Consider the following 72089-nt stretch of genomic DNA (forward strand, 5'->3'; position numbering starts at 1 on the left):
AGCTGCTTTTTGTTCTCACTTTTGTTGCCGAAAGAAAAAATCTTCCTGGACATGACTGTTGCTGAGCTGAATCAGGGAGAAGTGTTTAGAGGGCAGGTGGCGGGTAGGAGTGGGGAGAACACAGACTAGTTGAAAATACCTGAAAAGTTACATCTGTCTTCAAAAGTAAATTTTTATTAAAGAAGAAGAAAGTTTATAAAAACTTAAGTCAATAGTTTAAAAAATATAGAAATTTTAAAATATATTTTTGGGATTATTTTGTAATATATGGAAATATCAAATCACTGTGTTGAGCACCAGGAACTAACAGTGTTGTAGGTCAATTATACTTCAAAAAGCAAACAAACAAGCACACTCATAGAAAGAGAGATCAGATTTGTGGTTATCAGAGGTGGAGGAAGAATAGGATGGAGGTAGCCAACAGGTACAAACTTCCAGTTGTAAGGTAAGTAAGTACGAGGAATGTAATGTACAACACAATTAATATAATTAACACTGTTGTATGTTATATAGGAAAGTTAAGAGAGTAAATCCTAAGAGTTGTCATCACAAGCAAAAACTATTTTTTTTTCTTTTTCTTTCCTTTCATTATATATGAGATGAGGGATATTTACTAAATTTATTGTGACAATCATTTCATGATGTAAGTATTTCAGATCATTGTGCTGTACCCCTTAAACTTATATAATGCTGTATGTCAATTATATATCAATAAAACTGAAAGAAAAAATATAGAAACATTTAAATAAAACTTTTCAGTCTCCATGAACAAAATGTTAAATATTGAAGAATAAGAACTATGTCTTTACAATGGAAAATTTAAAACTTTGGCAAATGTGTGTGCAAGTAGAACACAAATCTGGTGGAGAAAATAGGATTAAAGAGTCACTATGAGTGGACTATACCAAACTCCTCATGATTATTTTTCTGTTAAAAATAAATTACTTTCATACCACTCTGCAAACCAAAATAGAGGTGGTAGCTTATGTTTCACAATTTGTGTTTCTGATTTTAATTTCTCTCACAGCTTTGTCCTACAGAGATTTCCATGCCCTCTACAAATTGAGGCTGGCATGTGTCCCACTTTTGCTTCCAGTGTTTCTTTACTATCACAGATACCATCAGTGACATTAAACTAGACCTTGCTATTCTACTCCAACATTACTTTGCTGAGTTATAAAAGAATGTTCTTCACATACTAAATTAAAAAAATATATTTGAGTCATGAGTATAAATTGACCATAGATCTCTACAAGTATGCCCTACTCCTTGTGCAAATTTGTAACAAATGATCTGTAGAATGCATCTATAAGGAGAATTGTGCATCACTACTCAAAACAAGGAATGAACAAACGTTTGCTGGATACAGACTTAAGTAAACTACAGAGGACTTAGAGTTTCCACTCCTCATTTCTCTCCTCCCACCTAATAGAAAGAAACAGTATGCAGAATTAAGTAACTGGCAGACATCCCATAGAGAGGAGAGGTAAGAAAATGAATAATTTTTGGCAATATCATTAGAGATGAAAGAACACCTAGGCATATACCCTATAGCTAGAGAGGTAAAAACATGGTAAAGGGCTTTAAAAATTCTTCTGGTTTTGGTTAACTGTCTTGGAAACAGTTATTAACAAGGAGAGTCATGATTTACCTCTGAATTAATGATACCTTTGCCATGAGAAGCAAGCAAGCATTTTCTTACATACTGTGGATAAAGCAGATAAAGCATTGATTATGTGAATCCAGGCAAATCTGGGATCAACTGGAAGATATGTTCTAGCTCTGTGACACTGCTCAAGTCATCTGCCTCAGTTTCTTAATATACTCTCATAAATGTAGAAAACAATATGGGAAACAAAAGCAAAAATAAACAAATGTGACTATGTCAAACTAGAAAGATTTGCATAGTGAAGGAAACTATAAAAAAAATGAAAAAGCAACCTACAGAATGGGAGAAGATATTTACAAATCATACAACCATTAATGTGTTAATATCCGAAATATACAGAGAACTTACACAACTCAACATCAAAAAATAAATCCTGATTAAAAGATGGTCAGAGAGTCCCATACAGGATAAATCCAAGGAGAAATACGCCAAGACACATATTAATCAAACTATCAAAAATTAAATATAAAGAAAACATATTAAAAGCAGCAAGGGAAAAACAACAAATAACACACAAGGGAATCCCCATAAGGTTAACATCTGATCTTTCAGCAGAAACTCTGCAAGCCAGAAGGGAGTGGCAGGATATACTTAAAGTGATGAAGGAGAAAAACCTACAACCAAGATTACTCTACCCAGCAAGGATCTCATTCAGATTTGATGGAGAAATTAAAACCTTTACAGACAAGCAAAAGCTGAGAGAGTTCAGCACCACCAAACCAGCTTTACAACAAATGCTAAAGGAACTTCTCTAGTCAAGAAACACAGAGAAGGAAAACACCTACAATAACAAACCCAAAACATGTAAGACAATGGGAATAGGAACATACATATCGATAATTACCTTAAATGTAAATGAATTAAATGCTCCAACCAAAAGACACAGACTGGCTGAATGGATACAAAAACAAGACCCATATATATGCTGTCTACAAGAGACCCACTTCAGACCTAGAGACACATACAGACTGAAAGTGAGGGGATGGAAAAAGATATTCCATGCAAATGGAAATCAAAAGAAAGCTGGAGTAGCAATTCTCATATCAGACAAAATAGACTTTAAAATAAAGACTATTACAAGAGACAAAGAAGGACACTATATAATGATCAAGGGATCGATCCAAGAAGAAGGTGTAACAATTGTAAATATTTATGCACCCAACATAGGAGCACCTCAATACATAAGGCAAATACTAACAGCCATAAAAGGGGAAATCGACAGTAACACAATCATAGTAGGGAACTTTAACACCCCACTTTCACCAATGGACAGATCATCCAAAATGAAAATAAATAAGGAAACACAAGCTTTAAATGATACATTAAACAAGATGGACTTAATTGATACTTATAGGACATTCCACCCAAAAACAACAGAATACACATTTTTCTCAAGTGCTGATGGAACATTCTCCAGGATAGAGCATATCTTGGGTCAAAAATCAAGCCTTGGTAAATTTAAGAAAATTGAAATCATATCAAGTATCTTTTCTGACCACAACGCTATTAGACTAGATATCAATTACAGGAAAAGATCTGTAAAAAATACAAACACATGGAGGCTACACAATACACTACTTAATAACGAGGTGATCACTGAAGAAATCAAAGGGGAAATCAAAAAATACCTAGAAACAAATGACAATGGAGACACGATCCAAAACCTATGGGATGCAGCAAAAGCAGTTCTAAGAGGGAAGTTTATAGCAATAGAAGCCTACATCAAGAAACAGGAAACATCTCAAATAAAGAACCTAACCTTGCACCTAAAGCAATTAGAGAAAGAAGAACAAAAAAACCCCAAAGGTAGCAGAAGGAAAGTAATCATAAAGATCAGATCAGAAATAAATGAAAAAGAAATGAAGGAGACAATAGCAAAGATCAATAACACTAAAAGCTGGTTCTTTGAGAAGATAAACAAAATTGATAAACCATTAGCCAGACTCATCAAGAGAAAAAGGGAGAAGACTCAAATTAATAGAATTAGAAATGAAAAAGGAGAAGTAACCACTGACACTGCAGAAATACAAAGGATCATGAGAGATTACTACAAGCAACTCTATGCCAATAAAAAGGACAACCTGGAAGAAATGGACTGATTCTTAGAAATGCACAACCTGCCGAGACTGAACCAGGAAGAAATAGAAAATATAAACAGACCAATCACAAGCACTGAAATTGAAACTGTGATTAAAAATCTTCCAACAAACAAAAGCCCAGGACCAGATGGCTTCAGAGGCGAATTCTGTCAAACATTGAGAGAAGAGCTAACACCTATCCTTCTCAAACTCTTCCAAAATATTGCAGAGGGAGGAACACTCCCCAATTCATTCTATGAGGCCACCATCACCCTGATACCAAAACCAGACAAAGATGTCACAAAGAAAGAAAACTACAGGCCAATATCACTGATGAACATAGATGCAAAAATCCTCAACAAAATACTAGCAAACAGAATCCAACAGCACATTAAAATGACCATACACCATGATCAAGTGGGGTTTATTCCAGGAATGCAAGGATTCTTCAATATACGCAAATCAATCAATGAGATAAACCGTATTAACAAATTGAGGAGAAAAACCATATGATCATCTCAATAGATGCAGAAAAAGCTTTTGATAAAATTCAACAACCACTTATGATAAAAACCATTGAGAAAACAGGCATAGAGGGAACTGGCCTCAACATAATAAAGGCCATATGTAACAAACCCACAGCCAACATTGTTCTTAATGGTGAAAAACTGAAACCATTTCCACTAAGATCAGGAACAAGACAAGGTTGCCCACTCTCACCACTATTATTCAACATAGTCTTGGAATTGTTAGCCACAGCAATCAGAGAAGAAAAAGAAATAAAAGGAATCCAAATTGGAAAAGAAGAAGTAAAGCTGTCACTGTTTGCAGAGGACATGATACTATACATAGAGAATCCTAAAGATACTACCAGAAAACTACTAGAGCTAATCAATGAATTTGGTAAAGTAGTAGGATACAAAATTAATGCACAGAAATCTCTTGCAGTCCTATACACTAATGATGAAAAATCTGAAAGTGAAATTAAGAAAACACTCCCGTTTACCATTGCAACAAAAAGAATAAAATATCTAGGAATAAACCTACCTAAGGAGACAAAAGACCTGTATGCAGAAAATTATAAGACACTAATGAAAGAAATTAAAGATGATACAAATAGATGGAGAGATATACCATGTTCTTGGATTGGAAGAATCAACATTGTGAAAATGACTCTACTACCCAAAGCAATCTACAGATTCAATGCAATCCCTATCAAACTACCACTGGCATTTTTCACAGAACTAGAACAAAAGATTTCACAATTTGTATGGAAACACAAAAGACCCCGAATAGCCAAAGCAATCTTGAGAACGAAAAATGGAGCTGGAGGAATCAGGCTCCCTGACTTCAGACTATATTACAAAGCTACAGTAATCAAGACAGTTTGGTACTGGCACAAAAACAGAAACATAGATCAATGGAACAGGATAGAAAGCCCAGAGATAAACCCACGCACATATGGTCACCTTGTCTTTGATAAAGGAGACAAGCATATACAGTGGAGAAAAGACAGCCTCTTCAATAAGTGGTGCTGGGAAAACTGGACAGATACATGTAAAAGTATGAAATTAGAACACTCCCTAACACCATACACAAAAATAAACTCAAAATGGATTAAAGACCTAAATGTAAGGCCAGACACTTTCAAACTCTTAGAGGAAAACATAGGCAGAACACTCTATGACATACATCACAGCAAGATCCTTTTTGACCCAACTCCTAGAGAAATGGAAATAAAAACAAAAATAAACCAATGGGACCTAATGAAACTTAAAAGCTTTGCACAGCAAAGGAAACCATAAACAAGACCAAAAGACAACCCTCAGAATGGGAGAAAATATTTTCAAATGAAGCAACTGACAAAAGATTAATCTCCAAGATTTACAAGCAGCTCATGCAGCTCAATAACAAAAAAACAAACAACCCAATCCAAAAATGGGCAGAAGACCTAAATAGACATTTCTCCAAAGAAGATATACAGATTGCCAACAAACACATGAAAGAATGCTCAACATCATTAATCATTAGAGAAATGCAAATCAAAACTACAATGAGATATCATCTCGCACCAGTCAGAATGGCCATCATCAAAAAGGCTAGAAACAATAAATGCTGGAGAGGGTGTGGATAAAAGGGAACACTCTTGCACTGTTGGTGGGAATGTAAATTGATACAGCCACTATGGAGAACAGTATGGAGGTTCCTTTAAAAACTAAAAATAGAACTACCGTACGCCCCAGCAATCCCACTACTGGGCATATACCCTGAGAAAACCACAATTTAAAAAGAGTCATGTACCAAAATGTTCATTGCAGCTCTATTTACAATAGCCAGGACGTGGAAGCAACCTAAGTGTCCATCATCGGATGAATGGATAAAGAAGATGTGGCACATATATACAATGGAATATTACTCAGCCATAAAAAGAAACGAAATGGAGGTATTTGTAGTGAGGTGGATGGAGTTAGAGTTTGTCATACAGAGTGAAGCAAGTCAGAAAGAGAAAAACAAATACAGTATGCTAACACATATATGGAATCTAAGGGGAAAAAAAAGGTCATGAAGAACCTAGTGGCAAGACGGGAATAAAGACACAGACCTACTAGAGAATGGACTTGAGGATATGGGGAGGGGGAGGGGTAAGATGTGACAGGGTGAGAGAGTGGCATGGACATATATACACTACTAAATGTAAAATAGATAGCTAGTGGGAAGCAGCCGCATAGCACAGGGAGATCAGCTCGGTGCTTTGTGACCACTTAGAGGGGTGGGATAGGGAGGGTGTGAGGGAGGGAGACGCAAGAAGGAAGAGATATGGGAACATTTGTATATGTATAACAGATTCACTTTGTTATAAAGCAGGAACTAACACACCATTGTAAAGCAATTATACTCCAATAAAGATGTTAAAAAAAAAAAGATGGTCAGAGTATCTGAACAGACATTTTTCCAAAGAAGATATGCAGATGGTCAACAGACAACTGAAAAGATGCTCAACATCACTAATCATCAGAGAAATGCAAATCAAAACCACAATGAGATACCACCTCACACCTGTAAGAAGGGCTATCATCAAAAAGACAACAAATAACAAGTGTTGTCAAGGATGTGGAGAAAAGGGAACCCTCATGAACTAATGTGTGGAATTGTAAATTGGTACAGCCTCTATGGAAAGCATTATGGATGTTCCTCCAAAAATGCAAAGTAGAACTCCCATACAATCCAGCAATTTCACTTGTGGGTATTTACCTGAAGAAAACAAAAACACTAATTTGAAAAGATAAATTGTTTATTGATAAATGAATGGATAAAGAAGATGTGGTGTATATATATATATATATATATATATATATATATTTATATATTTATATATTTATATATTTTCTATTTATGTATATATATTCCATTGTGTGTGTGTGAATATCTATACATACACGCCCACTGGAATATTAGTCAGCCATGAAAAATGAAATCGTGCTATTTGTGACAACATGGATGTATCTAGGGGGTATTATGCTAAGTGAAATAAGTCAGACAAAGAAAGACAAATACTTTTTGATCTCATAATGTGGGGTCTAAATAAAGAAAACAAACAACAAAATAAAATGAAAACAGATACATAGTTACAGAGAATGAAGAAACCAGAGAATGAAGAAACCAGTGGTTGCCAGAGGGGAGGGGTGTTAGAGGGGTGAGGTAGGTGTAAGGGATTAAGAAGTAAAAACTTCCAGTTATAAAATAAATAAGCCATTGGGATGTAATATACAGTGTAAGGAATATGGTCAATAATATTGTTATTCCCATAACTTTGTATGGGAACAGAGGATTTTCAGGCTTGCCATGGTGATCATTCCATAATGTATTCAAATGTCAAATCACTATGTAGTATACTTGTATCTTACATAATACTGTATTTCAATTATATTTCAACAAAAAAGCAATATGACTTTAATTTAAAAGTATATATGTTAAAATAATTAGATTAATTTTGTGTATCCTTAGATCACTGTTTCTCAGCCTTGGAACAATTGACAGTTTGGGTCAAATAACTCTTTGTTGTGGGCTACACTGTTTATTGTAGGATGTTTAGCAGCATCCATGGCCTCTACCCACTAGATGCAGTAGCACCCATCCTCCCCAGTTGTGACAACCAAAAATACCTCTAGACATTGCCAAATGTCCCTTGAGCAGCAAAATTGCCCCCCATTAAAAGTCATTGTTTTAAAGACCTGAGATCAATGTTTGAGAAATGCAAAAGACAAATATTAAGTGAAAGGATTAGAGATTTCTTTTTTCAGAAACTGACATGCATGGCGTTTAAACTGACAAGATTACAGTTGAAAGTTACTATGAGTTTATTCAGTACAACTTCTAATTTGATAATGGAATCACCTGTACCTATTGCCTACAGATATTATATCCCAACGTCTTCTTGACAAATGTGGCAGCTAGGCTAGTTTTTGTTCCTCCTTTTCTTGCAAATCTAGAAGTTAAGAAATAGCCAACCATTGGAACAACTCAACAATGGAAGTATTTGATTAATGTAGGCTTGTATTGGAAATACGCAAAGAATCTGAGTGGACATCTCAATAGAAGGTTGGATGGAAGGCATTCCCACATTAGATAAAATGACAAAAATACTCCAACAACTATAATTTTGTGCATATAATAATAGTGATTTTATTGCTTACATATGCAATTATGAAATAGCCACGTTGTTGCCTACCAGTCACATATATAAAGATGTTGAGTCCCTTAGCTTACTTCAGCCAGGCTGGATGGCACCTTTCACTTGACAGGCAGCTTGCCATGACTCACTCAGCACTTCCATAAGTTCAGTAAATACAACCAAGTGAAAATTGGTAAGAAAGAAAGTGTGCGTATGGTCTCCAGATGCAATTTTGCTACTATAGAACCACTAATATAATCCAGGCTCAGTCAGTTTAACCTGGAAGACACCCAGACAATATGGAAACATTGACTCTGTTAACAGGTAGCATCAGGTTAGAGTCTCTGAAACCATACCACACACAGAAGGTTTCTACTTAACAGAAATCATTGATTTTACTACTTTACTATTATGTTCTTAGGGATTCTAAGATCACATGAGCACTAGTTTTCTTGCCAGTATTATTTTCAGCAAGTTCCATGATCCATCACAGTTAGACAATGGGAAACTTATCAAGTAGTTGCCATAAACCTGTCAAAATCTAATTCATCAATAGTCTCAAATGTCACTCATTCAGTCAAGTATGCACTTACTAGCCACAGGATTTTACCCTCCTCTTTCATGTATAAATTCTCCTGTAGATAATTTTCACTATCATATTAGATGTAAATACAGATGCAAATATGTAGATACATAAACACACATATGTATATAGATATCTATCTTAAGATAGATGATGATAGATAGATAGACAGCTTTAGAAAGAAGTGAGATAAATAGATTTAGAAAGAAGTGTCAGGGAAATACGCCTTGGAAAAATTGAAAAAATGTTGGTTTTGTTTGTTGTGTTTCAAATGAGAGCTAATCAGCAATGAAAGAACATCATGAAAATTAATGAGCTGCCCACTAAGAAAGACTCAAGAAAGATCAATTACTCCAAGATGTGATAAAAGGGATGTTTGAAAAAAGTTTTCTCTGGTGGAAACCAACTAATAAAAACCCTAATAGTGAGGGTTGCTTTGGCAAATAATTTGGTAAATTATTGGCACTTGGTATCTTGGACCCAGGTAATTAAGAAGGAAGTTTCTCTAGATATATGACAAAATGGTAGCAAAGAAACATGTAACTTTTTATTTTTTAACTTTTTTATGTAATGTAAATAAGCAGACTGACATAAAAATCACAGGCATTGTCATATCTGATTTTGTAACATCAGGATGTATTAATTATTCTTTTGTTTAATTTTAAAAAGTTAATTTCTCTTTTTCCATCAAACTACCTTATAAACAGCCTTACATGTCTTGTAACTACAGGGGCCTTTCCATATTCCTTTGTATAATGAATTCTTACCTTCTCTCAGTTTTCCTCAGTGCAAATAGACCAAAAATAAAAAGAATTCATTTGTCTCATAGATGTATTCATGAGTAGTGAACTCTGTTTTAGTAAATCATGTGCACACACTATAAACTGGATTAATGAAAGGAAACTTATTTTTAAAAATAAGAACACGGGAAGCTTTCAAACAGCTTGACTCACAGGGAAAACTGCAAGCTCTTTTCTTTGTTTTATGTTCTGTGGTCACTCATTGAAAGTTTATTCCCTGATATGAGTACTGCTGGGTACAAGAGGCATCAAGTGTGTGGATGGAGTAGAATAAATACATTACTATTACAAGGAGGCCGTTCAAAATGCCTCTGGTGACTATGGATGTTGTATTTTCTTAAACGAACACTGCATCATTTTCTTAGTAGATGGGAGAACTCACCATGTGAATACATTTCATAGAGTAGCATAAAGCCACCTACTGGTTAATCCATATGAAAACTCTGTGTGATGGTTAAGTATTTCCAGAGTTGTCATGGAGAAGCTGAGAGGCAGACAGAAAATCAATGCCAGAGTAAAAATTGCACCTTTAATGTTTTGTATTCTTGAATGTGCTCTGAACACCCCTTTGATTTTCCTAATACAATTATTTATATTAATTAGGATAATCAGTATGCCAGGGACATTCCATTTATATCTCATGTATTCTTCCTAAAACTACTGAAAAATAATACTTATCCATATTTTAATGAACTTGTGACAAGCTAGTGTAGAGCTAATTTCAAATTCAACTTCCTTAAACTACAAATTTCAGGTTCTTTTGAAAATAATAAATACTTTCCATTATGTATTGGAAAAATACGGTTTTGTGCATGCAGATTACATAATAAATATATCAATAGTATTAGTGCTTGATAAAATTTCTAAGAGTTACCCCAGTATCTTGCACATACTGGAATACTTTGTCTATGTCTCTTTCTCTCTCTCTCTTTCTCTCTCTCTCTCTAGATATATATGTACATATTTGTCATTAATTTGAATAGTAGAAATGGGAAGAATTGGAAATGTGAAGACTTTGTAATTAGTACTATTTCTGTCCTTAACTGAGGAGATAAGTATCATCTCTATATTATCATAATCAAATTATTTTAACAACAGCTTTCTAACTCACAGAGTTATCAGACTGTATTTGGACAAATAGAAATAATGAGAAACTATGTAAAAATAACTTTTTGAAAAATATACAATAATTAATAATTGATAAAATCAATGAGAATACTATTAACCTTATGACTTGGCCTTATTAGTTTTTCAAATAAGTTTTCTCTTTAAACAGAATTTTAGGGTTTATGTATCTTTAAGGTTTATTATTTTATGTGAGGAAACTAAACGTTTTCAGGGATTGGGGGTTATTACAGACTTGCTGGCGGAAACAAAGAACCATGGCAGCACTGGATTTTAGGTTAAAAAGTTAACTTGTATGTTCTTACAAAAAGAAAAATCAAACATAAAATGGTGACAAAGAGTTTTCCCTTATCATTGAAAATATGAATTATTATTTTCTGGGAGGAACTTAAAGAGTTTCTGTAGCTTATAAAACCAAGAACCTTTATGACAACACAGTTTCACTCTATAACATTTAGTTATATTTGTATAATATTTATCTATAATTCATATTCATCTGACTATAATTTCAGTTGCAGAATACCACTTTACCTTGGTAACTACTATTCTTAAAATAACACAAATACTTGTTCAATGAAGTTGAGACTGAAAGTCAGAAACAATTATCATAGTATTTGTGTATTATATTTGAAGTCTCTGAAACTAGAAGCTATGCTACTAATGAATCTAAAAGTAAATAACAGCCCAACTCCCAGGAGTCAACCTTGGTAAGATCAACTATACTGGCTCTAGCAGCCATAGCAATTATCAAAACCTGTGGCCCACCCCAAATCAATTTGCACCTGGTGAAATGTGAATGATCATCTCCTCACTTTAGCCAGTAGACATAAGAAGGAATGTGCTTTTCAGGGAAAAGCAAAATGAATAAAGCAAAATAATAATATATATCAGCTTCCACTGTTAATCTATTAATAAATTCTGGTAAACATTACAAATTTTTTTAAAAAGTGAAAGGCAAAAAAGTGGAACTCATAATCAAAACAAATAAATGCAGAACCAGTGATGACTCAGACAGTGGAATTAGCAGATCATGATCTGCAAGAAAAGGTAAAAATAATGAATGAACAGATGGGGACTATCTTCAGAGAACTGAAGACTATAAAAACAATCATTTTAGTGCAGTGAAAATGAGAGAATAATGACATATATATCATTATAGATTTGTTCAAACCCACAGAATGTATAGCATCAAGAGTGAACTCTAAGGTAAACTGTGGACTTTGACCTTTACATTATCTGATTATGATAAGTCCATATAAGTTCATCTTTGGTAAAAAAATGTATCATTCTGTTGAGTATGTTGATAATGGGGAAATCTTTGCGTGCGTGGGGCAGAGGGTGTATCGGAAATCTCTGTACCTCCTGCTCAATTTTGTTGTAAGCCTAAAATTACCCTTTAAAAAAGTCTTTAAAAAACAAACACATAAACAACAATCAAATTAAAATCCTAGAATTGAAAAGTTGGGACTAAGGGTTAGTGAACTTAGTTATCAATGAGTTGAAATGTAACATAATGATTAATTTTAGAACAAGTAGAAGAAAGAAAATAGAACAGACAAGCTATATAAGAAAAACTGGTCAAAATTTTTCATAGAAACGTCAGTCTATCAGTACATATTCTAGGACCTCAGGAAATCCCGTGTAGAGTAAATATGATAAAATGACACCTAGACACTTTGAAGTAATTCCTGGAAACCAAAATTAAAGAGGAAAATCATGAAAACTGCCAGAGATAAAAAGACATATAACAGGTAGAGAACAATGATAAGAATGTTACCTGAATTCTTGTCAGGAATAATGCAAGCTGTTATATTGATATAATGGAAAGCATTTTTAAAATAATGAGATTAAAAGTAAAAAAACAAAACAAGACGAAACAAAAACCTGTCCAACTTAGAATTATTAAGCTAAAATATACTTGAAAAAGAAGGTAAGACTATTAAGTCTGACTGGTAGACTGATCCTTTTATCATTATGTAATGTCCCTTTAGGTCTAGTAATTTTCTTTGCTCTACAGTCTATTTTTTCAGATATTAATATAACCACTTTTTTAAAATTAATGTTTTCATGGTATGTCTTATTCCATGTTATTACTTTCAACCTACCTATATTGTTGAATATAAGGTATGTTTCTCATATTCATATAGTTGGGTCATTTTTTAAATCTACTTTGTCAATCTGTCTTTTTTTGAATGATATTTAGATTTAATGGCACAGTTTTAATATTAAGATGTATATATTAGCTCTTTCTGTGATTTGACAGATAAAATGAATTATATTAAAAAAATTAGTGACTTGTCCAAAATGATAGACAGGATCAAAATTAGAATGTGATCAATAACTTCTGACTTGACTCCAAGTAAAATAATTTCTAGTTTCTTCTTACATATTATACTTAACACTAACATGAATATACATTGATATAAATTTTATTAATCAATTCTAAGGATTCTACAAAAGCATACAGTTAATATACAATTGTTTTCACACTAGTATGTGAGCACAGTTGTTCAAAAGTCAAGACCAACAGTTTTTGAGTCATCTTTAGTGTGTAAATTTTAATTCTTTTGTATAATTCTAAATATTTCTTTCACATTGGTCTTACAGAGGCTGACATATTTTTTGAGTCCAAATACTTTCTAAGGGTTACTTAAATTAGTATTTCTGAAAACTACTATTTATAGGATGTAGGTGATTTCTTTTCCATCTTCCAGAAGCAGGTCTCTATAATTTTAATACCTTTTTCAAAGATGTGCTTTTATCATTATTTTAATTGATTTTTGATTCCCATGGTAATTGCAATACAACTTTTACAACCAACCGTAATCTTTTACCTTAGCTGTCAGAGTTTACTACCACAAGATGACAGCAGATATCAGGTGTGTAAGAGCAAAAACGCTACAGTCACACAACCACAGGAAAGTGTAGCTCAGACTTTTGAAAAAATTGTACCAATCAAATCTCCTGTGCAGTAAACACAAAATGAAATACATAAAATAATCCTACTAGAGACATAATGACAAATGTAAATGACAATTTTATGCTGGAGATAAAATACTTTGAAACGGGCCTGCAGTCCTATGTTAATTTTCTAATCTAAATCCATATTAATAAAATCTATATAGACATTTAGGCCCTCTAAGTTAAATGTGTTCTTTATTGGGAAAAAAATCTTCCATCTACCCATAATAGTAGCACAATTTAGAAAATGAATCATAACATTAAATTTTGAGAATTGGATAAGCTCTATTAATTGGATAGTAAGTTGATTTAACTGTATAAACCCCCTTGGTACAAACATTTTAACTAATGAGTTTGGACATTTAAATTTTTGAAAATACTTATTTCTGTTAAAAAACAAATAATAATTTTCCTTAGTAAGAATGCATAATGAGAATAATTATACATATGTAGCTTGGTTGTACATCTCCTCTTTAAAAAGTATATGGAATAGTTTTGAAAATAAACAGAATATCTGTGAGTTACCATAATTAAACATTAGAATCACTGACATTTATGATTTTTCTTAAAAAATATAAAATATTTTGTTACCAAATGGCTTATTGGATTAGAAATGGGAGGCTGCATAATATAGTAGCTAAAGGTACAGTTTCTGGAATCAGACTGCCTGAGTTCAAGTAATTGCTCTTCTGTTCACTCTGTCTGTGACCTTGGATTACTTACTTAATTTTTCTGTGTCTGTATCCCCATCTATGATATACGTTTAAAATTATAGAATAACTTCTGTATTATTATTATTTCTATATTCTATTTCAATTTCTATATTCTAAATTGTAGTACAATAATTTCTAATGTGTCTCACAAAGCTATTGGAACATTTCAGGAGAGAATACACACATTTGCTTAGCATGCTGCTTGCAGTTTGTAAACTCTATATAGTGACCTGCTGTGGCCATTTTTAAAGCAATTTCAAATGCCTTTCCCTGTATTTTGCCAAAATATTATATAGTTTATTGCTTTCCATGTTGATGATTCAGAAATTCACATTATGTTACTTTGGGTGTGTATGTGTGTACACTTTTTAAAATGACACTTCAAAGGTTTGGGAAATCTTTGAAATCTTATTGAAACCAGAACATATGAAACCTGAGTGGCCTGACGAGCCAAAACACCACTATTCTTTCCATATATCAACCCACCCTTTGGTGAATTTTAAAGGTTCAAATGCAGCCAGGCAGTTCTAAATGCACCATGAGTTTTGTCAGTATTCTTGCTGTTACGATTCTGGACAATGGCCAAGCTATAAAAATAGTTTAGACATGAGTGAAGTGATGAAGTCACTCATGGGGAATAACCCTGTTATCCTCCATTCTTAAATGGGAGGTTGCAAAATCAGTCAAATAACTCAGAGGGGGGAAGTTGGCCCCCTCTTCATTAAAAGAAAAAAAAAATCAGAAACAAAAGGTAGCCTGACTTCTGGGGACATTAGCCATTTGTATGTGCAGTTAGATGTAAATAATGGAATTTTTCATTTCTTAGTACTTGGGTGTTTTGAGCTAAGGAAAGTCAAGAATCATTTAAAAAATCACAGCATAAAAATTGTTTTTAAAAATTAATGAACGTAAATCTTGGTTAAATTCTGCTTTTGGATTCTTGCCTATGAGTACACTATTGCATTCACTTTGTTTCTCTTTAAGTTTGGCCCATTCATTAGGAAAATGATACTTTTTTTTTTGTATCTCCATTTAATTTTTGCAACCGATGAGGAGCGCTTTTTAAGGGGCTCATTTTAATATGAAAATTAAAGTATTTTTCTGTATAGCCGCTATTACAATTACTGCAAGTACATTTAAGTGTATCTAATAAAAGAATTATTTTATTTTAAATAGACGACTGCAGTGCCCTTCTATCTCTATACCAACAAAATTTGAAGGTATTTTCTCAACGCACAGTTTCAGTGCATGATTTATAGAAAGCTACAACAATTCTCATGTGAAAGATCACCATAGAGAGAATTTAATTATGTATTGTGAGAGTCAGTGTCACTTAAGCCTACATCAGGATATTGCAGCCTTTAATTAAGTTGGCCCTTACACCCTGTGCCAAAATATCTTTCAAGTCAGCCAAATTGCTAAGTGTAATATGCTTATCCATGCCAATTGGTAAGATAATCCAATATTGTTCTAGTAGTGAGGCTTATATTTAGTTTGAATTTACCTGAATCACACAGTTTTAAAAAGGTAAGACCCCTAGGCACATACACGAAAATTTCCCTAAATGTCAGTAAATAACAGCACTCAGTTATTATAAAGCAGTTTTCTCCATAGGACTTAACAAAAATTTTTATAAATTGTTTTATTCAAATAAATAGATTTATGTTTTTGTTTTCCAAATAAAAAGTATCATTTTCTCTTCATTCAGTATTTAGTCAACAAATGCAGTTACATCCTGTACTTTGAATGGCTAATCCCCATGAAACCACTGACAACTCCCATTTGTCTATTTTGATGCCCCTGATTTTTTTTTCTTTTTCCTGCCTCAGATTTCAAAAGGTCATAATGGACATTTTCTTTACAATCCCTGAGGGAGTTCTTCACAGCTCTGTTTGCCTGCTTCCTGTTCAAATTGCTTAAAGAATTTGGGGCTGAAAAACATTCTTTTTATTAGGACTCAAACAGACTTCTTTACACAGACTATAGTTTCTCAAAAAAATGGGCTGAGTTGAAACGAAAGGCTTATCAAAATGCCTTCTGGACGTCTAGAAAACAATTAGTAAAACAAGATAATTGTCAAATTTAATTTCATCCCTTTGTAAGAATCACCTCATTAAAATGTTTGTGAATAATTTCCAGTGTTGACGACAAACCACTTCTATTAATTGTACAGTGCTTATCTAGAAAGAATAAAACCCAGTGTGTTCCCACTGAATCACATGATTTAACTGATGGCTGCCATGTCTAATTATGATTATTATTACAACAACCATTTTGAAGGAATTTATTTAAATATTGTTTGTCTCATTAGACTGAAAGGGATTTTTAGACAAAATTTAACAAATCAATTGCATTGTGTAGAATATAGTTAATACATATTATAGGAGATATTTATATTTCATTATTTTAGAACTTCAGAGGATTCACAAGAATGTATCACAGGGCAAGTCAAGAGTTAGAAGGTAATTGTAAAAAAAAAATGAGATGTAGTATCATAACAAAAGACCATGCTGATGTCAGAGGCCTGGCTTTTTTCTTAATGAAATCTTATAGACAAAGATGAGGTCACTCAAAAAAACTGCTCATCAAATACTTTCTTCCTCCTCACTCCCTCCTGCTTTTCTTTTCTATGGCTTAGTCTATGATTGTGTATGTGTGTGTATAAAGCTTAGGTCCTAAATTACAATATGTTTTTGTTGAGACATTACTAAATGCTAGTTTTTCTACAAACAACTGGATGAACAATTAAGTTTTTAATTGATTATGTGGATACTTTATTCAGTATCCACATGTGAAAAATTTACATTTAAATCATAAATTTGAATATAATGATAAATACATAATAGAAATAAATTAACACTTAAAAATAAAAGTGTTTCAATTTCTTTTGCACCTATTATGAAGATAATAAGTTGATGTGTATTTAGAATATTTCAATCCGATATTTGTTTTTTTTTAAACCAAATAAATCTGTTCTCTAAGTTAATTTTTATTTTAAAGTGTTTGTTTTGTTTTCTATTTAAGATAGGGTGTATTTCAAAATCTCAGTGGTCACTAAGATTGTATCTAGTGAAAAAAATCATATTTCTGCTAATTATTTTTTAAGGGCCTATGTCTTCTCTTTCCTCTTGAGTTTATGTACTTAGAGTCTGTCATTTTCTGCACTCAGACTCACACCACAGGTATCAAAGGAGAAAAATAAATAAAATATTTGTTTCAGTAATATATTGATGATTCTATTCTACAGTCACACATAATTATAAGTCTCTCTATAGTCTGTCTTTTAAAAAGAATATATTAACTTGCCATTTTCTCCTTAAAAGTAGGTGTATGGGGGTGAAAGCTAGAGAGAGATGGGAGTGAGAGCTGAGGTTGGGAATTACCTTATTCCAAGATACTCATTAATAGGAGGACAGTTTAAGTGACTAGTAACAACATTATATCTTCCTGCGTACTATTGTTTATTGAATGCTTTAAAACTAATGCTTAAAAGTGTTTTGTTTCTTTTTTTCCTGTAAATTTTTAAATAAATACATGCTAAACTATATATTATTTCTCATACTTTATTGTGCATCGATGCATGAAGTTTTTGGAAATGCTAAAGAATATATTACATACTTTAAAAAAAAATGTTGTCATGTTTGCCTTGAAAGTGAATTTAGTGGACCTAGAACCTCTGAAATTAGCACTGCTCCTGTTGAAACTTTTCCTGAAGTTCTCTACTTATGGTATTCTCAGAAATAACAGGATATAGGGAGACCCTTTAGGCTATAGCTTCCCAAGGTCATGAGATGTTGAATTGTGGATAAGAATGTTTTTAGAGTGTATATGCCAATACCCATTATTTCTTAGGAACAAAATATTTGTGTTCTCATTCTGATATCAGCATGCTGTAAAGCCCTAGAAAGAGGTGAAAAGCAAGAGGGCAGAACTTCCAGAAAGATCCTTCTAGAAGTAGTTTGGTAAAAACTAAGAGCAGTGCTCAGTGGGTAACTATGATAATCCCAGTGAAATCACTTCCCAGTGAGTTACATCAACACAAGTACTATAGTTATACCATGTGTTTCTTTTTCGATAACCCCACTAAACTTTTTCAGAAGTATATTAGCAGTTAATTTTCATAGAAAGTTATCGGTGTATCTCCTAAACCACGTCCTGAGAACGTTCATTGCAATGGGGACTGAAATGGTCTAACAGAGAAGCTCCAAGGGGATTCCTTCTGTAGTCAAATCAGCTCAGTGCCCCAGAGTTTTAGAGATTTGTTTTAAATGCCAACAAAATAATTAAGTCTAATGCAGCAAAATAACTAGCCAAATATTTTCAGCACCTTTGCCAACAGACCCAAACCTGAAGCAAATAAATTCAGTGAATTTTTATGTAGGGTGACTGTCAGAAACTTAGCATTAGACATAGAAAGTCAAAATCATATAGTCTATAGTAAACAGTTGTCACAACACAAAATCTGCTTTTTTATCCTTATACAACAAAGTAATGTCTTTTTAACTGTAGTTATTTATCTTCATAAACAGTAACACTTCCTATCTCAATGCTTAAACCAGCAACTCATAGCTGGCCTGTTAAAATCCCGCCACAACTCTACTCCAAAGTAGCAATCATTCTTCCCTCTCACTGAATTTTATTTTTAATCAAACTAAACAAAATCCCTCACATACACCTTTCATCTTCCTGATTTATTGTTTTGGGCCTACACAATCCCTTTCCCCAGAATACTAATCCTCCTTAAATCCATATTTTCTAATACGGAAATCCCAACTCAAATCCCTCTGCCACCACAAAAATTTTCCCCCAGCCAGAATTAATCTAGTCCTCTTCTAAACTCCCATAACACTGGAACAATATCTCTATCCTGTCATATATTATTTTGTATCCTTTGTTACAGTATTGGTTTATGTCTGCTCTTACTTTCAGTTTGCATATTCTTCAAGAGCAAGGAAAGTGCATGTTTGTGTATATATTTACATGTCCTTCTCTCAGCATAGTACTCTGCACATATTCCTTGTAAGCTTCATAAAGGAATTGGTATTTTAGTCACTGTCATAATGAGGTATCTGTCAAAATAAAGCTTAAATGAGCTTTATTTAAACAAGATTTCCATTTCCCAGAGAGATGGCATTGACTTTGCAGTGAAAGAAGTGCTAATTTTTCACAAGACAACAGTCATTGGTAACTCTTAAACATAAATATATGAGATAATTTCCCATTTTTCAAACAATGCTTGTGAGCTTTACATCACTGTTCTTGGTATGTTTGACCCAAAACTATTCAAATCCTAAGCAATCCACCCTCTACTTTCACTCATTCTAAGGACATGTTCCTCTGTTCCTCTCTGGATACCGTGATGTTCAGAAGACCTTTTACTTTAGGAAACTCCTACACCTTTGAAGTCTCATTAGAGAAACCTCTGGTAGGTTGTGTTTTCCTGTCCACAGGATATGTATGAAAAATTAATATAATGTTTTCTCCAATTTATGTGCATTGCATATATCATGAGGTTTAGAAAATGTGTTGTGGCATTTATTCATGAATACTAATGTGCAATGAACATTGCAACTATTCATGGGAAAAACAATCTCCAAAAGAAATAAATAAATAATCACAGTTGAGAAAGAGGAGCCTGGCAGGATAAGAGCTATCTTTAGCATCAAAGATAGATGTTAGAATTTTTTCATACAATTTCCTACCTTAATTACTTTACCATCACAGTTGGTTTAATGTTTTCTCGTGGAGGGAAAGGAAAAGAAAGAAGTCTGCTATCCTTCTGCTTCATATGTAAGTGCTATGGATCAATGTTTGTGTCCCGCCAAAATCTGTATGTTCAAATCCTAACCTGCAATGTGATAACATTAGGAAGTGGGGTCTTTGGGAGGTGATTAGATCATGAGGGTGGAGCCCTCATGAACGGAATTAGTTTCTTATAAAAGAAACTCCAGAGAGCTCTCTTCCTCTTCCTCCATGCGAGGACACAGCAAAAAGATGGCAATCTATGAACCAGGAGGTGGGCTCTCACCAGACCAGAATCTGCCAGCACCTTGATCTTGAACTTCCCAGTCTCTAGAATGTGAGAAATAAATTTCTGTTGTTTATAAGCCACCTCATCTATGGTGTTCTGTTATGGCTGCCCAAACTGATTAAGATGCTAAGTGTATGCAAGAAGCACAAATATGACCTTGTGCTGTCCATTGTACTACAGGCACCCTTTATTTCTATTACCCCTTCATACTTCACAGACACTTTTATATTTTTCTGATGTGCCATTGTTTCACTGAATGACTGATTCAAATAATAATTCATTACTGAAATGAAAATGTGTTCCTTTTGAATATTCCTTTTGAATTCCACAACAGTCTTCACATCATTTTGAGAAATTAATCCATAGTCTAGAAAAGTCACCAGGAAGACTAGACAGTGTAGTTGGCACACATTTGAGCAGGAGATAATCAATTTTACTTTTTAATACATTAGGTAATATTTGTGTAAAATGATATCTCACTGGGGATAGGCTTATTTCTATTTCATACTTCACTAACTTTTTTTCATGTTAAAAGGTGTTATTCTGGGGCTTCCCTGGTGGCGCAGTGATTGAGAATCCGCCTGCCAATGCAGGGGACACGGGTTCGAGCCCTGGTCTGGGAGAATCCCACATGCCGCGGAGCGACTAGGCCCGTGAGCCACAATTACTGAGCCTGCGCGTCCGGAGCCTGTGCTCCGCAGCGAGAGAGGCCGCGATAGTGAGAGGCCCGCGCACCGCGATGAAGAGTGGCCCCCACTTGCCAAAACTGGCAAAAGCCCTCACACAGAAACGAAGACCCAACACAGCCATAAATAAATAAATAAATAAAATCTAAAAAAAAAAAAGGTGTTATTCTTCTCTTTTATAATCATCATTAAGATTCCCATTATCCAGGTATTAAAGGAACTTCTCTCTATTATGTATTGAACCTTGCTGTCAGGTAGTAATAAAAAACCGTCTTGAAAAAGAAAAAAAAGGAAAACCAAAAGCAGATCAACAGTGAGAAAGAGCACAGGAGAAAGATTATGGTTTAAGGCCATTATAACTTGCTAAGTTACACTTAGAAGTCAAGAAAAGTTTCATATACTGGAAAGAGTCTTCAAGCCTGTGTTTGCAGAGCCATGGTGTCCTATTCTTTAGGAGATGACAAAATACCACAAGAAAAATGAACTTTTTAAATAAAAGAAATAAAAGTTTTATAAGAAAAATAAATGGCCAGAGGAAAAACTAGGAGAAAAAAAAAAAAAGCAGGAGGAGAAAAGAAAAAAAGCAGGAGCAGAAAAAAAGAAGCGAATAGAATTAAATTAATTAAATTTATTTTAATAACAATTCATTTTATACCTGTTCTGTGCCAGATGCTATGTTAATTGCTAAAAAATAAAAAATTATATTAAGATCCCAATCCTCAACAAATTCATAATGTAACAGAGGAAATTGGTGTTAATGATGATAATAATAATAGTAATAATGAAAGTAAAACATTTTGTGCAGTAACTAGAGTAAAATGTTATATGAATGTCTTTATGAAGAATACCAAAATGAACGTGTGATTTTTTATTTCAATTTGCTTTTAAACATAGCACCGTGTTTACAAAGATAAGGCTTGGGCTTAAGGTAATCATAAATTACTAGAGTAGACATAGAAGTCAATACAAGTTTAATGACCTTGAGAGAGTCTCCTCACTTGTGAATATGAAGCCATAGTGCTATTTTTCAGGGGGTGACAAAATAGCACAATATTAATTTTTAATAATGAGAAAAACCTAAACTTTTAGTATTAGGAAAACTTGAAATTCTTGGGATGTTTATGTTGTTTTGGGATGCGTGTTTGTATGCTCACATGACAGAAATTTTGGATGTAGTTTATAGACTAAGAAAATGATCCCTTATATTTTATATTAACTTAAAAAAAATTTTTTTTTTTACTTTTTGGGTTTATTTATTTATTTATTTATGGCTGTGTTGGGTCTTCGTTTCTGTGCGAGGGCTTTCTCTAGTTGCGGCAAGTGGGGGCCACTCTTCATCGCAGTGCGCAGGCCTCTCATTATCGCGGCCTCTCTTGTTGCAGAGCACAGGCTCCAGACGCGCAGGCTCAGTAATTGTGGCTCATGGGCCTAGTTGCTCCGCGGCATGTGGGATCTTCCCAGACCGGGGCTCGAACCTGTGTCCCCTGCATTGGCAGGCAGATTCTCAACCACTGCGCCACCAGGGAAGCCCTATATTAACTTTTGATCAATATTTTTGTAAACAAAAGGTAGAAGTTAGACTTTTAGAATCAGGTCTTTTTCATGTACCTTTTATTAGGGAATATTTCAAACATGAACCAAGATAGAGGGACTTTCAAAATAAACTGATATAAATCCATCCCCTACCTTAAATCTTATTTTATTTGTATACCTATTTCCTTTTCCCCACCCAAATACTATATTAAAGAGAGTCATAGTCATCATTTCATTTCATCTGTGATTATTTAAGCACATTCAGAGCATTTTATTTTATTTTATTTATAAATTTATTTATTTATTTATTTTTGGCTGCATTGGGTCTTTGTTGCTGCACGTGGGCTTTCTCTACTTGCAGCAAGCAGGGGCTACTCTTCCTTGTGGTGTGTGGGCTTCTCATTGCGGTGGCTTCTCTTGTTGTAGAGCATGGGCTGTAGGCATGCAGGCTTAGTAGTTGTGGCGCATGGGCTTAGTTGCTCCATGGCATGTGGGATCTTCCCAGACCAGGGCTTGAACTTGTGTCGCCTACATTGGCAGCCAGAATCTTAACCACTGCACCACCAGGGAAGTCCAAGAGCATTTTAGATTCTGTAGGATCATTATTTACATCCCTTAATTTTACAGATGACAAAATTCAATTCAAAAGACATAAAGTAATATGTCTAGTAAATAGTAGAGTTGGGATTAGTATCTGAGCCCAGTGCCTCATCTGGTCCTTGTACAGCTGAGTTTTAGGAAGTTATAAGAAGAATGGAAATTTCTCATTAGGGAATTGCAGAGGAAAAGATGACACATCAATGAAAACATGAAGGCCTTATATTCTATTTTCAGCCCTCAACTCTGAAGAGCTGTTACAGCTGCAGTGCTGCAGACCCTCAGAGTTATAGTTCTTAAGAGCATTCCCTAATGTAATTTCTGCATGCAAATCTCAGTCTCTACTTTCTGGAGAAATTAACCTGTTTCAAAATTGAACCTTAGAGTTATTTCTTGTCATTGTTACAAGTCTGTATATTTTGAAGGCTCTGATTTGTCCTAAAACAATTTGCATGTTTGTATGACTCTTCCCCATCAGTGGCTGGCAAGAGAAGTATAAAATAAGATGGTAAATTACTTAGTTAAGCCAAAATTGGGATGTAAACTTGGTTACGGGATCTTATGTAAATAGCACAGAATTTATACTGCAGATTTGATAGGAAATAAGGGGCTGTTGAAAATGTCTGTATTCATGTCATAGGAAGGAATTTATCTCTATATAACTGGCTCAGCAACATCAATGTGTAGGCTGGTAGGCTTGGGTAGTAGACTGCCATCTCCACTGAGTTCTAATAAGGGGTGATACTTGCCAGAATGTTATACAAACATTGGCAAAATGAAGACATGAAAGTCACGGACTACAACTTTTTTTTCCCCCAAATATGTTGGGGACAAAAGTCAGAAAGCAGTCTGTAGCTGCCTATAATTGCACTCATGAAGCAGCAGTGAAATTTGGCCATTTTCTACTTTGTTACCAACCATTGCTAGAGTTGAAATAATAAGTTTCAATTAAGAGATCTGTTTAATGCTTCACAGGGTTATCCATATTTTTCTCACTAACTCAGAGTTGGCACAGTTCAAGATACTATGAAGCAGCTAGGAGGGATAAAATCTTGGAAGAGAACTGAGTATTAGGAACCAGGGAATACTACATAAGACATTTTGTTGAACAGTGAGATGGATGCACCTATATGCAGTCCTTCTTCTCCTGGCTGTTTGTATTGACTTGCTGTACATGAGGTAGTTCTAGTTTCAGTGTCTTTAAACTTCATTCTGACATATAAAAATAAATCACCAAATTACCTATGAGCAATAATCAATAGCAGGGTTACAAAATACAAGGTTAATATACAAATGTCATCCTCTTTCCTTTATTACCAGCAATGGACAATTGAAATTTAAAATTCAAAATACAATAACATTTATATTAGCACCACAATATGAAATACTTAGGCATAAATATAACAAAATATGTACAAGGTCTATGTGAGAAAAACTATAAAACTGATGAAACAAATCAAAGAAGAACTAAATAAATGGAGAGATATTCCACGTTCATGGATAAGAAGACTTAGCAGCATTGTCAAGATGTCAGTTATTCCAAAACTTGATTTATATATATACATATGTATATCTTATATCTATTTTATATATATAGATATACACATTACATCTTTCACAAAAATTGTCAAAATGGTTCATAAATCTAAATGTAAAACACAAAACTATACAACTTTTTGGAAATAGAAAAAAATCTAGATGGCCTTGGGTTTGGCAATGATTATTTAGATACAACACTAAAGACATACTGGAACGAAATAATTAGTATGTTGGACTTAATTAAAATTAAGTCCACAGGCACTGTCAGGAGAATGGGAAGACTAGCCACAGATTGAAAGAAATTATTTGCAAAAGACATACATAATAAAGTACTATATTCCCATAGTATACAAAGAACGCTTAAAAGTCAACAGTAAGAAAACAATTCAATTTAAAAATGGGCAAACGATCTAAGTAGATGCCTTACAAAAAATATATATATTGATAGAAAATAATCATATGAAAAGTTGTCATTACATACTTATTAGAATAACTAAAATCCAAAATATTGATGATACCAAATGCTGGTGAAGATGTAGAGCAACAGGAATTCTGCTTCATTGCTGGTGGGAATGCAAGATAGTACAGCTGCTTTGGAAAACTGTGAAAGTTTCTTAAAAACTAAACATGCTCTTATGATCCAGTGATTGTGCTCCCGAGTGATTTGAAAACTTATGTCCACACGAAAGCCTGCACATGGATGTCATGACGGCTTTATTCATAACTGCCAAAGCTTGGAAGCAATCATGATGTTCTTCAGTCAGTGAATGAATAAATAAACTGTGGTACATCCAGACAATGTAATATTATTCAGCACTAAAAAGAAATGAGCTATAAACCATGAAAAGACTGTGAAAGAAGCCAATCTGAAAAGGTTGCATACTGTATGATTCCAACTGCATGACATTCTGGAGAAAGCAAAACTATGGAGCCAGTTAAAAGATCAGTGATTGCCAGGGAATGGGGGGAAGAAAGAATGAATCAACAGAGGATTTTTAGGGCAGTGAAACTAGTTTGTGTGATAATATAATGGTGGATACATGCCATTATACATTTATCTAACTCATTGAATTTACATCACCAAGAGTGTGTCAGTGTAGGTTCATTGATTTTTAAAAATGTACCTGTCTTTGACAGGGGGTTGATAGTTGGGGAGGCTGTGCATGAGTGGGGCACGGGGCCTGTGGGAACTCTATGAACTTTCTGTTCAATTTCGTTATGAACTTGAAACTGCTAAAAAAAAAATCTATTAAAAATATAAAAATTGGGAATTAAAAAAATAAATTGCCTAAATAACATGTATTCTGGTCTAGCTTCATACATACCCTCAGAGCCAAATAATGTCAATATAGTTGACAATTTAAAAGTCAAAACACCAGTTAACATTCAACTACAAACCTCTGAGTTATACTCAACACCATTAACCAGTACAAAATTAATTAAAAGCATTTGAGAACTAAGTGGTGGGTGTGCATAGATTTTAGAATCTTGCAATAGGTATTACGCCAGCAGGAATATCTAGTTTTACTGATGAATATTAGTCTACTTTCTGATTGGCACATTTGTGAAGAGGCAGCACGGTGTGATGGATCAGCAGGTGTGGTGTGGAGTTTAACCAGTGGCCATTTGAATACTTGATCTGCTGCTTCCTGCGTAAGGGACAGTTCACTTCTCTGTCAAATAAAGATAAAATAAATTTTTAAAATTTAATACATATAAATGCATTAAACAAGGCTTGCACATAGAAGATACTGGATAAATATTGTAATTTTTATTAGGACTGCTGGTGGAAGTACAGGCAGAAAGAATATGAGAATTAGGGTATAGGATGGGATATACTTCCTAAACCACAGCTTGAGAACTGTCAAGTCACAGGCCCAGGGCAACTTGAGCTTTCACAGAAAGTGTTGACCTAGCTTCAAAAACTAAGCAACTATTCCTTTTATTTATTTTTTATCTTTTTAACTTTTGTTGGAGGTTGGTTGATTTACAGTGTTGTGTTAGTTTCAGTTGTACAACAAAGTGAATCAGTTATACATATAACGATTCATTTTTATATTCTTTTCCAATATAAGCCATTAGAGAGTATTGAGTAGAGTTCCCTGTGCTATACAGTAGGTCCTTATTAGTTATATATTTTATATATAGTAGTGTGTATGTGTCAATCCCAATCTTCCAGTTTATCCCTCCCTCCATTACCCCCTGATAACCATAACTTTGTTTTCTACATCTGTAACTTCTTTTCTGTTTTGTAGATAAGTTCATTTGTACCCTTTAAAAAATTTTTTTGTTTTTATTTTTTAAAGATTTTTTTTTTTTTGATGTGGACCATCTTTTAAAGTTTTTATTGAATTTGTTACAATATTGCTTATGTTTCATGTTTTTGGTTTTTTGGCCGCGAGGCATGTGGGATCTTAGCTCCCCGACCAGGGATCAAACCCGCATTCCCTGCATTGGAAGACGAAGTCTTAACTGCTGGACTACTGGGGAAGTCCCTGTACCCTATTTTTTAGATTCCACATATAAGCAATATCAAAACTACAATGAGGTATCACCTCACACTGGTCAGAATGGCCATGATAAAAAAATCTACAAATGGTAAACTCTGGAGAGGTTGTGTAGAAAACGGAACCCTCCTGTGTTGTTGGTGGGAATGTAAACTGGTACAGCCACTGTGGAGAACAGTACGGAGGTTCCTTAAAAAACTAAAAATAGAGCTACGATATGATCCAGCAATCCCACTCCTGGGCATATATATGGAGAAAACCATAATTTGAAAAGATACATGCACCCCAATGTTCACTGCAGCACAATTTACAGTAACAAGGACATGGAAGCAGTTTAAATGTCCATCAAGAGAGGAATGGATAAAGAAGATGTGGTACGTATATACAATGGAATATTACTCAGCCATAAAAAATAATGAAATAATGCCATTTGCAGCAACATGGAGAGACCTAGAGACTGTCATACTGAGTGAAGTAAGTCAGACAGAGAACTATTCCTTTTAGATAAGCTATGGCTCTCCTGTCTGCCTCAGTCTCTGTCTGGTCTTTCTCACTCTTGCATATGACCTGCCTAGTCTCTGCAACCATATGTGTTTGAAGCCCCCAATTTAAAGCGAACTAAATTGCATGGAGTAAGTCTACTTTTAAGTAGCAAACTATATTGTCAAACAATATTTAATAATATTTAATGGTACTTCTATTTAATTATATTTAGTGTTTCACATGTTAAAATGTAGATAATTTTACATAAAGGCACAAGTAATTTCTCTTTAGTGGAAATTTATGGCTGTTGCACTGTAAGACATAACCAATTTAGCATCTAACACCTAACTTCCATTCATTAATTGAAATGTATCTGTAAATGTGTCTTAAATATGAAATCATCAAATGCTCTTTGATATAATTTTAACATCTTATTGTTTCCTAATTAAGTAATAAGTTTAATAAAATATTGACACGTGCTCATTTTATCTTTGCATGAGAGTCATAATTTTACCTTTTGAAATTACACTTTAGTAACCTTATTGTTAAATAAACATTAGCAAACTAATAGTAATGGTTAAAGATATATTTGATTTTAATTCATTTTGAATGTAAAAATAGGTTTGAATATGAAATCAAATTCAAGTAAAAACCTTATAATCTTTAACTTGAAAACATTGTTTACAGTAGAAGTAATTGTGAAAAGTACTACATTAATTTGGTAGTGGGTGGAATTAGATGTTTTAAACATGAGCTTATGCAAAATTCTGCAATTACAGTCTAAAATAAAAAGATCACTTTTACAAAATTTGAGCAGGAATCTGTACCAGTGCTCCTAAGCTGTGATTCCCAATTTCTCATCTACTGCTTCTTCAGATACCTAAAACACACTTTGATGATTCAGACTCTATTACAAATTTCAAACAAAAGTAGGAAGAAAAAAGTAATCCTATTCTGAAATCTTAATTCCATAGTAAAAAGAAAATGTCAAGTAAAATATAAAAAAACAAAACAAAGAATGCAAATTTAACAAAAAAAACCCCTCGATCCTTTTAATATATTTTGAAAAATTTTAACTGAAAAAACCCTTAATCCTTTTAATATATTATTGATATTTTTATGACACCTTGTCAAAAATCATTTCCTATTCACCCAGTAAGTTATATGTTTTCTTGGTAATTAAGGTTGTTGGGAATATCTTAATAGTACTTCGGAAAGATAATTCTCTCTCTCCTCCCCACTCTTTTTCTTTCTTTCTCACCATCACATTCATCTTCATACTCATCCATAAACATACCCACACGCACAAACACATATACCCATGCACTGCCCTTTTAGGCATTAAGAAGAATGCCAAAAGTAAAACAAGATTTATTTTCAGCCTGACCATTTCAATGTAAATATTTGATGAACAGCTATATGCTTATACATAGTAATTATTTATGTAGCAAGTAGGTATTTATAAATGATAATTTGTATCTTTAAAGATGTGTTAATAACAATATTTCAATAGTATATAAAAACTTTAGAAAAAATAAAGAAGTTCAGTTAAGTTTCAAGAATATTGGCACTTTTTGCCCTAATACTACATGTAAGGCAAGATAAACCATATTCCTTAAGAATATAATTTTATCAGTTCATTGGTGAAAAATTCATATTTATGAAAAGAATTGTTTAGAGATATAATCAGTGGTGTGCTGGAGTCAGCTTTCATGATCTTGTCAGAACTGAATGTTTCCGTTGCTTCCCATCTCTGTGTTTCATCTTTAGTGACCTGTTGGTACTTTAAAATCAGCCATGGTGGGAGTACTTCTTTACACAGTGAAAATCGGCAAGTACTACAAAATAAAGAGTTGTTCATGTGTGTCTTTGTGTGTGTGTGTGTGTGTTTGGAGAACGGATTATTAAAAATTATCCACCACATCACTGGACATCACCTACACTTTGCACAACACAGTGATCTTTTTTTCCCCCCTGTTTCAGCTGGCATTAAGCTTTCCTTTTTTCTTCAAATATATCCTTTTATGTTTGTAGTTATAGAAGAGCCAGTAACTGAAAAATGTGATTACTGATAAAGTCCTTTTGTTACACTTTATAGCATGAAAGAAATTATGAAGCATAGCTTCAAAATATATTTTACTATTTAAATATTCAAGTTTGAATTAATAGTATTTTAGGGATCATCATTTTTATAAAACTAAAACTCTCTTTAGAAATGTTCTAATCATTGTCCATCCTCTTCCACTGAATTTAGAAAATGTCAAAATCTATCTGCTTGATCAGTTTCTCCATTTGAAATAGCTTTTAGGAGACAGAAAAAAAATGTGATGAAACTCATGGATGGATTGAATTATGACTGAGATGCCCATCTTAAGTCAAAAAAGGTCTTCAGCAAGTCAGTGTTTCCTTTCTGGAAACTTACTTTCTTATCACCTAGTCAGAAAACCTCCTGTCTTTATTTTATTTTTGAGTTTGGCAACATCTGTGTTGTTTTCCTTCCATGACTGAAGACGCTACAAATTGTGGTGTCACATGCACCACTGTTGTCTGGAGTAAAGCTGGAGACTACATAATGAAGGTATATCTAATTGTGTTTACTTCTAAGATGTATATAGACGTTTAGAGTAGTAATTTTGCATTCCTGGATCAAGAAAAAATAGTAAAGCTCCTCTTTTGTTGCTGTTGTTTTTGTCATTGTTGTTTTCAGAAATGTAAAAAATTGTGTTATAAGGAAAACTTTTTTATGGTAAAGAAAAATTTTCTAAACTAGATGTCTTTCTAGGTGCATCAAAATCGGTCTGTGTTCATTATTACACCAATTTTAGCCAACTCTCATAGTGAAGACATTATTGGTGATAATTTGTTTTTGGATTTGGCTGGTTCACATTCTTTCTAGGACATGAAGTTCATGGTTAATACATGTCAAGTTGAAAAATAGGATCCAGTTCCACTAGACATCCATTGGAGACAGAATTTTGCTGCAAATAGCCAATTCTCTTTATTCATAAATTCCATATTTGCAAATTTGCCTACTGGAGAAAATTTATTTGTAATCCTCAAGTCAATACTCATGACACTTTCGTGGTCACTTACAGATTTGAGGGGAGAAGCAAAAAATTTGAATTGCCTGACATACATGTTCCAAGCTGAGGCCTGACAGAGTGATGCTGTTAATTCTTGCTTCAGCTCTTATACTGTAAATGTGTTCTTTTTGTGGTCTATTTCGTGCCAGTTTTTGTGCTTTTTGTTGGTGGTTTTATTGTTTAAAATGGTACCCAAGCATAGTGTTAAAGTGGGTCTCCTGTCCCTAAGCACAAATAGGCAGTGATGTGCCTTAAGGAAAAAATGCGTGATGCATGTGTTAGATAAGCTTGTTTAGGCAGGAGTTATAATGCAATTGACTTCTACTGAGTTCATTGAGTTCAGTGTTAATGAATCAATAATGTATATTAAAGTGTCTTTAAGCAGAAACACATAAAACAAGTTACCTAATGATTAGTTGCTAGAAGTGTTGTGACCAGAGGCTCACAAGGACTTAACCCTGTATTTCTCCTAAGAGCAATGATTCAGTATTCGTTAATTTAGCATTTTCAGCCACTTTATAGATTATGACTACTGTAAATTATGAGGATGGATTGTATCTTGAAATAATGTAGTGAGCTAGAATGTCATAACGAAAAAAGATTTTGTGGAGAACTCTCAGTTTTCACAAAACCTTTATTATCATTAAGTGATACTCTTCAATTAAACAAAATATAGATATTTATAATCAAAATTTAACAAGTGATAATAATGATATAAATTTCAAAGCCACCTTAAAACTGTCAATTCTATAACTATTTGTTGGCCAAGGCATTCCTAAAAGTTTGACTCATTTTGAGAACACTTATTTTTTGATAATATTAGCTCTGTATACTCTAGATGATGTAGACATTCCATTTTTAGAATTATTCAACTCATTTAAAAACTATAATATATATAATAGAAAAGTGAGAAAAAAGGGTTAACAGGGTCTAAATCTTCAGGTCATCTGTATTTGAAATATAATAAACTTCTACAATTTACATATATCCAAAAATGTATTGTCTTTATAACATCAACCCATATAATTTAATAAGGAGAAGAAAAATAGTTACCATATATTGAATATTTATTACGAAGCAAATGTTTTCCTTTGCTCTTTGTATGTTATTCTATTTTGTCCAATAACTCCTCTGTCAAGTAAATTATATTAGTATCCCAATTATACATATAAGGTTACTGGGAGCCAAGTCTATTAATTAACAAGCCCAAAGTAACACAGCTGCTGAGGAAGAGAGCCTAGATTCAAAAGTGGGTAGGCCTGACTCCACAGGCCAGGAAGTAAAGACATAATGTATTATAGATAACACTTTTAGCTAATAATATTTTGTCAGTACATGAAAGTTCCATTTTCAAATCTGCTCTCCATCCATGATACCTAAAATATCACCTATCTATGTTTGTCTGTCTATCTAAATATATATGTAGAATATTTGTAACTTGGACTGTTTCCCTACTTTAAAATTCAACACTCTTAATTAAGAAACGGAGAGTAGTCATGAATATAATTATGTGTGAACTGGGATAAGGGTATGGGGTACTTGAAAACAATTGTCATATGCTTTTTTAGGGAAATAAGTAATTCTCTAAGTTGTTGGAATGGCTAAATATTTAACAAATAATTTAAAGAAACAGAATATTATCACCTCCTGAAAAGAATACCTAATGGATTTGGTACAATTATGGACACCTTTTTTTTTTTAAATTTATTTATTTTATTTATTTATTTTTGGCTGCATTGGGCCTTTGTTGCTGTGCGCGGGCTTTCTCTAGTTGCGGAGAGCGGGGGCTACTCTTCGTTGCGGTGCGTGGGCTTCTCATTGCGGTGGCTTCTCTTGTTGCAAAGCACGGACTCTAGGCGCACAGGCTTCAGTAGTTGTGGCTCTCGGGCTCTAGAGCGCAGGCTCAGTAGTTGTGGTGCACGGGCTTAGTTGCTCCGTGGCATGTGGGATCTTCCAGGACCAGGGCTCGAACCCGTGTCCCCTGCATTGGCAGGCGGATTCTTAACCACTGCACCACCAGGAAAGCCCTCGACACCTTTTATTAAACAAAACTGATGACAAAACAATCTTCTCTCAGAATATAAACACCGAAACGATAGCAGTCAGGTACTCTAATTATTCTTTGTAAAATTCTCAGATAAATTTGGTTATGGTATTACTTTTTGTTTAATATGTGCTATACATCATTTTAATAAAGTAATTATTATTTCTGCTTTACTCATTCCTAGCGAGTATGAAATTTCTCCCTCTTTTTATTTGAGACCGGATTTCCACATACCCCCAAACCCTTTGAGGATCTTTTCAATTTTTCAAAGAAATAAGTTTTTGACACGCTGTTTTATAAATCCAGTGGAACCTTTAGTTCAAATATTACTGTAGTTCTTTTATTTCAGTAAAATCTTTCAGAGTGGACCAAGGTAGATGATCAAATGTGATTCTTCCTAAGGGCATCACAGTAAAACAAATGTATTTGTTTTCTGGATTTGTGACAAGTAGCAAACTCTGTTTATAAATACAGATTGCACCATAGGTATTAATGACACTCTGTCACATCAAATCACAGTTTCCACGAAATAATTTTAGGGTGTCTGATTTTCATTCTTTCTGTGCCTGTTTTTATAAGCTGAAGACGATCAGCTTTGTTCCACTGAAATAAAATTCACAACAAAACATGAATTCTACCCACCCCTTCAACATGTCCATCCCTGTTTAGTCATGGGTATCTGAAGTGGCATAAAGAGCAGATTTCTTTCACCTTCAAAGACAAAATAGTGCATCTCCTCCCTTTTTTTTTTGTCCTCTATAATAGGAAAATCTATCTGAAAACACTAACCAATTTACTACCTTCTCTAAAGTTTTATGGCAAATTAGGCACAGCTGAAATCAATGGAAAGTTCCTCTTGCAGGGTTTCTCAGGGTTTGATTCTTCACACATGGAATTTGCCAGGAGATCTCAATTATGGTTTGGGCTCTGCTGGAGGGTGTGCCTCCTGGCGGGGAGAATCCCTTGCAATAGGGATGAAGACCCTCCCTGCTGGACTAGTTCTGGAGTAACTCAGAGGATAAATAGACGACGTGGTCTCAAGAGTGTCCATCCAGATACACAGAGAGGCATTTAACAGCCACTGCCATCTCCTAATTAGAAACAGGTGCACTGAATCGTTCATCGACAGCTCAGTTTCTGCCCTTCTTTACATTTTAGTGGTATGTCAGTGTTTGACAATTAGATGAAAAATGCAGATAGATGACCGTAATAGAATGGATGATAAAGTGAGGAAAAATATGATTCCCAGGGATAAAGTCTTGGATTCAAAAAACATAGACAGTGGAGTCCCCGTATATGTTATATAAGTTATTAGTTTGTAAGAAGGAAATAAATTACCCATAATTATACTAAACAGATAGATTCCATAGACAATGAACACATTCAAGTCTGAAATAGTCATTGGCAAAATTCACAGAAAGGATATACAAATGGTCTATAAAAGAGTTGTGAACCATGTAGACTCCAGAGCCAGGTGGCCTGGGAGCAAATCCTGTCTACTTACCTGTTGTATGACCTTGGACATGTCACTGCTTAACCCTTGTGGGTCTCAGAGTTCTCATTTTTCAAAATTGGAAATGTTACTAAGACTTGCCTCTTAAAATTGTTGTGAGGATTAAGTGAGTTCGACTAGATCTAAAGTGCTTAGAACACTGCTTGTCATAAGGTAATTATGGCCTGTGTTAGCTACTGCTTTTGTTGTTGTTATTGTTACTGTGTATATCTTTGGTATTGATGAGAATAGCCATCATGTGGCATGGCTGATCACTTCTCTTAGAGAAACTTATTTTCGTTTGGCATCTGAACCGCCACATTTCTTAATTTTTTTGTTTCACTGTTCTTTTCCAGTATCCTTTACTGACTTTTTCATCTTTTGCAGTGTGTCTAACATCACTGTCTCCAGAGCCTCTAAATTTGGGGTTTGCCTCAGGGATCCTTCTTTAGACCTCTTTTCTCTGTGTATTTACTCCCTTGGTGATAGACTCATGGCTTTAAATTCCCTCTATCTGCTGACAATTCCCAGAAATATATCTCCAGACCGTATATATTTCCTGAACTACAGGCAATTGTTTATTTCAACATCCCTCCTGTAATCTGTACAAAGCAGGAGCAAAAACAGATTTTGTGAGACCTAAAACTTACATAATTTGGGGAAACATTAAGAAAAATAACACAATAACGTTAATACAAAATTAGGGCTAAAAGTGGTTTTTTTCTCCTACATGTTCTATAGAGATTCACACTACTTTCTTCTGAGATGTCTTTTAGCATTTTACCATAAATGCTCATACTGTAATACTTCTTGTCTGCACCTGACTTTCCTACTTCACTTAGAACACTCTTCAATCCCCCAATACTCCAGCAGTCATTGCAATCTGTATAAGAGAGGTGCCAGGGTTTTACCCCTCACTAGCTAAATAGTAAATCTGCCTCAGTAGGAGGGTATTTGAATTGATTCTAATATAGTACTCCTTCCTCTTATTTAAAGAAATTGGAAAAGAGAGTCTCTTTGAAGCCAGGGTTCTGGATATAATTCTTTTTCTGATAATTTGATGCATTTGTGCAAGTCTTGGAAAAGGAAAGCAGCGTATAGATAATTTTCCTGTAAGTCTTGGCTGTTGCTTCTAGCTGTCAAGGTTGAGGACACACGAGGCTCTGAAGAGCTTTCCAATGTCCACTGTTTGGGTTGGTGGGTGAGAAGAAGCAGTGGTCACAGCAGGGGCTTTTTGATCTGACTTAATCCCTGGAGCACAGATTGATATATCTGTTCTTCTGTTTCCTGGTGAGGAGAGAAAGTTAATGAGGTAGTGATGGGGGAAGAGCTATTGTAGACATCTGAGCTCTGGGTCCAGAAATTATCTCCACAAAAGGACCTGGTGAAGTGGGGCAACAGAAGAATTTCAAATGTTTGTTGGATGTGAGCCTAGAGTGTTTGTTTTTGTTTTTTCCTTTCAGATAAAACCAGTGGAGAATGTAAGGTATCAGAAAAGAAATGTAGATGGAGTGGGCCTAGTGAGTCAAGTAAAGTTCTCGTATCTCAACATTCCAAAGGAGGAACAGGAATATTCCATTTCCTAGGTGTGTCATGAAAGGATCTGAAAAAACCCAGCGTTTTTCACAGCCTAACATGGGCCAGCCATAACAAAAGTGACTCCCATTCTTAGGAGAGACCTGTAAGCATTTGAAAAAGAGTACCAAATTTAAAAAGGTCCTGAGGTTGAAAATAGATAATTTAGCAGTGAACTGCATAGACCACATAAGAATGAGGAGCACTTAGCAGAAACCAGTGGGGAAAGTTGATGTCCCAGACAAATTATCCCCCTGTAATTTTACTAGGCATTACCCAAGAAAAATAAAAACATCCACAGAAAGACTTGTAAACAGATGTTCCAAACAGTTTTACTCACAATAACCAAAAACTGGAAAAAAACCCTTAAATGTCCTAAAATAATAGATAAACAATGCTTTATGTTCCCACTATGGATTAAAAAGTTCTCATATGGGACAATGTTGTCCCCCTGGGGAAGATCAGTAAAATGCAGGGTCACTTTTGACTGTCATGACTGAGGTGGAATGTGGCATTAGCTCTGGTGAGTAAAGGCTAGAAATGCTCTTAAGCATCCTACAATGCAGAGGACATCTCCTTTAAAACAAACACTATCCAGCACAAAAATTCGATAGTGCTGAGGTGGAGAATCCCTGTACGTGAAGGGCACCAGGAATCTGAATAGCAGAAACTGGAAACGACGATCTCAGAAAAAACAGATATGTAATGTGTTAATTCTTAAAGGGTACCAATTTTATTAAGGAGGTGATCAAGCTTTCTCTGTTTGCTTTGAGCTCTCAAGTTATTTTCTGCTGTCTTGGAAGTGACTGATTCACCAAATGGCCTCTTGGGACAATAAATTCTCTTCCTAAATGAAAAAATAAATCCTAACCCTCAAAGCTTTTACTCATCTTCTCATTATATAACTAGTTCTATTATACTTAACTGAACTTCCAAGCAGTCACTTTGGGGCTTCTATTTTATTTTATTTATTTATTTATGTTTTTTGCATCAGTCGACCTTTAATGTCCAAGGCGTGGATGCAGAGCGCGGGAGATGTGGCGGGGTCTCAGCCCCTGCTCCAGGAATGAGGGAGAAATGAACACAAACCAGACATTTCTAACTGGCCACACAAGTCTGGGAGGGCAGGGGGAAACAGATCTGGACATTCATAAAAAAATAAACCGAAACTCAAGCACTCAGTCTCGTGCTCACCAGAGGGTTTGATATAGGGGACTCACTCACCATCCCCGTCCCCATCCTCCCCTGTCAGCATCAAAAAGCTCAGCACACACTAAAGTCTTGAGAAGCGACCATTCTCCAGCCTCCCCACCTACCCCTAGGATGGACTTAAAAAAAAAAAAAAAAAAAAGAGAATGAGTTGGATCCCAAACCCCCCTCCCCACAGCATCAACCCTGCACATGAGAGTTTTTAATGTGATTTGCAAGAATCAACTGGGGCTTCTATTTTAAATGAGCAAATATTTCTTGGTAACAATGTACACTGCATCAGACATTGGGGAAAAATCAATGCATCATTTTTACTTGTCAGCGTAGGCCTTAATTAGATCATTTTCCCTCTCTTTTGTTTGTCTTTTCAATTCTAAATAACTTCCCCGTTAGCTGTTTTTCTTTTCTGGTGATACTAGTTTTCTCATGCCAAAATTTCGAACCTATATCTTAGGTTTATGTCACTGACATATAAAGTACTAAAATACAGGGACTAGTCAGACTTATTGTAATTCAGCAATAGCCTATACTTAGTTGCTTTGCAGAAGAAAAATAAGGAGCTTACACTGTAAAAATATCTACCCATCAAAATGTTTGAAATGGAAATTTAATGGTCTAAACATCTATTTAAGTGCACAGAAAAATGTATAATGGCATTCAAACAAAACCATAGTTGATAGTACTTCATGAAAATTATTTATCCTTTTAAAATTTTGTCATGAACTGGGGAGCTTGTGATCTCTGGATCCTTTTTTCTTAACTTGCACATATGGAATGTCACAACATTGGTCTTGTGGCGATCAAATATGAAACCATTTCGGAAGGGAGATTTCTATATACGGATCCTATGCAGGAGATACTTTTCAAACATAGCCAATGACTTCTATTTGAACAGGTGTTTAAAGTTTTTCTTGCAACCTTTGCCTCCAGATTTCTGCAAATACCTACATCATTTCCAGACCTTCATTGTAATTATAAACATATTCGTTTAAAAAGTGCATTCTTCAAATAAAAAGTTGTTTTTAAGTGTTAAAGGGTCACAATTAACTGGTCTAGCTTAGTATTACAATATTAAAATATTATTATAACTCTTGATGTAGACATATTTAATCCAGTGGAAAAGGATTTCACTTTCCAAGTTCACAGCTAACATCTCTTGAGGGATTTATTTTGAAATAAAAGTAATGTATTAATTGCAACTCTACACAAAGGTCAATCCTGTGCAACTTAACATAATCAGAGATTTCTATCTCATAAATCGATAACACATTTTCTTAAGAGAAAATATGGACAAGATCGCAATAAACTAAGTTAAACATAAGTATTCTTCCAACCTTTTGAATTTCCCTGTTCCAGCTATTAAAACAGATTTTTAGGAATAGAAATGTTGAAAATCATTTTACAACATCAGTGACATTTTCAATGTTTCCTCCTTTTCCTTCTCTTACTGTTTTAGATATTTGGACCTTCAGAAATTCATATTTTTCCTCACTAAATGGTGGACATAAATTATGGAACATATTGATGATCATTATATTTAGCACAAAATTAGATTCCAATAATTGAACTGCAGAGGGGAAACTGGGAGAGGAAACAGGGACTAATACTTACCTGTTGCCTAATGTGTGCCAGAAGTTTTGCAAGCCACATTGGCATGCATGAAAAAATGACAGCGTTGTGGCTGTATTATTATCCCCATGTTTAGAAATGAGAAGTCTGCGTTGCAGAGAGATTACATACTTTTCTCAATCCACACAGTTAATAAAAGTCTGCTAAAGATTTTATCTATGTTTGTCTGACTCCAAAATCTGACGCTTTCATTTTTGTTTTCTCTGATGGAGGTTTTTATTTATTTCCTTTTAAAACCACTTTATAGAGGTATGGTTGACATACAAAAAGCTATGTATTTTTTTATGCATACAACTTGATGAGTTTGGAGAGAAATATACATCTGTGAAATCATCCCCGCAATCTATGCCATTAACATATTCATCACCTCCCAAAGTTCTCTCCTGCCCTTTTTATTATCTTATTATTAATTTTATGATAAGAATTCTTAACATAAGACCTATCCTCTTAACCATATTTTAAGTATACAATACAGTATTGTTAACTGAGTCATTATGCTCTACAGCAAATCTCTAGAATTTATTCATCTTGATAAGTGAAACTTTGTACCTTTTGACTGATAACTCCCCATATCCTCCTCCTCCTCCCAGGCCTTGGCAACTACCATTTTACCCTTGCTTCTATGAGTTTGACTATTTTATATTTCTCAAATAAGTGGTATCATGTACTCCAAAATACATAAGAAACTGTTACAACTCAGTAGCAAAAAAATGGGCAAATAACTGAACAGACATTTCTTCAAAGGAGACATACAAATGGACAGCAGGTATATGAAAAGATGCTCAACATCACTAATAATCAGGTAAAGACAAATCAAAACCATAATAAACTATCACCTCACACCAGATAGAATTGTTATTATCAAAAAAAAAAAAAAAAGATTACAAGTGTTGGTGAGGATGTAGCGAAAAGGGAACTCTTGTACACTGTGGAAAACAGTATGGAAGTTCCTTAGAAAATTAAAAATAGAACTATATGATCCAGTAATCCCATTTCTGGGTATATATCCAAAGGAATGTAACAAGGATATCAAAGAGATATCTACACCCCCATGTTTATTGCAGCATTATTCACAATAGCCAAGACGTAGAAGCAACCTGAATGTCCATTTCTGCACAAATGGATAAAGAAAATTTGACACACAGTGGAATAGTATTCTTCCACTGCAGGGGGCACAGGTTCGATCCCTGGTTGGGGAACTAAGATCCAGCATGCCGTGCAGCAAGGCAAAAAAAAAAAAAAGGAAAACAATTCTGTCATTTTTGGCAACATGGATGAACCTGGAGGTCGTTATGCCAAGCAAAATCTGACGCTTTCTGCTCATTAGAATATAGTATTAGACCTAGTATTAGAAGATAGTATTAGTATCGCTACTTGTAATAGTAACTGACCTGAGAATAGTGATAGCAGCAGCAGTAGTAATTGACAAAGGAGAGAAGAATGAGAAAGAGGAAGAGAGAAAGCTAGAACTTATTAAGCATTTTCTATGTGCTAAAGACCTTGAATGAATTACTTACTTTAATCCTCAAAACACTGACATAGAGTGGGTAGTGCTATTTTGCATATTTAGTAGATAAAAAACTTTAAGTGATGTTAGATTAGTTGTTCAAGTAGCACAGCTAATAAATTATATAGTTCATATTCAAACTGCAGGAATCTAATTTTATAACCCCTGTTATTACCACTTGGCTGATAATTTATTATGGCTCATGATATCGCAAGTAAAAAATATATAAGTAACACAGTAATTCTCCTCTGATACAGAATGAGAGAAAAAACAGAATGATAGGAAGAATCTTCAGTAAGCAAAAGCAGGATAAAAATGATATTTACAGTATAATCTTAACTATATTCAGAATTATTGCAAGAATGAATAAGTGGTGTAACACAAACTGTTACTGATCATATTACCTGTGTTGTGGAATTACTACTACTACTATTGTTATTATTATTTGCTTTTCTTTTTGTATTTTCCAAAGTTTTATCAATTGCAATGTATAACTTTAACATTTTCATTAGACAATAAACAGTATTTTAATAGCTTTTTAAAAATTGGAAACTGATGCAGAAAGGTATTTAATGATTCCTCCATATCAGTATTCATTTTAGACTAAGAATAAAATCAAGATAACTATTGTGAAAGGATTATTACTTCTATGCTTAGAACAGGTAAACACAAAATATAGGTAGGAGACTTTGGTAAACTTTAAAGAGTAACTTTGTATGAAGTTTTAACAACTAAATGAATTATTTTGTTTTTGTGCAGGCATCAGCAAAACCATTATAGATTTTTCCATCTTTAAGATTCAAGCTAAATGTTACAGTTTTAAAGGATTCTGTAATTTGTCCTGCTGTGTATAAAAACTGCGGTTTTCCCACTGAAATTTACAGTCAGCATATTCCATAAAGTTCTTGTTATGTAAATAAATAGCTGAAGGGAAGTGGCTATAGTATGCTTTGAATTGAAAGCTCAAAATCTTTATAATAGAAATATTCGTCAGCATGGATTAATTTAAATAAAACTGACATATATACACTACCAAATGTAAAATAGATAGCTGGGGCTTCCCTGGTGGCGCAGTGGTTGAGAATCTGCCTGCCAATGCAGGGGACACGGGTTCGAGCCCTGGTCTGGGAAGATCCCACATGCCGCGGAACAACTAGGCCCGTGAGCCACGATTACTGAGCCTGCGCGTCTGGAGCCTGTGCTCCGCAGCAAGAGAGGCCGCGATAGTGAGAGGCCCGCGCACCGCGATGAAGAGTGGCCCCCGCTTGCCACAACTAGAGAAAGCCCTCGCACAGAAACGAAGACCCAACACAGCCATAAATAAATAAATAAATAAATAAATAAATAGATAGCTAGTGGGAAGCAGCCGCATAGCCCAGGGAGATCAGCTCGGTGCTTTGTGACCACCTAGAGGGGTGGGATAGGGAGGGGCGGAAGGAGACGCAAGAGGGAGGGGATATGAGAATAAATGTGTACGTATAGCTGACTCACTTTGTTATACAGCAGAAACTAACACAACATCGTAAAGCAATTATACTCCAGTAAAGATGTTAAAAAAACCATGGATTAGAGGATTATTAATGAACAAGAAGAATATGAGGTTTTCTTGCATCTATATTTTAGTTTCAGTCAGTGACCATATAAACAATAAATGAATGGCAATAGAGAAATGAGAGAAAGACTACCTTTAAGAAACACAGTTGAAAGGAAACATGATACAATTTCAGAGACAAGGTTTGTGGGTTAGCAGACATTTTGTTCTGTCCAGAACATCCATAAGACATTGTTCCATGAGACATATTTTCCATAAACCATTTGGTCCGCGCAAAAAAGTCCTTGAAATTTGGTCCTGTCCAAAATGTCCACAAGCATATTTGATCCAGGACAAATTGTTTTGGACAGGATCAAATGTCAAGTACCTTTTGGCATGGACCAAATATCTTATGGGCATTTTGGATAGGACCAAATGTCCTGCAAGGGGTTTGTGGAGAAGCAGTTTAATTTTAACCTCAGTTACACATAATGTCTATCCAGAATATGATCTTTCCAGGACTTAGAAACATTTCTGAATGGGCTATTTTTATGACACTACATCTTCAACACTGGAATCAAAAGAATTGTAAATAAAAATTAAAGAGAAAAAGTTATTTATAAGTGTTAGAATTTCTTCTTTGTTTCAAAATAGGTGACATCTCAGACTCAAATCTTAAAACAGTTAATTTTGGGGACATCTAATTTATGAAGTAATTTCTTTTTGCTAATCTTTAGAAATATTGAGACTTTGGATTATTCAGAGATGCAATATGAAAGCTAGGATGGAAATGACATTCTGAGGAAAAAAACTGGCATACTAAATAAATTGTTCAATTACCATCACCCTTTCTGCATACAAGTCATTTTATTTTGCTTTCAACTAAGATTTAAATAAGGGAAATGTTTACTATATCAAAATATGATTTATCCATTTAATAATAATAAATATCACTATTTTCATTAAAGTTCATAACTCTTATTAATGTTTTTATAATAAAATAACTATCTGCAAGGAACCATGTAAATAGCAGCTAGCTGAATTGAGCTATCAAAAAAAAGATAAAATTAAACATATGCAATCATGAAAGATCTGAGAAGCTATTACATGCATAACATGTATTATCTAACCTCAAATTCTACATAACTTCATTGGGAAATATGAAAAAAATTACAGTGCAATAAAACCATTATTTTATATTACAGAATATTACCATTGTTTTCTATTTATGATGTGACTTCCCAGTAAATTATGTAATTTGGCTGGCATTTGATGCAAGTCCATTTAACATTTTAAAGCAGTATTATAACCTTGATCAAATTCTAAAATAAAGTCTTTTGCTTAACCTGGAAACATTCTAAACTGATTATTTAGACACCATAATGAGTAGAATATTGAAGAAGAAAATATGAGGGAAAATGGAAACTGTTTTCAAAGAGGAGGTACATTGAAAAAGATTTAAAAAATCAAAAAGAGATATAAAATGTGCCTTTCACTAGCCTTTCAACTGCCCAAACTTTTCCACTGAAGAGTAAAGTTACTAACTACAGAGCTATCAGAGAGAATCCTTTGCCTACTTACCACTTTCTAGACTTCACCTCCACTATGTTCATTTTTCTCTTTCCCTTAGAAATTTGCAACTTGGAAAATATAGATCTCACTAGTTAAAAATTTTCAAGACATTGTCTCAGTAATTTAAAGTCTTTGCTTTCTGTAAAGTAATCTAATTAACTTTCTTTTTCTCTAGGACCAGTATTTGAGGTCCATTTCCAGCTTTTCTGCCTGGCTTATTTCTATGCCAGTTTTCTAATTGGATGAGTCAGCGCTCTGTCAATTTATTTTATAAAAACATTATGAAATGTTAACTCTTGACCTCTTTAATGGGATCTTTGTCAATTCAAATTGTGGGCCCTTTGGCACTCAACAGTTTCCATCAGACATTGCATTTACAACTATACTGCCACATTTCAAAACATGAAAGCCAAGGAAAGTACTGCAGGATTCCAGCTAAGGATGTGGAGTTTAGATCAATTCTTCAAAAAAAAACAAAAGCCAAATCTCTATTGCCATGTCGTGATGAGTTTTACACTAGGGAAACTCCAAAGTTTTGATAGTTATAGCTATTGTATATTGTATTATTATTGATGTAAAAAGTTTTTTCTTAAGAGTGATAATAGTCATCAAATTGAGATGAGGGATGCTGCTTAAACTTTTCTATGAAAAAATTTTCTAGGAAATTTTTTAAGATGAAGAAGAAAAGCAGAAATATTAGCAGGGTTTGATTTACTTTATGTTCATGAGTGGCAGCAATGACTTTTTTTTAAGTATATTTGACATAATAACAATAACAAAAGTATAGCATTAAAAAAAAAAGGATGCTATGAGGGGAAAGCTTCTAATGTTTGCTACTATTTTATTCATGTCATCTAATACATATTTGAGTTACCTTTAATTTTTATTAATAATTTTTATGGCTTCTGCAATTATTTTTAATTATCTTGAATAAATTTAATTATAAAGGAACTTAATATAAATTTCTTATTGAATTAAATAAGGAGGAGGTTTCCTTTATACTTTGAGTATCACTACTTTTAGACTGCAAAAAAAAAAAAAAACAGTCTATAGTAAGTGTAATCTGGTTGGGGATTTTATTCAGGAAAAATAAATCTAGCAAGCAAGGTATTCCAATATGTAGTATTGATATAGAATATTCAAAAGATTATTACATCATTCAATAAGAATATGAATATGACAGAGTGTAAATAAGAATTATTCAATAAGAAATATACAGCTTCTTATTGGGAGAACTTATACTTTTCTTCCTATGTATTCCAGAAGGGTTAACCTGAGGTATTTTTATCCATTTGGTAGGCAATTGTATTATCTCCATTTATAGTTGAATAAGCAGAGATACAGAAAGCTTAAGTAACTTGTCTGAGGTCAGATAACTTCTAAAGAGTGCCACAGGTTCATAGGTTGACTGATTCTAGTGACAGTGCTTTTATCTACTGCGCTGTGTTGCTTCTTTCTATGGTCTCCAGATCCAAGCATTTTATCAGAGTTGTTCAGTTTTTATTAAGTATATTTATATGTAAAATAAATGTCTTTTTCACATATACATGTATCATTATAATAACATCCAATCACTTCATGTAATATTAGGATTGTTGTCACTTATCCAAGTATAAAATGACTCACAGAAAATATAAATAATGGAAAACAGAATAAAGAAGGAACACTGACAAATTAATATTCTAGAATTAGAGAACAGGTTATAATGGAATAGACAATAATCAAAGAAGAGACAGAAGATAATTCCCCTAATGTCTCACTGATTAACAAGCAAAATCTATGGAATTTGACCTCTCTCAAGAAATATCCTGGTATTTTAAGTTTATTTTGAGAACAAGTAATGTGGCTAAGCCATATGAGGGGAAAACAAAAACAGACTTTCATAATAGAATAACGTGGGGGCTTAACATTAGTTCTAAGTGATAAAAATATTTAGTAATAATTGTTTAAGGAAAAAGTATTTCAATTGAAGAATTTTAACCAGGTGTATTATAATCCTTGTGTAAGTGCAAAAGACACAAAGTATCAGATGTCTAAGGGTGGAAGAAATAAAACATCCATAAAATCTCTTGAAAAATATAGTCAAAACATAATCTATCAATAAATTATTTTATTCTCTAAAGAAATCAAGAAAAAAAGAGACAAGGGAAAGAAATTATCAGAAAAACTATGAAAACTTGTGTTTACTAACAATTATTACCACCATGATAATGAAAGCATCTGTAAGAATCATGACATAAAAATTAAATGAACATAATCTACAATTACTAATGACATGTATCTGAAATAACATTTTATCATCACAACAACTGAATGAATGATGGAGCTAAAAGGAGAAAGTAAATGCATCATCTTATTGCTTTGATGTTATTAGCAGGGAAAGTTTACATGTGTGGTTAAAATGAAAATAGCATATGTATCTTAAATATATTGAGAAAAAATAAAAGTTCATCAAAAATAGCAAAATCCAGCAAAGAGGAAAAGAGATAAAACAAATTTGGCATAGAAACATGAAAAACACAAATTAGGTGAGACAGATAAGTCCCAACTTGTAATTTATCATAATTAATATGAATCAACTAAACCAACATACTAAAACAGAAAGATTAGGGGATTACATCAAAAGTCAAATCCAAATAAGTGGCATTAACAAGTCAAATATGTGAAACAAAGAAATATAGAAAACTTTAAAATATAACCAACAAGAGAGTGTGACATTACTAATAAAAAAAAAAAAAAAGCAGGGATTGTGGGAGAATTAAAGAAGATAGCATTAAATCAGGTTAAAATAAAATGTATACTGAAGATGAAAGAGTCATGATTAATTGCTAAATACAATAGCATTATGCATAAATTCTTCAAGTAATCCCTGTGGTCTCTTTTTTCCTCTTTTCCTTTGTTAATTTTTGTTGAGTACCACCATAGGGAAAAACAAATATTTCTCTCTTTCCTAAATAATCTAGATATTTTTTAGTATATGATCTTATTTTTATTATTATATTAGTTTTGATTCAGGCTTATTGAATCTTGAACATTATCAAAACTAGATTAGGGTTTTCTTAAATTTTCATTTCCTACTCCAAGCATTCCACTCATCTTGTGGAAAATTATTCATTCTTTATTTAAAATAGCCACTTGTGACTTTCCAATACAAGTGGAATACATTAGGTAATAGGAAGCCAATACTTCTGCTGATAACAACGAGAAAAAAGCTGGATAAACTTAAAAAATAAATCATTTGAAGTCACCAAAGACTATTTCATCCCCACACAGCTATCTCTAATTCAGTCCTATCACCTAACAGAAGAAAGAAGATACCTTCTCTTGGAATACAGCATCATCTGGAGCATCTATGACTTTTTTCTAACAAATTTATTGACATAAAGTAAAAAATTATTAGACATGTTAAAATATAAGACAGTAAGACTGATAACCTAGAGAAGGCAACAGACAATAGAGGCAAACCAAAAGGTAATTCAGACATTAGAATTAATAGAAAAAAGTTTAAGTAACAATTAATATGTTCCAGAAAATGCAAAAAATAGAAAAAAGTATTTGAAATTATGGAAAAATTCATTGGAGAATTGAAATCTATAAGAGAGCATTAAATGGAAGTTTAGGAAGTGGAAAATCAAATACCTGATTGAAAATGTAGCATACGGATTTCACAATACATTTGACAGAGCAGAAAACTTAATCATTGTGAAATGGAACATAGGTGAATAAAAACAGTCAAATTGAAACAGAGAAACAAAGAATGTTAATAGAAAAATAGAGCATAAAATATACATGAGATGCACTGGAAACGTCTAATATATGTCTGCCTTGAGTCCCAGAGACAGAATGGAATGGAGATGAAGCAATATTTGAAGAAATACTTGCCAAGAATTTTTCAAAGCTAATGCAAGACATCAATGCACATATTGAAATGAATCACAAGCAGAACATATATAAAGAAAATTATAACAAAATATATCATAAATGAAACCAAAAGCAAATAGAAAGTCTTTAAAGTAGTTAGTGAAAGAAGACACGTTAATTTCAGAAGAGTAATAAGTCTGAGACCTGACTTCTCAACAAAACTGATTCAAAGACAAGGACTATGGAGTACCATCTTTAACGTGCTGAAAGAAAATAGCTCTAAACTAGAATTCTATACCCAGAAAAAAACTTTAAATAAATTTGAAAGATATATTGTAAAACAAGAAAAAATATTGAGGAAGTTTCTCACTACATAAACCTGCACTAAAAATAACATAAAATTGATTTCTGTAGTCAAAAGGGAAAAGTTCAAGATGTAAACATGGAGATGCAAGAAAAAACAAGTAACAGTGGAAAGGGGAAAATATGGATAAATATAAATGAATATTGTCCATACAAAACAGTATTTAAAAAGACTTTGTAATTTGAAATAAATTTGGAACCAAAATGCATGACAACATCAATGTAAAAGTCTGGAGGGGGAAGTGGTAATAAAGTCAGTCAGCTATATAGCAGATTCCATGTCTCGGAATATGACTGCTCGACCACTCCCATTAGAAAATCATCCCTTCCATAAAACTCAAGGAGAGAGCAAGAATGTGCAGTTATTTTCATTCTGTACCAATACTGTCTCTTTAATTAACTAAGAAAACTAAGTGATTGGTAGACCCACAGAAAACTAAGCTTCATTACTGTAGAGATGGAGGGACCCAGATTCCCACCATGGTCAGATATCTTCAATAGCTCTGCTCCCTGAGTTACAAATCTACTCTAAAGAAATGGCCACGTTGAGCATTAGTAGGAGAGTATTATGTAAAATCTGTTTCATTCCATATTCTTCATGTAACTACAGCTGTGTTGTCACAAACTAAATGATTCGTTCTTGTGATGGTTAGATTTATGTGGCAACTTAGCAAAACTGAGGTTTCTTCGAGGAAGAAGAAATTCTGCCTCAAGTCCGCGGTGTCAACTGTCTGAGTTTCTAGCCTGTGAGCCAGCCATACACATTTCAACTTGCTTAGCTCATTACTGGGTAAGCCAACTTCTTGAAATAAATCTCAATCTCTCTCTCTCTGTTTCTCTCTCTCCCCATATATATGTGTATGTATGTGTATATGTATATATATATATACATACACATATATAATCTCCTCCTCTTTCTATTCCTGTGGAGAATCCTGTGGAGACATGTTTCTATTTTATTTTCCTTATGAATTTGATGTAATTTAGCATATGTTCCCATAAGTTTTCTAATAACTGAATGGATTTTTTTACATCCAACTCAAATATATTTCCACAATAGTCTATTTACTTTGTTACAGGTGACAAATTAGAGAAAAAATGTGAATAAGTTCTCAACATAGCTTAAGAATATATCATCTAATTTTTGAGGACATGGACTACTTAACTCTTGCTTTAAGTGAATCCAATGGTAGTCATGGGCAACTCTGTAAGAAAATATTGGACTTACCTCCCCAACTATACCATACTTACATACTTACTTTTAAGCAAAAGTTCTACCAGTTGTTTTGATGAGTACTGATTGTATTCTCAGTGTTCAGTGGATTTAATAAAAACTCATGGTTCTAGTAGAATTAAATGAATTTTAAGTCTAATAGAGACATTTAGTTAATATTACTAGTACAGCATCTAGTATGGTATAAAACAGGCTTACAATATAGTTCTAATTGTTCACATTAGAGATCTACTGCAATTTCTCCTCACCACGAATGATGATGCATTCTTTTAAGACACGTTTTTAAGTTCTACTGCTAAACGAGATATCTACATTTGTAATCATTTTATGCACTTGGCATAGGTTGAATGACAAGTGCATAAAAAATATAGGCAAATAAAAAATAGGCAATTATTTTTATTGGCTTACAATGTTGTGTTAGTTTCTGCTGTACAGCAGAGTGAATCAGTTATAAATATACATATATCCACTCTTTTTTAGATTCTTTTCCCATATAGCCATTGCAGAGTACTGAGTAGAGTTCCCTGTGCTATACAGTAGGCCCTTATTAGTTATCTGTTTTGTATATATTGATTTGGCCAAAAAGTTCGTTCGGGTTTTTTCCATAAGCTGTTACGGAAAAACCTGAATGAATTTTTGGCCAACCCAATAGTAGTGTGTATATGTCAATCCCATTCTCCCAATTTATCCCACCCCTGCTTCCCCCTTGGTAACCATAAGTTTGTTTTCTACAGCTGTGACTCAATTTCTGTTTCGTACATAAATTCATTTGTACCATTTTTTAGATTCCACATATAAGCGATATCATATGATATTTGTCTTTCTCTGTCTGACCTACTTCACTCAGAATGGCAATCTCTAGGCCCATCCATGTCACTGCAAATGGCATTATTTCATTCTTTTTCATAGCTGAGTAATATTCCATTGTATATATGTACCACATCTTCTTTATCCATTCCTCTGTTGATGGACATTTGGGTTGTTTCCTTGTCCTGGCTATTGTAAATAATGCTGCAATGAACACTGGGGTGCATGTATCTTTTCGACTTATGCTTTTCTCCAGATATATGCCCAGGAGTGGGATTGCTGGATCATATGGTAGCTCTATCTTTTAGTTTTTTAAGGAACCTCCATACTATTCTCCATAGTGGCTGTACCAATTTACGTTCCCACCAACAGTGCAATAGGGTTCCCTTTTCTCCATACCCTCTCCAGCATTTCTTGTTTGTGGATTTTTTGATGATGGCCTTCCTGACAGGTGTGAGGTGATACCTCATTGTAGTTTTGATTTGAATTTCTCTAATAATTAGTGATGTTGAGCATAAATTTAAGTATGTGAGAATGTTTTGTAGGCTTCTTGGAAAAGTGGAAAATCATGTGCTCAAGGCATGATTACACATATGTAGAATATCTTTTCTGCCCTCACAAGGAGAAAAACATGAATAGCTTCCCTTTACAAGATATTATATAATTACTTTTATACTGAAATTAATCAAAAAGATAATACGTTAAATATGGTAAAATATATAAATGGAATATCTTTTTTAGATCACGATAAATGTATCCCCAACATATGTCTAACACATTTATTCAACTTGTTTTTGTTTGGAACTGGTATTTTCCTATGGTGATAAATTTTATATAGAAAGCCATTCTCAAAAACAAATTTATTATATCACTATTAATATCTTCCTGACTTTATATCTTCTAAAACAGTTACAATTCAGAAAAGCCATTATCCTGAATTTTTCAGTGATTACTCCTACAGCATCTTTCCAATATTTTTTTCTAAAAAGAATATCTCTACACCCTCTTCACCTGCAGCTCTCTGTATAAGAAATATGTTGTTCTTTTAGGATAGCATAACATTAGATTTAGCAATTTTTGGTTGGCACATCCCACCCCCTTCCTGATTTGCTCTGTTGGTATGATTTGTGCTATTTTGGTTTTATTGTCACAAAATACTGTCTAAAAGCTTTGCATAATGTCTTTCAAGTGGTTAGACATAGTAAACACTACAGACTTTATTCAAGGTGACTATATCTAATGGGAGTAAAATTAATTGTCCATTTTTTAAACCCATTTTGTTATGTAGTTAATAAAAACAAATGCATTTACTTGAACACACCATCTTGGTTTTAAAAGTTAAAAAAATTAAGTCCCCTAAGATGCTGTAGCTTCAAACCATACATTAATAAATTGGGTAATACAGGAAATTAAACAAAAATTCCATTTTCTCTGGCACCTAAAAACCAAAGAGTCAAAAGAAAGAATGAATAATATTTCAGAACTTGGATAAATAAATATGTATACAATTATAAATTTATGCCAAAAATTTTAAGCTTTTCATTTTATACAATCAATTAAACTATACTTTTTTCTTAAAAATGTTTTCTTTTATGGATGGGTAACAATAACAAACTTGATTATTAATGTTGAGGTGCTTTCTTTTTTCTTTACTTAATCAGAAAAGAAGCCAGAATTATTAGTCAATAGTCACATGTTCATGCACACATATTTTTATAATCTTAACATATCATGTAACCTTTGGGGCAAAAAAGTTAAGTATCATATTATAACAAGAGCTTGAATTGAGGTCTCACAACTCACAGTGCAGTCCAGTAGTCTCAGATAAAGCTTACAATAGCAGACATGATTACTTAAACAGTTCAGGAATATATGATGAGACATTATTCAGTCATCTAGTATAAGTAATCCTAAAGACATGCCATAATTTATTACAGTTGGATCAGGCAATGCATCCTGAAGCACCAGCAAAATTATTCCCCTTTATATGTATATTCAACTAATCTTTACATGCAGAGTCTCATGAAGAAAAGAATCACTGAGAGTAAAGCAGACCAACAGGGGGAGATGACATGTATATCTGCTGCTATATCCATGTAAGCTATAATTTAAGGTCAGCAAAACCAGAGTTTGACTTTCTCTTTTCCCCTATGAAGAAGTAAGATGCCAAAACATCTTAGAAGTTGGCTTTGATTCACCTGCAGGTGCGAAGAGTTGAACGTGCGTAACCATGGTGATTGAATAAATAAAAAAGTGATCTGAAAAAAAGTACACCTTTGAGATTTAAAATTTTACATCAGCCAAAATATGCTGTAATATTTTTAAGAGAGATTTTTTAAAAATCAGAATGAAGGACACTAAAGCTTACACGTGAAATTGTTTGATTTCACAAAGTAGTAGTTTATTTTTTATTTTTTGGTAAATAGTTATGCAAAAACCTTTTATTTTTCTAAAGCCATGAGCTTTTTAATGTGCTTTAAAAATTGTGTTTTCTGGGACACTTAAATCCCTGAGCTACATTTATTTTCTAAGTAATAGCTAAGGAATGATGATAGACATTCAAATATTTTCTCCAGAGTGAGCTTGCAGACAGTGATTAAAATGCAATGACTGGTTTTATAGGAAATTATCTTTATAACCATTTAATCAAGTCCGGTTTATAGAAATCTCTGTTTATTACCAAGTATGAACACATCTAAATGTAAACCATTATTTCACTGTTGTTTTGAGTATAGTCAACTTCTGATTGCCAGAAAATATAATACCTGTAATATGGATTTTCCTAAACAGTTTACATTAAAACATAACTTTTCCTTGCTATCTAATTTGCTTCTAAGGTTTTTCTATCACCAGGGAATTTCTTATAGGATATAAACTTATTTTATGATTATTTGAAATTAATAATTTAGATAATAAATTTGCCAATCATGAATAGTTAAGAGAACCCTGCTCTATACTGAGAAAATGTTTTCAAACACAAAGAAGTAGGTATAAGTAAACATAACTTTGTATAGAGGGGAATTTAACTTTACAGTTACCTCTTTTTTTTTTTTTTTTTTTGTCTATCTGAGAGTCTTTATTTTGCATTCATTTATTTATTTATATATTTATTAACATCTTTATTGGAGTATAACTGCTTTACAATGGTGTGTTAGTTTCTGCTTTATAACAAAGTGAATCAGTTATACATATACATATGTCCCCATATCTCTTCCCTCTTGCGTCCGCCTCCCTCCCACCCTCCCTATCCCACCCCTCTAGGTAGTCACAAATCACTGAGCTAATCTCCCTGTGCTATGCAGCTGCTTCCCACTAGCTATCTATTTTACGTTTGGTAGTGTATATATGTCCATGCCACTCTCTCACTTTGTCCCAGCTTACCCTTCCCCCTCCCCATATCCTCAAGTCCATTCTCTAGTAGGTCTGTGTCTTTATTCCTGTCTTGCCCCTAGATTCTTCAGAACTTTTCTTTTCTTTTTTTATATTCCATATATGTGTGTTAGCATACGGTATTTGTTTTACTCTTTCTGACTTCACTCTGTATGACAGACTCTAGGTCCATCCACCTCACTACAAATAACTCAATTTCGTTTCTTTTTATGCCTGAGTAATATTCCATTGTATATATGTGCCACATCTTCTTTTTTTTTTTTTTTAACATCTTTATTGGAGTATAATTGCTTTACAATGGTGTGTTAGTTCCTGCTTTATAACAAAGTAGATCAGTCATACATATACATATGTCCCCATATCTCTTCCCTCTTGCGTCTCCCTCCCTCCCACCCTCCCTATCCCACCTCTCTAGGTGGTCACAAAGCACCGAGCTGATCTCCCTGTGCTATGCGGTTGCTTCCCACTAGCTATCTATTTTACGTTTGGTAGTGTATATATGTCCATGCCACTCTCTCACTTTGTCACAGCTTACCCTTCCCCCTCCGCATATCCTCAAGTCCATTCTCTAGTAGGTCTGTGTCTTTATTCCCGTCTTGCCACTAGGTTCTTGGTTCTTCATGACCTTTTTTTTTTTTTCCCTTAGATTCCATATATTTGTGGTAGCATACTGTATTTGTTTTTCTCTTTCTGACTTACTTCACTCTGTATGACAGACTCTAACTCCATCCACCTCACTACAAATAACTCAATTTCGTTTCTTCTTATGGCTGAGTAATATTCCATTGTATATATGTGCCACATCTTCTTTATCCATTCATCCGATGATGGACACTTAGATTACTTCCATGTCCTGGCTATTGTAAATAGAGCTGCAATGAACATTATGGTACATGACTCTTTTTGAATTATGGTTTTCTCAGGGTATATGCCCAGTAGTGGGATTGCTGGGTCGTATGGTAGTTCTATTTTTAGTTTTTTAAGGAACCTCCATACTGTTCTCCATACTGGCTGTATCAATTTACATTCCCACCAACAGTGCAAGAGTGTTCCCTTTTCTCCACACCCTCTCCAGCATTTATTGTTTCTAGCTTTTTTGATGATGGCCATTCTGACTGGTGCGAGATGATATCTCATTGTAGTTTTGATTTGCATTTCTCTAATGATTAATGATGTTGAGCATTCTTTCATGTGTTTGTTGGCAATCTGTATGTCTTCTTTGGAGAAATGTCTATTTAGGTCTTCTGCCCATTTTTGGATTGGGTTGTTTGTTTTTTTGTTATTGAGCTGCATGAGCTGCTTGTAAATTTTGGAGATTAATCCTTTGTTAGTTGCTTCATTTGCAAATATTTTCTCCCTTTCTGAGGGTTGTCTTTTCGTCTTGTTTATGGTTTCCTTTGCTGTGTAAAAGCTTTTAAGTTTCATTAGGTCCCATTGGTTTATTTTTGTTTTTATTTCCATTTCTGTAGGAGATGGGTCCAAAAGGCTCTTGCTGTCATTTATGTCATAGAGGGTTCTGCCTTTGTTTTCCTCTAAGAGTTATATAGTGTCTGGCCTTACATTTAGGTCTTTAATCCATTTTGAGTTTATGTTTGTGTATGGTGTTAGGGAGTGTTCTAATTTCATTATTTTACATGTAGCTGTCCAGTTTTCCCAGCACCACTTATTGAAGAGGCTGTCTTTTCTCCATTGTGTAATCTTGCCTCCTTTATCAAAACTAAGATGACCATATGTACGTGGGTTTACCTCTGGGTTTCTATCCTGTTCCATTGATCTATATTTCTGTTTTTGTGCCAGTACTGTACTGTCTTGATTACTGTAGCTTTGCAATATAGTCTGAAGTCAGGGAGCCTGATTCCTCCACCTCCGTTTTTCTTTCTCAAGGTTGCTTTTGCTATTCGGGGTCTTTTGTGTTTCCATGCAAATTGTTAAATTTTTGTTCTAGTTCTGTGAAAAATGCCAGTGGTAGTTTGATAGGGATTGCATTGAATCTGTAGATTGCTTCGGGTAGTATAGTCATTTTCAAAATGTTGACTCTTCCAATCCAAGAATATGGTATATCTCTCCATCTGTTTGTATCATCTTTAATTTCTTTCATCAGTGTCTTATAGTTTTCTGCATACAGGACTTTTGTCTCCTTTGGTAGGTTTATTCCTACGTATTTTATTCTTTTTGTTGCAGTGATAAATTGGATTGTTTCCTTAATTTCTCTTTCAGATTTTTTGTCATTAGTGTATAGGAATGCAAGAGATTTCTGTGCATTAATTTGTATCCTGCTACTTTACCAAATACATTGATTAGCTCTAGTAGTTTTCTGGTGGCATCTTTAGGATTCTCTATGTATAGTATCATGTCATCTGCAGTGACAGCTTTACTTCTTCTTTTCCAATTTGGATTCCTTTTATTTCCTTTTCTTCTCTGATTGCTGTAGCTAAAACTTCCAAAACTATGTTGAATAATAGTGGTGAGAGTGGGCACCCTTGTCTTGTTTCTGATCTTAGTGAAAATGGTTTCAGTTTTTCACCACTGAGGATGATGTTGGCTTTGGGTTTGTCATATATGGCCTTTTTTATGTTGAGGTAAGTTCCCTCTATGCCTGCTTTCCAGAGGGTTTTTTTCATAAATGGGTGTTGAATTTTGTCGAAACTTTTTCTGCATCTATTGAGATGATCATATGGTTTTTATCCTTCAGTTTGTTAATCTGGTGTATCACAGTGATTGGTTTGCATATATTGAAGAATCCTTGCATTCCTAGAATGAACCCCACTTGCTCATGGTGTATCATTCTTTTAATGTGCTTTTGGATTCTGTTTGCTAGTATTTTGTTGAGGATTTTTGCATCTATGTTCATCAATGATATTGGCCTGTAGTTTTCTTCCTTTATGACATCTTTGTCTGGTTTTGGTATCATGGTGATAGTGGTCTTCTAGAATGAGTTTGGAAGTGTTCTTCCCTCTGCTGTATTTTGGAAGAGTTTGAGAAGGATAGGTGTTAGCTCTTCTCAAAATGTTTGATAGAATTCGCCTGTGAAGCCATCTGGTCCTGGGCCTTTGATTGTTAGAAGAGTTTTAATCACAGTATCAATTTCAGTGCCTGTGATTGGTCTGTTTATATTTTCTATTTCTTCCTGGTTCAGTCTCGGAAAGTTGTGGTTTTCTAAGAATGTGTCCATTTCTTCCTGGTTGTCCATTTCAATGGCATATTGTTGCTTGTAGTAATCTCTCATGATCCTTTGTATGTCTGCAGTGTCAGTTGTTACTTCTCCTTTTTCATTTCTAATTCTATTGATTTATTGATTTGAGTCTTCTCCCTTTCTTTCTTGATGAGTCTGGCTAATGATTTATCAATTTTGTTTATCTTCTCAAAGAACCAGCTTTTAGTTTCATTGATATTAGCTATCGTTTCCTTCATTTCTTTTTCACTTATTTCGGATCTGATCTTTATGATTTCTTTCCTTCACCTAACTTTGGGGAATTTTTGTTCTTCTTTCTCTAATTGCTTTAGGTTTAAGGTTAGGTTGTTTATTTTAGATGTTTCTTGTTTCCTGAGGTAGGATTGTATTGCTATAAACTTCCCTCTTAGAACTACTTTTGCTGCATCCCATAGGTTTTGGGTTGTAGTGTTTTCATTGTCATTTGTTTCTAGGTATTTTTTGATTTCCTCTTTGATTTCTTCAGTGATCTCTTGGTTATTCAGTAGCATATTGTTTAGCCTCCATGTGTTTGTTTCCTTTACAGTTTTTTTTCCTGTAATTGCTATCTAGTCTTATAGTGTTGTGGTCAGAAAAGATACTTGGTACAACTTCAGTTTTATTAAATTTACCAAAGTTTGATTTGTGACCCAAGATATGCTCTATCCTGGAGAATGTTCTATGAACACTTGAGAAGAAAGTGTATTCTGTTGTGTTTGGATGGAATATCCTAGAAATATCAATTAAGTCCATCTTGTTTAATGTGTCATTTAAAGCTTGTGTTTCCTTATTTATCTTCATTTTGGATGATCTATCCATTGGTGAAAGTGGGGTGTTAAAGTCCCCTACTATGATTGTGTTACTGTCAATTTCCCCTTTTATGGTTGTTAGCATTTGTCTTATGTATTGAGGTGTTCCTATGTTGGATGCATAAATATTTACAATGATTATATCTTCTTCTTGGATTGATCCGTTCATCATTATATAGTGTTCTTTTTTGTCTCTTGTAATAGTCTTTACCTTAAAGTCTATTTTGTCTGAAATGAGAATTGCTACTCCACCTTTCTTTTGATTTCCATTTGCATGGAATATCTTTTTCCATCCCCTCACTTTCAGTCTGTAGGTGTCCCTAGGTCTGAAGTGGGTCTCTTGTAGACAGCATATGTATGGGTCTTGTTTTTGTATCCATTCAGCCAGTCTATGTCTTTTGGTTGGAGCATTTAATCCATTCACATTTAAGGTAATTATTGATATGTATGTTCCTATTACCATTTTCTTAATTGTTTTGGGTTTGTTATTGTAGGTATTTTCCTTCTCTTGTGTTTCCTGCCTAGAGAAGTTCCTTTAGCATTTGTTGTAAAGCTGGTTTGGTGGTGCTGAATTCTCTTTGCTTTTGCTTGTCTGTAAAGGTTTTAATTTCTCTGTCGAATCTGAATGAGATCCTTGCCATGTAGAGTAATCTTGGTTGTAGGTTTTTCCCTTTCATCACTTTAAATATGTCCTGCCACTCCCTTCTGGCTTGCAGCGATTCTGCTGAAAGGTCAGCTGTTAACCTTATGGGGGTTCTCTTGTATGTTATTTGTTGTTTTTCCATTTCTGCTTTTACTATTTTTTCTTTGTATTTAATTTTTGGTAGTTTGATTAATACGTGTCTTGGGCATATTTCTCCTTGTATTTATCCTGTATGGGACTCTCTGGGCTTCCTAGCTTGATCAACTATTTCCTTTCCCATATTAGGGAAGTTTTCAGCTATAATCTTTTCAAATATTTTCTCAGTTCCTTTCTTTTTTTCTTCTTCTTCTGGCACTCCTACAATTCGAATGTTGGTGCATTTAATGTTGTCCCAGAGGTCTCTGAGACTGTCTTCAATTCTTTTCATTCTTTTTTCTTTATTCTGCTCTGCAGTAGTTATTTCCTCTATTTTATCTTCCAGGTCACTTATCCGTTCTTCTGCCTCAGTTATTCTGCTACTGATTCATTCTAGAGAATTTTTAATTTCATTTATTGTGTTGTTCTTAATTGTTTGTTTGCTCTTTAGTTCTTCTAGGTCCTTGTTAAGTGTTTCTTGCATCTTCTCCATTTTATTTACAAGATTTTGTATCATCTTTACTATCATTACTCTGAATTCTTTTTCAGGTAGAATGCTTATTTCCCCCTCATTTATTTGGTCTGGTGAGTTTTTACCTTGCTCCTTCATCTGCTGTGTGTTTCTCTGTCTTTTCATTTTGCTGAACTTACTGTGTTTGGCGTCTCCTTTTTGCAGGCTGCAGGTTTGTAGTTCCTGTGTTTTTTGGTGTGTGCCCCCTGTGGCTAAGTTTGGTTCAGTGGATTGTGTAGGTTTCCTGGTGGAGGGGACTAATGCCTGTGTTCTGGTGGATGAGGCTGGATCTTGTCTTTCTGGTGGGCAGGTTCGCATCTGGTGGTGTGTTTCAGGGTGTCTTTGACCTTATTATGATTTTAGTCAGCCTCTCTGCTAATGGGTGTCATTGTGTTCTTGTCTTGCTTGTTGTTTGGAATAGTGTGTCTAGCACTGCAGCTTGCTGGTCATTGAGTGGAGCTGGGTCTTAGCATTGAGATCGAGATCTCTGAGAGAGCTTTCACCGTTTGACAGTATATGGAGCTGAGTGGTCTCTGGTGGACCAATGTGGTGAACTCGGCTCTCCCACCTCAGAGGCACAGGCCTGACACCCGGCCGGAGCACCAAGACCCTGTCAGCCACACAGCTCAGAAGAAAAGGGAGAAAGGAAGGAAAGAAGGGAGGGAGGGAGGGAGGGAGGGAGGAAGGAAGGAAGGAAATAAAATAATATAAAGTTATTAAAATAAAAAATAATTATTAAAAATTAAAAAATTAAAAAGTAATTTAAAAAAAAAGGACAGAAAGAAGGAAGAGAGCAACCAAACCAAAAAACAAATCCACCAATGATAACAATTGCTAAAAACTATACTTAAAAAAAAAAGAAGAAAAGAAAAAATGGACAGACAGAACACTAGGACAAATGGTAAAAGGAAAGCTATACATACAAAATCACCCAAAGAAGCATACGCATACACACTCACAAAAAGAGAAAAAGGGAAAAATATATATATATATTGTTGCTCCCAAAGTCCACCACCTCAATTTTGGGATGATTTGTTGTCTATTCAGGTCTTCCATAGATGCAAGGTACATTAAGTTGATTGTGGAGATTCAATCCGCTTCTCCTGAGGCTGCTGGGAGAGATTTCCCTTTCTCTTCTTTGTTCGCACAGCTCCCGGGGTTCAGCTTTGGATTTGGACCCACCTCTGCGTGTAGGTCGCCTGAGGGCGTCTGTTTTTCGCTCACACAGGAAGGGGTTAAAGGAGCAGCTGATTTGGCGGCTCTGGCTCACTCAGGCCGGGGGGAGGGAGGGGTAGGGATGCGGGGTGAGCCTGTGGCGGCAGAGGCCGGCGTGATGTTGCACCAGCCTGAGGCGCCGTGCATTCTCCCGGGGAAGTTGTCCCTGGATCACGGGACCCTGGCAGTGGTGGGCTGCATGGGCTCCCAGGAGGGGCGGCGTGGAGAGTGACCTGTGCTCGCACACAGGCTTCCTGGTGGCTGCAGCAGCATCCTTAGCGTCTCATACCCGTCTCTGGGGTCCGCGCTGATAGCCGTGGCTCACGCCTGTCTCTGGAGCTCGTTTAGGCGGTGCTCTCAATCCCCTCTCCTCACGCACCCCACAACAATGGTCTCTTGCCTCTTAGGCATGTCCAGAGTTTTTCCCGGACTCCCTCCTGGCTAGCTGTGGCGCACTAGCCCCCTTTAGGCTGTGTTCACGCAGCCAACCCCAGTCTGAATCCCAAGCCTCAGCTCCCAGCCCCTGCCCACACCGGCGGGTGAGCAGACAAGCCTCTCGGGCTGGTGAGTGCTGGTCGGCACCGATCCTCTGTGCAGGAATCTCTCCGCTTTGCCCTCCGCACCCCTGTGGCTGCACTCTCCTCCGTGGCTCTGAAGGTTTTCCTGCCAGCCCCCACCTCTGCCAGTGAAGGGGCTTCTTAATGTGTGGAAACTTTTCCTCCTTCACAGCTCCCTTCCCGAGGTACAGGTCCCATCCGTATTCTTTTGTCTCTGTTTTTTCTTTCTTCTTTTGCCCTACCCAGGTACGTGGGGAATTTCTTGCTTTTTGGGAAGTCTGAGGTCTTCTGCCAGCGTTCAATAGGTGTTCTGTAGGAGTTGTTCCCCACGTAGATGTATTTTTGATGTATTTGTGGGGAGGAATGTGATCACCACGTCTTACTCTTCTGCCGTCTTGAAGGTCTCCCTTTCTTCATAATTTTTAGCAGGAATCTCTCTCTCTCTCTCTCCCCCCGTCTCTCTCATTTATTTACTTATTTATTTTTGATAATGAGAACTAAGAGAAAGTTGCTTGGATCTAAGTTTATTCTCATGGTGTTTTAAGTTTTATTCTCCGGTGCTTCATAAAATGCTTTATTTCTGAACAAAAACTACCATCACTACTTTCAACACGAACAGGACTATCATTAATAAGCCAAATTGTGTCGAAAAATTAAGATACTCATAAGAAAAGAAATCCTGTGCTGTTTCTAAACTATCCATCTCTGTTAAGAGGAAATGTTTTCTATTGAGGATGTGTTTGGGTAGAGACATAAAAGTTTAGGAAGAAAGCATCGTCAAGATTGCCAGACCAAACAGAGTAGTAAATGTTGTAGGTAATATTGAAGACTCACTTATTATGCTCTGTTGTAAGATTTTTTTCCTAGCAGTGATCACTAGCATGCTATAAGCACATAGACAGACTTTATATTTATTCAGAGATTTTCTTTTTATTCCAGGATTATGAAAAAGAAAAAGGATATTGGTATTTAGAAGATCTGAAAGACAACAGTTCAAAGAATGGGGCTTGCACTTGAAGAAAAGTAAGCTTTGACAGACGACAGTACTGGTAAGGAAGAAAATAGAAGAGTCTGTAGATTAAATAGCCTGAGGAAATATAGGAGTAAAAAGTAGTCAAACTCAGTGGAATAAGCCTCAAAGAAGCAAAGAAGCAGGGGTTTTATTCAAGGAAAAGCCATTTCCTTGAAGCTGCTTCAGGGTTGAGGTGAGATAATGTGTGTGCTATAGGAAGTGGTTATTCTCAAAGGATACTGTACTGGAGGCTAAGGGCAGGAGATAGCGAGATTATCAATCATGGAATGACTGGAGTTTCAGAGGACACAACGGGAAAAGTTGAAAGAGGGGAGAAAGTGTCAATTTAAGTCACTGGAGAAGAAGCTTACAGTATTATGTGTCTATAGATAATCAATCAAGGTTTAGATAATATTATCGTTTTAGGTATGAAGTTAGGGGAATGGTATAACCCTCATGGTGAACGTTATTGACTGATGAGAGGCTATATATTAAAACACATTGGTCCCCGGTGTCACACTGAATGCTGAGAACTAAGTAAATGCCTTCTCCACAGGTCTGATGGCTGTGGTGCGGTCAGAGTAAGTCATCACACCAGGTGGCTGAGAGCAAATAATAGAGTTTATCCGGCACTTGTTCCTTTCCCATAGAGCCCTTGAAGTGGGCACAGTGATAGGCAGAGAAGCCTGGGCTGGCACATCAGGATTTGCAGCTTGTGTCAAATCATATCACGTTTTGCATGTGGCTTTCTCTGCTTTTCACTGCTCTAGGACATTTTCCTTGGAGTAAAATTTCCAAGCATCAAATTTTTTCTTCCAAAATGTGTTAGAATGGTGATAAAGTATTTCTAACAGTTGTATTTTTTACTTTCAAGAGTTTGGATTTGGAAAAATAAGAAACTTATTTCTGTGGTTCTTTATTTGTCACATTATAAGGAGTGAAAAAGGGAAAGGAAGTGAGTAGTGGCAAAGTTGACCTCTTTTGCTTGGTTAAGCAACCATACTCATGTAATAAAGACTTATTTCCTTAATTTAATTTAACTTTCATTAATACTAATATATTATGCCCTGGTGTTTATATCTTTCTACAAAATGCATGCAGATTGTTTATATATCTGGACTACGTTTGAAAGCATTATGACCTCTGGCTCTTCTAGGTACCCAGTGGTTGACAGAATTATTTCTGAAAATTTAAACAGCAGAACCAGAGAAGACATTGTAAAATCTTCTGAGATTGAGAAGATTGTTTCACCATTTGACAATGTCTTAAGGATAGTTACATAAGAGGATTTCTAGAGAATTTCTTTTGTAACCATAATTTAAAATGAATGTTCCCAAGGCACAATTCTGGGAAATTATATTAATAGCAGCTATTTGTTTGATAATTTAATGGACAACTTTTCATTGACTATTACCAATTCTAAAGTGACTTCTTCAGATTATATGGGAATTGACTTATTTAATTTCCACACTTACCACACGTTTACTAAACCTGCTTTGAAGTGATGAGATTCTGAACTTACAAAGGCTAAGCTGAAAGTATATAGCTCTTATTCTATGAGTACTATTTAGCTGTGCACATAACTTTGTTATTATTCTTTTTCTACCAGACTATATGATTAACAGATTCAACCAGGTATATCTCTCCTATGCTTAGGTTAAAGTGAGACTCACCCATATCTCAAATTATTGATTTAAAAGGATTTATCAGAAGCCATAAACAAAAAAAAGATAAGGGAGAAAACACACACAAAAAATGACTCCTTTTCTGGCTTCTCACCCCACTCACCTTTCCATTGTAAACATAAAATTTTCTTTCTTGCTCCTATAATTCCTATGCTTAAAATCGTTCCACTACCCCCAGTTACCAGGATTATCACTTCTAGTGCAGTGTTTTTGAAACTGAGATAATGGATTAGAGGATCATAACCCATTAGTGGGGTTGTGAAATCAATTTAGGGGTTAGAATTGAATAAAATAGGATTGAAAATATGAGTGCATCAAACACAATAGGGATACGTATGATTTCATGAAACTGTAGTTTCTGTAATTATTATGAGTGTGTGTCTATGTGTTCATATGTGTGTGTGTGTCTGAGGTATAGGCTGTTTTGCAGTGTAGGTTGTATTTGTAACTCTGGTGCATGTTCAAAAACATTTAAAAGCAATATCCTAGAAAACGGATACTCATCTTTCAGGACATGATTTTTACAAAACCATGACAATGAAGCTTTGTGTGCTACCAGTCACCTTTGCTGGAAAGAACTGATTGCACTGTTCAGCACCACATTGTAGCCTGTAATGCCATTTTGCCTTTATTTCTATGCCTGCATTTCTTTGATGAGCTGTATTGTATTACTTTGATAAAACAAACTGACTTGTTAATTCATCTTCACAACCACAAACTTGAATTGTCCGGTATATAACAGACACTTAGCTCATGTGTTTGAATAATTGTATAAACCGGTATGTAATTACTTTAAGCATGTTCACTTTTGAATAAATTATTACTTCTTTAAGTAGATACAATTCATAACTTAAAGTCAAATAGAATTCTGCAGTTATAATCTAAGCTTTATTTACTTTGGACATAGAAAGCATGTTTCCTGGTACAACCCTACCAAGTGATACTCCTAAAATGAATAGATGCTATTACTTAATTAAAAAAAAAAAGTTAGGTGAAACAGTTTTAATTGTAATCATCTGGAAACTTTCCAGCCCCAATTAAACTACAGAATGAAGAGAGGACTCATTTGAAATGCAGCTGTAACATATATCTGTGTCACAGTGTCTGCAAACAAGTTAGCTGCCCTGAAGAAGCCTTTATAATATCATTGCTAATATTTGCTCATTTCAGTGATCTGCTGTGTTTCCTCAAGAGGTCAGATGCTAACCCTCACAAAGCCAGTTGCCTAGGTACTACCACACTCTTTCAGCCCTTCTTAGGCCCACTAGCAATTAGTTTTGTGAACAGATAAATAATGAATTTTTTTCTGACATTACTAAAACAACTTTTACTTGAGCTGCTTCATTGATGTTTTCTTTCATTTTATACCACTAAGTCATAATTATTATGCTCATAAAATAAATGCAAAAACAGAAGATGAAGTCATCTTGAAAATGCCTGCCGTAAATTGGATTGATTTATTGGTATTCTTGTGACCATCTCTTTCTAACAACCTCACACCCACACAGTGAAACTACTCTCTAGTAATTACTGATGGAATTATGATATTTTATACATTATAAAAATGCTACCTAAAGTTTGCATATTATAGTAGAAAATATGGCATTATAAAATAATACAATTATTTTATTGGGGACAAATATATATTTAAAAATATACACAATATCAAGAAACACTTTTCCCTCTCTAGTACACTGTTAATATGAAAGATTATTTTTCAAAGAATGCCAAGAGGAGAGTATATCATTCTTATGTAATTTATAGGCTTACAGTTAAAGAAAGAATTGAGAAAAAGTAATTAATAGTTTTCAAAATTATTATTTAAATTTTGGAGGAAAAATTACACTAAGTTCATTATTTCATTGTCTATAAAACTAGTAACCTTTGTGTAATTACACATAATGCTCATACTTATATAATGATTGCTCAACAATCATAAGATATTTGGTCATATTTTTATTACTAATATGTTTTTAACAGTGAAAAGTGAAGGCTCCTCCACTGAAACAACTTCACAGGTATAACAGAGAATCCATAATCAGGAAAAAAAATTGATTTAATCTTTTCGGAACATGACTTGACACAGTTAAAAATTGTAGTCACAATATTGCCTGCATAATTTCAAACAATCCTTTACCAAGAGAAGATAGTACTTTCATGTGAAGTCGAATGATTCTTTTTAGAGACATCTTGTTCTTTTTGTTCCTTTCTAAAACTAAGATGCAACTTTAATTGTTGTTATCTCTAGCAAAATAAAATAACATTTATTTTTACATTTTAAGAACTAATTATTTTTTTAAAAATTTGTCCTAAGGATAAAACAATGATGTCCCTCTTTCAACCTTATCTTTCAGCAGGCATGGAAAAAAACAGTGTGTCTGTAAAAATTTGTTAATCTTCAGAAGTTAATGCATAAATATTACAAAAAATAACAAGACTTTTTAAATTTTAACTTGGCAACTAACATTATATTTATGCAAATATAGCTTCTATTACATTAATCCTAAAATAATCTGGTAAACCACATTATGTTATTGTCACTAAATTCAACTAGATAGGAGAAAGAATTTCATCAGCAAAGTACAGGCAGATTGCTTTGTTATTTCAAAAATGATCAATCTTAGCAAGTTGTACCAGCCTTCTCTTTCATCATTTCGGTGGCAAATGGTGAATGCTAAATATCAGTTCTGCCACAATATTTAGCAAAATCAACAGATGATAAATTAAATCATAGCAAGTAATTCGATAAGCATAACCTAACTTTACTTCTGAGATTAGAAAGTAATCATTTGTAAATTACACAAAGAAAGAAATATCAATTTCTTACTGCCAGTTTTATTTAAAAAATTCAGTTGCACTATGTATAATTATTAATTTTCTAATCCATCCTCCATACCAAGAAAGAAACTAACCAGATTATAGAAGATTTTATTATTGATAAATTTGATTGTAAAAAAAATGCAATCCCTTCCGTGAAATAAAAATCTCAGGAATTGTCTTTTCTAGGAGAAGTTTCTAAAACATTGCAAAATCAAAAAAGATGAAACGCTAATTATGTAAGTCCAAGATATGAAGCCAGCTGTGGGAACATAAGTAATTAGACATATTCCAGAGCCTGTGGTCAAGCCATAGACAAGCTGTATTTATGAGATATATTTATAAGGCCATTTTTAATATTTGTTAATATTAGCAAGAAATTAAAATAAAAATTAAATTGTTGTTGCTAAAGTTTCTAATAAGAGGCAACTAGTAAATTAATGCAATAATCATTAGTGCTTTTTGCAAAATATTTCTATTATTCACCATTCTAGGCATAGGTAAGATCCATACACTAGAATTTTCCTTTTCCTCCAGTGATGTTTAAGGTCCAGTGATGCTGCTTCATCATCAGCTTGGGCCCCTGACCTACGATTAGGAGCAGAAATCCCTTGCCTACTTGCAGTGAAGAGAAGGCATGAGCAAGTAAGAAATATTATTAAATAATATTTTGGAGCTTTTGTAGAACCATAATTTTGCCTTTCCTGACTGATACATGGCAGAAATAATACCTGTGAACTTAGCATTTTACTCCATGTCCAAAGCTTTCTTTTTCTTCACAATTCCATTCTGTCACAGAATGCATGTAGTAATCCTTAGCAGGTCATGAAATCAATAGAGTAGATCATATCCAGTATTTTTTTAAAAAAGAAATTAAAATGAAAATAATGGAAAACAGCTTAAATAAATGATTAATTCATCAGACCACTATATATATGTATGTGTGTGTATATGTGTGTATATATATGTATGTATATGATAGAAAGAGAGAAAGGAGTTTACGCTTATATATATGTATAAGGTAAAATGTAGGTAACAGTAAAACATATGATATAAATCATATGCTATTTGACATAAAGGAAAATGAAAACATAATAATATTATAATTTGTGTATTGTAAATAAAGCAGTACTCAGGGAAATTTATAGCATTGAATGCATATATTAGAAAATATGAAACATCTAATAAGAAAACCTAGATAATTGATTTACATGAAGGAAATTAATAAAATGCCTTTAACCATCAGAAAAATGCAAATTAGAACTGCAGAGGTACTATTGCACACCCTCTAGAATATTTAAAATTAAAAACAAACAAACAACTTGCCAGCACCAAATGTTAGAAAGAAAATATTACCTAGGTAGCCCTTAAGTATTTACCTAATACAAATTAAAATATATTTTCATACAAACACTTACACATGAAGGTTTATAATAGCATAGTTCATAATACTAAAATACTGAAAATAAGCCAGGTGTCCATTAAACTGGTTGGTGTATACGGTGGAATATTATTAAGTACAAAAAGGGACAAATTAGTGAAACATGCAACAACTTGGATGATCTCAAAAATATTGTGCTGAAAGAAGTCAGATACAAATGACTGCATATTGGATGAAGCCATTTATGTGAAATTCTAAAAATGATTGAATTAATTTATATTAGTACAGAAACCAGATGATTGCCTATATTTGGGGGTGGAGATGAGTAGCTAAAAAACACTGGCAGGGAGATTTTGGCAATAACAGAAATGTTCTTTGAGATGGTGGTTGCATGGATATGAAGTATACATTTCTCAAAACTCTTCATACTATATATTTTAAATGAGTACATTTCATTGCATATAACTATACCTCAATCAAATTAATACAGTTTTGAAATCCAACAAAATATTGGTTGATACACAGAAAATAGTGTTCATGATGCTATGAAATCTAAAATATTGATATGGCAGAAATGTCTACCTTCCCGTGTGTTTTTTTCTTCATTTGGGCACATAACTAGACTATATTTCTCATCACTTAGTTAGGCATGACCATGTGAATGAGTTCTAGCTATTTGACTATTATACTGTGAAAGCACTGATATTTACCAGTTCCAGGCCTGGTTCCTGAAAAGCACCTGTATATGAGATCCTCTAGTTCTTTCTTCTTTTGCTAACTGGATGAAAATACTCTAGCAATTTTGGAAGATATGTTTGAATATGGCATAGTCTTCATAAGTTTGAGTCCCTGAATGACTGTATAGGAGCTACCCTCATATTACCACTTCATATACAAACACCTGGAGCTGTTTATATGAATAAATACAAAAAAAAAATTTTTTTTGGCGTCTCTATGGTACACCAGTCAACCCACTCTAATAGCATTTGATATAAAATTCTGCAGAAAATAAATCTTAAATTTCTAAATTTAATTCTCCAGCAAACTTTCATCACCTTGGGATAAAAAATAAACTATTTGCTTAGGAAGCCCTACATAATTTGGCCTTTGGCAGTCACTTTCTATCACTCTCTTTCTCTTTCAATATATTTCAACCACAATAAGTTTCTTGCCATCACTCAAACATACCAGCATGTTTTGTATGCTGTTTCTTCTGCCTGGAAATATATTCCCCAAGATAATAGCATGACTCATTTTCATTATCTCTTAAGATGACTTGACCAATTAAGCCTACTTCCCATCTACCATTTTCTCCCCTTTTATCTGGCTTCATTTTTCTTCAGGCACTTAGCACTACTTTCCAGTATATCATATAATACACTTATTGTTAATCTGTTGATTTCTTGTTCCTACTACCAGCATATAAATTGTGCGAGGGCATCAATAGCAGTTACAGGAGTACCTGGTACATACAAATTACTCAATAAATGTTTGATGTAGAAATTAATTAATATATGAATATAATTATTGAGAATTTTGATCTTCTTAGAAATAAATGACAAAACAGTCAGGCAAAGAAAGAATATGCTAAGATGAGTAATTCATACTTTCATTGTGAGATGCTCACTTTCCCATTGGTCAAAACATAATTATTGTGCTTATCTTGTTTGATTTTCATCTGCAAATAGGGGAAAAATCATCCAGACAACTAACATCAAAGAATTACCATTTTCATAAATGTGAACAGCTAAAGGATTTGTCATTCAAAGGAACCTGTCTCTGTTCAGGGTAAAATGTTAGACTAGAAAATGTGCAGATAAATTTTAGATGTTTGCGTAAACTGTTCAATGAAAGCAATAAAGCATGTACAAAGAAAGACACACATTAGGACAAATACATGTATTTTCTTGGGAAAAAAAGCATTTTTTGTCACTTTAATATGCTTTAAACTCTTTGATTACAAAGATGTATTATTTATAGCAGTAAATAAAATGTAAAATACTGTATATTACCATATAAAGTCATATATTAATTAAAGGCCAACAATATTTATCTAAATATTATTTGACAAAGAATGTGTATTAGATAAAACATGAGTCCAAATTAAGAAAAGGGTATCAAAATGGGTTATATGTAGTGATTTGCATGCCTATGTCTTCTGTTAGTTTGTATCTTAAAAGTAAGAATAGTATGCTGGTCATCATTATATCCGCAGTGCCAAGTGAAGCTCCTCAATCAGTACATAGTAAGTGCTGAATGGATGTTTGTTGAATTGAGGATAGAATATTAAATGAAAGAACTAATGTAACTATGGCTTCTGGTACTCTCAGCTTTTGGGGACTCAATTCTAAATTGAAAAGTGTGGTCAAAAATATTATAAGAACACATGCATTAAAGTATTGTATTTCTTGGGTCAGGAGTTTTCAAATTTGATGTACATAAGAATAGCTTAAGGAGCTTAAATATTGTAAGCTTCACCAAACTCAGTAAATCTAGAGTAGGAACCAGAATCTATATCTTCATTAAGAACTACTGATATTCTACAGTTTGATATAGAAGGCCCTAGAAAGAAATTTTGACAAATCCTATATTAGGTCGTTTTCAAAACTTTAATGGCCATTACTTCCCATATAATACCTAACAATGTCAGTTATCTGACTTTCTAGCTCAAGGAAAATTAACATTATCAATTCATAAAGATCCATATTGCACAGAATTTCTAAAATTCCATTAAGAACATTTAGCTGAGAAATGTGTCCCCTCATAAATATATAATAAGATAACTTTATCACAATATTTGGAAGAATGGAATAGGATTATTAAAGAAAACAACCAAGGCCAAGTGACATCCTTCTCACTAATGCCCGCTTGTATAATCTTGGCTAAATCTATAGTTCTGCCAAATTAAATCTTTCAACTTTTCACCTCTGTCATTTTGTTTTAATTCAATAGTTATTTCTCAGATGTTTTAATCACTTGGGAGGTTCCACATTTTGGCAAATTTGGCATCGTATCCATATACTTTTACACTCTCTAAACTATATAGACCCAGCTGGCAATTGAGAGCAAATGAAAAAGATAAAAATTAATTTGTAAACACAATACTCTTTTCTCTGAAACACGATGAAAAACCTGTAAAGCAGGAAAATAAATGAAACTTACCTTGTGGTCTCTTATCCTTGTGACTTTGGAGCAAGTAATCAGCTATGGAGAAGCAGAAAGAAGCTCTGATAGAGTCTCCTTGTTTTTTACCTGCTTTAACGTCTAGTCTCTCTTTTATAATCTGTACTTTAGTAGCAGGAAGTAAGAAATATGATTTTCCTATTTTTTTCAGCTATAACCATTATTTTTGATAATTATTCTCAAGTGGACTTCTGAAAATTGCCACATTATATTTTCACATATAAGAAAAGGTAACAGGATATTTTGTCATGCATTTAAAATTTGTATAACTTTGAGCAAGTTCTCTAGCCCTTCTAGAACTTAGTCTCCTCATCAAGAAAAAGAGAGGTAGCAAAAATAGCCCTCTTGTGTGGTTATTGTGCAGATTATATAAGATGATAAACAGGAAGTATTTATTGCAGTGCCAGGAAATAAAAAGTTCTTATGTTGCTTGTGGTATATTCATTCATATTATGAAAGATTAAACCATATATGTCTATGAATGACAAAATGTAACCAACAGGAAATGAGCAGAAGTCTTAGTGTCAGGACTGTATCTGTGCAAACTGAAGATAATGTAAAACTTTGTAGGCAAAGTGGGGAAAAGATTATACATAAATAACAAAAGATGACATATTCTGTTGAACAAAACTTTAGGCACTAAAAGCAGAGCTAGTTTTTCTTTTCTAGTTTCATGTTGGCTTATTTTAACAGACGGAAGTAGCGTTTGTTGTAAGGTGTAGGTAACCTATGTTAACTTCATGGTCTGAAGTGTTTAGCTATCAAGTGGATTCTTTAGTAGCAAGTTATCTGTCACTGAAGTGTTCTGAAGTATATACCTTGATGTTTAAAAGAAAAATACTTGTTAAAGCAACTTTCATCTTCTGGGATTTACTTTTTAAACCTTCCATTGCCTGTAGTTATTGACTGCATGTGCCAGGTCTCTAGAAATTAGAGGAATATATCATTTGAATATATATTCCAGAATATCCTTCACTTCCAGTTCCTTGAATTTAGTTTCACTATATATCTTTAGACTCAGGTTATTTTTACAGATATATTTCATATTTTCATATTATATATATATTTGTATCTTTAAATATACATACAAGTTTGATGATAAAATTTCTATTGAAAAGCTTTATAGCCAAATATACATTATATGTAATTAGGCCTATAATTAATTTATTAAATATAATGTTTTGTATCTCTTTCATAATATTTTTTCTTTAGTCTTAAGTAATGATATACAGCTATCACTCCTATACAAATTGACAGCAGAAAATATTAGCTGTTTTATAATTTTGGCATGTAAATGAAAGGAAGTAGTTTTGCTTGATTTCTGAAATAAATGTAAAATAATTTCTTATTGAGCTGGGAAAAGAAATTGTTGGATCAAGGATGATCCAAATAAAAATGGGATTTTTTCCTGAGCATTCACAAAATGATATCTTTGCATTTTCAAAACAAACAAAATATTGTTTCAGAGAAATAAGTTTAATGTCATAAACTATTAAAGTGATCAATTTTTAAAAAATCATTAAATACTAATCAAGAATTATTTTGTGTATTTGATATATGTAAGCAAACCATTATTTGGTTTAAGTTTAAATGTCAGGTGAGTAAACATGGATGTCATATAATTTCCTTAGAATGTGTTTCAGGTGAGTGGCTAATTAGAGAATGATTTAACATTGA

The 72089-nt window shown here is 34.0% G+C and overlaps 1 long non-coding RNA gene across 1 annotated transcript; it reads left to right on the forward strand.

Annotated features, from left to right (window-relative positions):
- The first annotated feature begins 6050 nt into the window (after positions 1-6050).
- LOC309609379 lies at positions 6051-32756 on the forward strand. Its single transcript, XR_014233393.1, has 2 exons — positions 6051-21167; positions 21479-32756. It is a non-coding gene; the product is annotated as an uncharacterized lncRNA (long non-coding RNA).
- The last annotated feature ends 39333 nt before the right edge of the window (positions 32757-72089 follow it).

Source organism: Balaenoptera borealis (genome assembly GCF_965194805.1).
Source record: "Balaenoptera borealis genome assembly, chromosome: 13".
In the NCBI taxonomy this organism is placed as follows: domain Eukaryota; kingdom Metazoa; phylum Chordata; class Mammalia; order Artiodactyla; family Balaenopteridae; genus Balaenoptera; species Balaenoptera borealis.